General features: G+C 44.4%; 2 protein-coding genes across 2 annotated transcripts; one reads left to right on the top strand and one right to left on the bottom strand.

Annotated features, from left to right (window-relative positions):
* Positions 1-16,391: 16,391 nt before the first annotated feature.
* Positions 16,392-44,433, bottom strand: LOC121879451 (carboxypeptidase B-like). The gene is made up of 11 exons (XM_042386103.1): positions 44,376-44,433; positions 39,670-39,846; positions 38,893-39,011; positions 38,463-38,565; positions 37,645-37,732; positions 36,623-36,785; positions 36,245-36,390; positions 35,915-36,005; positions 35,597-35,712; positions 35,120-35,285; positions 16,392-16,513 (listed from the first exon to the last, which is right to left on the bottom strand). The coding sequence occupies exons 2-11, from the start codon at positions 39,765-39,767 to the stop codon at positions 16,392-16,394; spliced, it is 1,212 nt and encodes a 403-aa protein (XP_042242037.1). The 5' UTR covers positions 39,768-39,846; positions 44,376-44,433.
* A 9,944-nt stretch (positions 44,434-54,377) lies between these two features.
* On the top strand, positions 54,378-65,173 carry LOC121879450 (caspase-2-like). Its single transcript, XM_042386102.1, has 6 exons — positions 54,378-54,386; positions 54,793-55,209; positions 55,417-55,617; positions 55,941-56,195; positions 56,444-56,512; positions 63,780-65,173. Exons 1-6 carry the CDS (start codon positions 54,378-54,380, stop codon positions 64,539-64,541), a joined length of 1,713 nt encoding a protein of 570 aa, XP_042242036.1. The 3' UTR covers positions 64,542-65,173.
* Positions 65,174-67,500: the final 2,327 nt, after the last annotated feature.

Raw genomic sequence — 67,500 nt, 5'->3', positions numbered from 1 at the left:
TCACCTACCAATCACACCTACTCCACTGACCACCTACCAATCACACCTTACTCCACTGACTCACCTACCAATCACACCTTACTCCACTGACTACCTACCAATCACACCTTACTCCACTGACTCACCCACCAATCACACCTTACTCACACTCACCTACCAATCACACCTTACTCCACTGACTCACCTACCAATCACACCTTACTCCACTGACTCACCTACCAATCACACCTTACTCCACTGACTCACCTACCAATCACACCTTATCCACTGACTCACCTACCAATCACACTCATCCACTGACTCACCTACCAATCACACCTTACTCCACTGCCTACCAATCACATCTTACTCCACTGACTCACCTACCAATCACACCTTACTCCACAGACTCACCTACCAATCACACTTACTCCACTGACTCACCTGCCAATCACACCTTACTCCACTGACTCACCTACCAATCACACCCACCCACTGACTCACCTACCAATCACACCTACCCACTGACTCACCTACCAATCACACCTTACTCCACAGACTCACCTACCAATCACACCTTATTCCACTGACTCACGTATTCCGAATCGTCAAATGAAACACAATTTTCTGATCCCCAAAAAATCGACCTTCTTAACTAACACGCAGTCCAATTCTTCATACACACACAGACACACACACACACACACACACACACAAACACACACACACACAAACACACACACACACACACACACACACACACACACACACACACACACCGCTGTTCTTATAATTAACAAAGTCATCAGAAAGCCAAAAGTAATCGTATTATCCATCGCTTCAAAGTGACGAACCAATTTGTGTTTTACACACACACACGCACACGCAGACACGCACACACACACACACACATGCACACGCACACGCACACGCGCACACACACACACACACACACACACACACACACACACACACACACACACACACACACACACCACACACACACACACACAAACACACGAACGCACACACAAACACACGAACGCACACACAAACACACGCACACACGCACACCACACACGCACACACACACACACACATGCTACGACGACTTAGGTCACTTGGGACACCCACGCCAGAGCTGAGGACCATCTACAACGCCTTTATTCTCCCCAAACTAACGTATGCGTCACCAGCCTGGCCGTCTTCAACTCCACCCAACAACGTCAGCTAGAGAAGGTACAGAAAAGGGCCTGCAGAATCGGCAGAATACTCCGGCTACAGCAATGCTCTCTCCACCCTGGAAATGCCATCCTCAGTGACCTCCACCACCAAGCACTGGAAAGGTTTGCACAACTAATGCACCACCCTCGTCATCGCCACTTCTGCCACCGGCAGCCCCCCACCCAACTCACGCAGTCCGCCACTACAACAAAATTCAGCCCATAAGAGCCTGCACCGATAGATATAAGAACAGCACCATCCCATCTATTGTTAAATAATAAACAACTCCTGATTTATGTACTGCACAGACCTGTAAATGTATTCAATGCATATTATATCATTATGTCTAAATCAAATAAGTTCGTATATTTTCAGCCACCGGCTGCAACTCTATTAATAAACCGTTTATTATTACACACACACACACACACACACACACACACACACACACACACACACACACACACACACACACACACGCACACACACACACACGCACGTCACACACACACACACACGCACGTACACACACACACACACACACACACACACACACACACACTGTGTCCTGTGACTACGGGATGATCTTTTTCATCTCTTTCTTTTATCTTTCTAGTCTTTCTCTCTCCATTTTATCTCCTTTTCTATCTCTCATCTTTCTTTCTACACATTCATTTGTCTCTTTCTCTTTTCTCTCACTCTTTTCTCTCACTCTTCTCTCTCTCTCTCTCTCACTTTCTCTCACTTTCTTTTCTCTCACTTCTCTCTCACTCTTTTACATGTGTTCTCGATCCACTAGACTAGAGGGTGAGTATGTTAGGTCTCTCTCTCTCTCTCTCTCTCTCAGCAGGTGCCGTGGTCACAACCTTTATACACCTGAGGGCTGTTACCTGATCATTAGGTCCTCCTTCACCTCCCCAGTGTCCTCTCTCCTCTCTCTCTCCTCCTCTCCCTCTCCCTCTCACCCTCCTCCCTCCCTCTTCTTCATTGTCTCTTTATCCTACCCCTCTTGTCCCTCTCTTCCTTCCTCCACACAGCCCCTTCTCTTCCTCTACAACTCGTGTCCTTCCATCACCTCACATCACCCCCATCACCCCCTCCTACACTGTAAATGGAGGGGGAGGAGGAGGAACAGACCATGTTGAGAGAGATGAAGTAGGAGGGAGAGAGAGGAGGAAGGAAGGGAGAGGGAAGGAAGGGGAGAGGGAAGGAAGGGGGAGAGGGAAGGAGGAAGGGAAGGATAATAGATCATTTAACATAGAGTAAGTTAAGGGCAGAAGGAAGTGAACAAGATGACTGACACACCACCAGTGACTCGTGTCTTAAGCCATTAGTGACCTCTGAGTCTGTACAGGCGTGGTGAGAGTAAATAGTCCACGAGTCTTGTGTAATGAGCGGCAGTTGCAGACAGACAGACAGACAGACAGAGAACAACTCGAGTGTCCTGTATAGTTTCAGCTGGATTAATAAGTCACTAAAGGCATTATAAAGTCAAATGTGAAAGTTGTCACCCCGCATGACCTGTTACCTATAGTATGAAGCTTCTTTCTTCCAGTACACAAGGAAGCAGTATGGCTGGTACTGTACTCAATCACCTGTAGTCATTATTCCACAGAGCTCAAATAAATCCACATTTTACGACTACATTATTAACCTAGGTCACGTCAGGCTAAAGGAAGGAAAGTCCACCCCTCCCTCCCTCTCCCCTTCCCCCTCACCCCTCCCCTTCCCCCCTCACCCTCACCCCCGTCACGTCAGGCTAAAGGAAGGAAAGGTCCACCTCCCCTCACCCCTCCCCTTCCCTCCCCCCCTCCCCTCACCCCTCCCCTTCCCACCTCACCCCCCACCACACCGACCACCGTCAACAAACCAACAAGTTGTGATGTATCTCGTGAGTCATCATGTTCCTGGGTGCAGACGGTCCTACCTCTAACACCTCCTCCTAACACTTCCCCTAACACTTTCCCCTTCCTACCCCCGCCGTGTCCCCCTATCCCCCTTACCTCCCTCCCCCTGCCCCCTCCTCCACCGGGCCATCCACTCGTCATCAAGGTCGAGTTGAGAGTGTGGATGGTTCGAGGTGTTCCTTCAGTGGCGTGTTTTGTTGACGACATTTATTCCTTAGTTGATGAGGAGCGGCTGACATTAATACTAAAAGCCTTTCTCATTCCCTGTCTCTCTCTTTAACTCTTTCTTTAACTCAGTTTTTTTCTTTAATTCTCAGTTTTTCTTTAATTCTCAGTTTTTCTTTAATTCTCAGTCTTTCTTTAACTCAGTCTTTCTGTATCTCTCAGTCTTTTCCTTGCTCTCAGTTCTTTCTTTAATTCTCAGTTTTTCTTTAACTCTCAGTCTTTCTTTAATTCTCAGTCTTTAACTCTGTCTTTCTTTAACTCTCATTCTTTCTTTAACTCTCAGTCTTTTCTCTAAATCTCAGTCTATCTTTAATTCTCAGTCTTTCTGTAACTCTCAGTCTTTCTTTAACTCTCAGTCTTTCTTTAACTCTCAGTCTTTTCTCTAAATCTCAGTCTATCTTTAATTCATCTTTCTACCCTGTCTTTCTGTAACTCTCAGTCTTTTCTCTAAATCTCAGTCTATCTTTAATTCTCAGTCTTTCTGTAACCCTGTCTTTCTTTAACTCTCAGTCTTTTCTCTAAATCTCAGTCTATCTTTAATTCTCAGTCTTTCTGTAACTCTCATTCTTTTTTTAACTCTCAGTCTTTCTTTAATTCTCAGCCATTAACTCTCAGTCTTTCTTTAATTATCAGTCTTTCTTTAGCTCTCAGTCTTTTCTTTAACTCACTCTGTCTTTAATACTGTCTTTCTAGCCCCACTACCTGTGCACTAATGCCCCACTACCTGTTCTATAAACCCCCACCGCCTATTCACCAAAGCCCCTACCTGTTCACCAAAGCCCCACTACCTGTTCACCAAAGCCCCACTACCTGTTCACCAAAGGGCGGGAAAATGAGCCCACCGCCAAGTGTCTGATTGATAGTGTTCACGTCAAAGGCCAATTTTTGTTCCCATCACCTAAGCCCCACCCAATCTTGGCTTCTTTAATAACCACTAGAGATGGTAAGAGGTGATTGAAGAGGATTTAGGTGATTGGCTGAGGGTGACCAAGTGAATCGTGACTCTACATTGGTACAGTAACTTCCATTTTTTTCTTTTTCTCATTTATATTAATTAAATAGTCGAAAGAAGAAGAAAATATGGTTAATATGTTATTGTGATGCTGTGAGAGTCCTGACAACCACCATTAAGAAACCACTATCCCCGACCAGTTACTATCCCGACCAAACACTATCCCCGACCAACACCAACACCCGACCACCACATCCCGACCAACCACATCCGACCAACCACTATCCCCTGACCAACCACTATCCCCCGACCAGTTACTATCCCCGACAACCACTATCCCGACCAACCACTATTCCCCGACCAACCACTATCCCCGACCAACCAATGTCCACCTACGAGCAGCCACTACCCTGGACCAACCACTATCCCCGACCAACCACTATTCCCCGACCACCTATCCCCGACCAACCACTATCCCCGACCAACCACTATCCCCCGACCAACCACTATTCCCCGACCAACCACTATCCCCGACCAACCACTATCCCCGACTAACCACTATCCCCCGACCAACCACTATCCCCCGACCAACCACTATCCCCCGACCAACCACTATTCCCCGACCAACCACTATCCCCGACCAACCATTATTCCCCGACAACCACTATCCCCGACCAACCACCGTCAACTGCTACGTTAACTAAGCGGGAACAAAATGGGACGGAGGTTTAGTTGATGTGTCAATGTTTCGCCCGAGTTGTGAGGACCAGGGGGTGCTGTGAGGTCCAGGGTGTTAGGGAGTCCAGGGGTGTTGTGAGGTCAGGGGGGTGTGAGGACCAGGGGGTGTTGTGAGAGGTCCAGGGTGTTGTGAGGTCCAGGGGTGTTGTGAGGTCCAGGGTGTTGTGAGACCAGGGGGTGTGAGACCAGGGGGTGTTGGAGTCCAGGGGTGTTGTGAGGACCAGGAGGTGTTGTGAGGACCAGGGGTGTTGTGAGGACCAGGGGGTGTTGTGAGGACCAGGGGGTGTTGTGAGGACCAGGGGGTGTTGAGGACCAGGGGGGGTGTGGGACCAGGGTGTGTGAGGTCAGGGGGTGTGAGGACAGGGGTGTTGTGAGGACCAGGGGGTGTTGTGAGGTCCAGGGGGTGTTATGAGACCAGGGGTGTTGTGAGACCAGGGGGGTGTTGTGAGGACAGGGGCTGTTGTGAGGTCAGGGGTGTGTGAGGGCCAGGGTGTTGTGAGGACCAGGGGTGTTGTGGGGACCAGGGTGTTGTGAGGACCAGGGGTGTTGTGAAGACCAGGGGGTGTTGTGAGGACCAGGGGGTGTTGTGAGGACCAGGGGGTGTTGTGAGGTCCAGGGGGTGTTGTGAGGACCAGGGGTGTTGTGAGGATCAGGGGTGTTGTGAGGACCAGGGGGTGTTGTGAGGACAGAGGGTGTTGTGAGAACCAGGGTTATGATAGTGAGACCGGCCCGTCATGTTGTTGGGACTGGGATGCTGTTTGTCAGATGTGGAAGTCATCCTCAACAGTCATCCTCAATAGTCATCCTCAATAGTCATCTTCAATAGTCATCCTCAATGGTCATCCTCCATGGTCATCCTCAATAGTCATCCTCAATGGTCAGCTTCAACAGATTCCAATCATAAGGTCGCCGCTGACAATGGTCTCTGATATCTCATCACCGCCTCACACGTCACCGCCTCACATCACTGTCTCAATACCACGTACACGTCACCATCACATCACCATCACATCACCCACGTCACCTCACACGTCACCACCTCACGTCACCGCCTCGTCACCCCTCACGTCACCCTCACGTCACCGCCTCATCACCCTCACGTCACCCCTCAGACTTCACTCCCTCACACTTCGCCTTCACACTTCGCCCTCCTTCACACTTCACACTTCGCCCACACACTTCACCCTCACACGTCATCCTCAAACTATACCCTCAAACTTCATCCTCAAACTTCACCCTCACACGTCACCCTCACACTTCACTCTCACTGGTCCCTCCCCACCAATAAACGAGAAAGTGTCAGGGTATTCAGCCGGGCATGACATACACACACACACACACACACACACACACACACACACACACACACACACACCCTTCAAGGCAATAACTGGAGTCTCTATATTAAATTTCGTCCATTTTTTTTTTCCAACAGGTTTCTTTGTTTTATTCTTGTTGTGATATTTTGTCCAGTGTTTGTAGTTTTGTGTTGACGTTGTTGGGTTAGGTTAGGTTAAAGTTCCGTTAGGTTAAAGTTACGTTAGGTTAAAGTTACGTTAGGTTAAAGTTACGTTAGGTTAAAGTTACGTTAGGTTAAAGTTACGTTACGTTAGATTAAAGTTACGTTAGGTGAAAGTTACGTTAGGTTAAAGTTACGTTAGGTTAGGTTAAAGTTCAAGTTAGATTTGGTTAGGTTAGTTTAAATTAAGTTAGGTTAAATTAAATTAAGTTAGGTTAGTAATGATCAAATTGAGTAAAATTAACCTTGCATTATAACATTGAGTTTATTTACCCAGTTAACTGCCCGATGGCCGTCCAGTCATGCTTACTGAGCGGAATTATACATTAAAACAAAACATAAAATAATAGTCATCAAATGATTTAGCGACTACAAGTGGAAGACTCTACTGTAAATATATTTGCCGTCATCAGGTTCTCCGTCCGTATGTCTGTTGATGCGTATAGGCGGCAGAAATGGCCAAGCGATTGATATTTGATATGACGCGTATACCTGTCAGCATCACTTGAGAGGAAATTTGAATATGAAGGAACGTGTGCTACTGTAACGTGATGAAGGAACGTGTGCTACTGTAACGTGATGAAGGAACGTGTGCTACTGTAACGTGATGAAGGAACGTGTGCTACTGTAACGTGATGAAGGAACGTGTGCTACTGTAACGTTATGAAGGAACGTGTGCTACTGTAACGTTATGAAGGAACGTGTGCTACTGTAACGTGATGAAGGAACGTGTGCTACTGTAACGTGATGAAGGAACGTGTGCTACTGTAACGTGATGAAGGAACGTGTGCTACTGTAACGTGATGAAGGAACATGTGCTACTGTAACGTTATGAAGGAACGTGTGCTACTGTAACGTGATGAAGGACGTGTGCTACTGTAACGTTATGAAGACGTGCGCCTGTAACGTGATGAAGGAACGCGCTACTGTAACGTGATGAAGGAACGTGTGCTACTGTAACGTTATGAAGGAACGTGTGCTACTGTAACGTTATGAAGGAACGTATGCTACTGTAACGTTATGAAGGAACGTGTGCTATAACGTTATGAAGGAACCTGTGTACTACTGTAACGTTATGAAGACATTGCGCTACTGTAACGTTATGAAGGAACGTATGCTACTGTAACGTGATGAAGGAACGTGCGCTACTGTAACGTTATGAAGGAACGTGTGCTACTGTAACGTTATGAAGGAACGTGTGCTACTGTAACGTTATGAAGGAACGTGCGCTACTGTAACGTTATGAAGGAACGTGCGCTACTGTAACGTTATGAAGGAACGCGCCATAACGTGATGAAGGAACGTGTGCTACTGTAACGTATGAAGGAACGTGTGCTACTGTAACGTGATGAAGGAACGTGTGCTGTAACGTTATGAAGGAACGTGTGCTACTGTAACGTGATGAAGGAACGTATGCTACGTAACGTTATGAAGACGTGCGCTACTGTAACGTGATGAAGGAACATGCGCTACTGTAACGTTATGAAGGAACGTGTGTACTGTAACGTTATGAAGGAACGTGTGCTACTGTAACGTTATGAAGGAACGTGTGCTACTGTAACGTTATGAAGGAACGTGTGCTACTGTAACGTTATGAAGAACCTGTGCTATGACGTTATGAAGGAACGTGCGCTACTGTAACGTTATGAACGTATGCTACTGTAACGTGATGAAGGAACGTGCGCTACTGTAACGTTATGAAGGAACGTGCTACTGTAACGTTATGAACGTGCGCTACTGTAACGTTATGAAGGAACGTGCGCTACTGTAACGTTATGAAGGAACGTGCGCTACTGTAACGTTATGAAGGAACGTATGCTACTGTAACGTGATGAAGGAACGTGTGCTACTGTGACGTTATGAAGGAACGTGTGCTATTGTAACGTTATGAAGGAACGTGTGCTACTGTAACGTTATAAAGGAACGTGCGCTACTGTAACGTTATGAAGGAACGTGTCACTGACGTTATGGTGTACTCAAACGTTATGAGACGTGTACTGTAACGTTTAACTACAACTTGAAGGCGTTTGATTTTCTTAGTTTTAACCAAAAGTCTTAAAGTAATAGTGGTTGATAAACAAACTATCAAGGTATTTGGATAGACTGGTGGACTAATTCCCATTCTACTACCTACCCCTACCCTACCCTACCCTACCTACCCTGCCTCCCTACCCCACCCCTACCCTACCTACCCCTACCCCTACCTACCTACCTACCCTCACCCACCCTACCCTACCCCTACCTACCCTAACCCCTAACCTAACCTAACCTACATAATAAGAACATAAGAACTTGAAATGGAGAAACTGCAGCAACCTATTGGCCCATACTGGGCAGTCCATTTACACCCAACTCCTATTGCTCATATATCCATCCAACCTATGTTTGAAGCTATCCAGCGTATTCGAGTTAATGATATTTGTAACTTGTTCACTCGTCTACTACTCTGTTTCCAAACCAATGTTTACCTATTTCGCCTAAATCTAAATTTGTCTAATTTAAAATCATTGTTACGAAGTTCGCTCCTGGTTGGATAGTTTGAGTACCTTTGTAATGTCCTTTGTTTAGCCCTGACTTCCATTTATACACCTCGACCATCTCGCCCTCGCTCTACGTCTCTCAGCGCAAATTAAGATATTTTAACCTGTCTCTGTACTCAAGGTTCCTAATGCCCGGGATTAGTCTTGTCATTCTCCTCTGAATTCTTTCCAAGGATTCTATATCCATTCTTTATTACGGTGACCAGAACTGAGAGGCTATCCAGGTGAGTCTCACAAGCGCAAGATATAGTTTTAGGATGACCTCACTAGTCTTGTAACTAACACCTCTTTGTATGAACCCAAGTACTTTGTTAGCCTTGTTTAGAGCAAATACGCATTGTTGACTTGGTTTAAGATATATATGGACTTTTGTCACACCCTGTATATCGTACAAGGTAAATCATCTTATATATAGAAAATAACTGAAAAACTTATCCCGGAAGACGAAGAAATCCGGAGAGAAGAAGAGAGAGAGAGAGAGAGAGAGAGAGCAGTCGTAGTTCCTCAGTAGCCAAGGGAGGGAAGAGGCCTTGGAGAGAGTGAGAATGACCTCAGTATTTCTCTTATATGTCACATAACAACGATTTATTTAAGGAGTTTAGAGGAAAGAAACTACCAGGAAATACTTGGAGCTGTGGGAGGAACAACGTGTGTATAGACTGTGGGAGGAACAACGTGTGTATAGACTGTGGGAGGAACAACGTGGGTATAGACTGTGGGAGGAACAACGTGGGTATAGACTGTGGGAGGAACAACGTGGAAGACTGTGGGAGGAACAACATGGGTATAGACTGTGGGAGGAACAACGTGGGTATAGACTGTGGGAGGAACAACGTGGGTATAGACTGTGGGAGGAACAACGTGTGTATAGACTGTGGGAGGAACAACGTGTGTATAGACTGTGGGAGGAAACATGTATAGACTGTGGGGAACAATGGTATAGACTGTGGGAGGAACAACGTGGTATGACTGTGGGAGAACAACTGGGTATATGGGAGAACAACATGTAAGACTGGGGAGGAACAACGTGTGTATAGACTGTGGGAACAACGTGTTATAGACTGTGGGAGGAACAACGTGGGTATAGACTGTGGGAGGAACAACATGGGTATAGACTGTGGGAGGAACAACGTGGGTATAGACTGTGGGAGGAACAACATGGGTATAGACTGTGGGAGGAACAACATGGGTATGACTGTGGGAGGAACAACGTGGAGTATAGACTGTGGGAGGAACAACGTGGGTATAGACTGTGGGGAGACAACATGGGTATAGACTGTGGGAGGAACAACATGGTGATAGACTGTGGGGGGAACAACGTGTGTATAGACTGTGGGAGGAACAACGTGGGTATAGACTGGGGAGGAAGAACGGGAAGACTGTGGGAGGAACAACGTGGTTATAGACTGTGGGAGGAACAACGTGGTTATAGACTGTGGGAGGAACAACGTGGTTATAGACTGTGGGAGGAACAACGTGGGTATAGACTGTGGGAGGAACAACATGGGTATAGACTGTGGGGAGGAACAACGTGTGTATAGACTGTGGGAGGAGGAACAACATGGGTATAGACTGTGGGAGGAGAACAACGTGGGTATAAACTGTGGGAGGAACAACATTGGTATAGACTGTGGGAGGAACAACGTGGGTATAGACTGTGGGAGGAACAACGTGGGTATAGACTGTGGGAGAACAACGTGTGTATAGACTGTGGGAGGAACAATGTGTATAGACTGTGGGAGGAAGAACGTGGGTATAGACTGTGGGAGGAACAACATGGGTATAGACTGTGGGGGAGGAACAACGTGGGTATAGACTGTGGGAGGAACAACATGGGTATAGACTGTGGGAGGAACAACATGGGTATAGACTGTGGGGAGGAACAACGTGGGTATAGACTGTGGAGGAACAACGTGGGTATAGACTGTGGGGAACAACATGGGTATAGACGTGGGAGGAACAACATGGGTATAGACTGTGGGAGGAACAACGTGTGTATAGACTGTGGGAGGAACAACGTGGGTATATGAGGGAGGAAGAACGTGGGTATAGACTGTGGGAGGAACAACGTGGTTATAGACTGTGGGAGGAACAACGTGGTTATAGACTGTGGGAGGAACAACGTGGTTATAGACTGTGGGAGGAACAACGTGGGTATAGACTGTGGGAGGAACAACATGGGTATAGACTGTGGGGAGGAACAACGTGTGTATAGACTGTGGGAGGAACAACATGGGTATAGACTGTGGGAGGAACAACGTGGGTATAGACTGTGGGAGGAACAACATGGGTATAGACTGTGGGAACAACGTGGGTATAGACTGTGGGAGGAACAACGTGGGTATAGACTGTGGGAGGAACAACGTGTTAATAGACTGTGGGAACAACGTGTATAGACTGTGGGAGGAAGAACGTGGTATAGACTGTGGGAGGAACAACATGGTATAGACTGTGGGAGGAACAACGTGGGTATAGACTGTGGGAGGAACAACATGGGTATAGACTGTGGGAGGAACAACATGGGTATAGACTGTGGGAGGAACAACGTGGGTATAGACTGTGGGAGGAACAACGTGGGTATAGACTGTGGGGGAACAACATGGGTATAGACTGTGGGAGGAGGAACAACATGGGTATAGACTGTGGAGACAACGTGTGTATAGACTGTGGGAGGAACAACGTGGGTATAGACTGAGGAGGAAGAACGTGGGTATAGACTGTGGGAGGAACAACGTGGTTATAGACTGTGGGAGGAACAACGTGGTTATAGACTGTGGGAGGAACAACGTGGTTATAGACTGTGGGAGGAACAACGTGGGTATAGACTGTGGGAGGACAACATGGGTATAGACTGTGGGGGAGGAACAACGTGTGTATAGACTGTGGGAGGAACAACGTGGGTATAGACTGTGGGAGAACAACGTGGGTATAGACTGTGGGAGGAACAACGTGTATAGACTGTGGGAGGAACAACGTGGGTATAGACTGTGGGAGGATCAACGTGTGTATAGACTGTGGGGGGAACAACATGCGTATAGACTGTGGGAGGAACAACATGGGTATAGACTGTGGGAGGAACAACGTGGTTATAGACTGTGGGAGGAACAACGTGGTTATAGACTGTGGGAGGAACAACGTGGGTATAGACTGTGGGAGGAACAACGTGGGTATAGACTGTGGGAGGAACAACGTGGGTATAGACTGTGGGAGGAACAACATGGGTATAGACTGTGGGAGGAACAACGGGTATAGACTGTGGGGAGGAAACAACGTGGGTATAGACTGTGAGGAACAACGTGGGTATGACTGTGGGAGGAAACAAACATGGGTATAGACTGTGGGAGGAACAACGTGGGTATAGACTACTGTGGGAGGAACAACGGGTATAGACTGGGGAATATGGTATAGACTGTGGAGGAACAACATGGGTATAGACTGTGGGATGAACAACATGGGTATAGACTGTGGGAGGAACAACGTGGGTATAGACTGTGGGGAGGAACAACGTGGGTATAGACTGTGGGGAAATAAATATGGGTATAGACTGTGGGAGGAACAACGTGGTTACAGACTGTGGGGGAATAAATATGGGTATAGACTGTGGGAGGAACAACATGGGTAAAGACTGTGGGAACAACGTGTATAGACTGTGGAGGAACAACGTGGGTATAGATTGTGGGAGGAAATCAACGTGTATAGACTGTGGGAGGAACAACGTGGTTATAGAGACTGTGGGAGGAACAACGTGGCTATAGACTGTGGAGGAACAACGTGGGTATAGACTGTGGGAGGAACAACGTGGGTATAGACTGTGGAGGAATAACGTGGGTGTAGGTGACTGTGGAGGAACAACGTGGTTATAGGACCGTGGAGGAACAACGTGGGTATAGACTGTGGGGAACAAATATGGCATAGACTGTGGGAGGAACAACGTGTATAGACTGTGGGAGGAACAGCGTGTTATAGACTGTGGGGGAACAACAGGTATAGACTGTGGGAGGAACAACGTGTATAGACTGTGGAGGAAACAACGTGGTTATAGACTGTGGGAGGAACAACGTGGCTATAGACTGTGGAGTGAAACAACGTGGTTATAGACTGTGGGAGGAACAACGTGGGTATAGACTGAGGGAGGAAGAACGTGGGTATAGACTCTGGGAGGAACAACGTGGGTATAGACTGTGGGAGGAACAACGTGGGTATAGACTGTGGGAAAAATAATAATAATAATAATAATAATAATAATAATAATAATAATAATAATAATAATAATAATAATAATAATAATAATAAAACCTCCATATAACGAACTTCTCTTCATGTATCCGTTAAATGGAGTTTTCACATCTAACAGACCCTCGATATAACGAACTTTCCTCCCCCATAGAGTCCGTTAAATAAAAGGTCTCACTGTAACTAATAACAAAGGAGGAATATTGAAGAGATATATAAAATAGAAATAAATGAAGAGGAAGAGAGATACAGAAGAATGAAAGAGAGGAATGGGAGATATGACGATAGGATAAGGGAGTGACATAGATACTAATAAAGATAGGAATGGAGGGAGAGAGAGAGAGACGGCCGAGGGGTTGGCACTCTATATTATGATGCCAAGTGACCAGTGAACTGAGATATTAATATGTCTGTCCCCTCACTGTACTGTGGGTGTTGGTCTGAGTCTGTCTGTGTTTACTCTGTCTGTCTGTCTGTTTACTCTGTCTGTCTGTCTCTGTCTGTCCTGCATCTTCACCTCAGTTACCATTTTTGTAGTTGTCCTCAGCCTGTTGTTAATGGCTTCACCCCAGGTCTGTACTCTTGTAGCGACGTCGTGTAATGTACAGTCGTTTGCATTTATACCTGGTACAGTGGCTGGCGAGTTTTGTGAGACGTGGCAATGCTGTAGGATTACTTATTATGCCATTACGAGAGTTTTAATATGATGTAAACAAACCCACTGGTGCCACATCTTACAAAATGCACCAGTCACTGTACCAGGTATAAGTGCAGGCGATTGTACACTCGCAACAAAAAGTATCGGTGCATACTGTAGTGTGAACAATTTGAGACCAGTGACGATAGATATTGAGAAAGGCGAGTTGTTCCAGCCATATGTTGGCAGCCCTGATAGTCAGCTATAAGGCAACACCTAGTGGAGGTTATGAGGATACACTTACCAACCTTCCCGACATATCACAGTGTGTACGTATCGTTTCGGAACTCGTCGATCTCACCCTGCACCGATAGTTTTTGGTGCCAGTGTACATACATACATAGCACACTTCACTATACAACACAACACAAAACACACAACACAACAATATAACATAATACAATATCACAACACAATACATCACACCACAATACATCACACCACAATACAACATCACAACACAATACAACAACACAACACAGCACAATACAATACAATACAACATCACAACACAACATCACAAGACATACAATACAACATCATAACACAACATCACAACACAATGCAACAACACAACACAACACAACACAACCTCACAATACAACAACCCAACACAACACAACATCACAAGACAATACAACACAACACATCATCACAACACATTACAACAACACAACACAACACAACACAACATACACTCCATAGTCTTCTTGTCGTTGAGGAGCGAACCGAGAAAAACGTATTTGTCATTTTTGTAATACAATTTTGTGGTTCCTTTTGATCAAATAAAAGGAACCTGGTTGGTTAGCTTCACATTTTACTCCGGGAAAGAAAAATATATTCGACTTTCTTACGTATGAAATTGTGAAACATATTAAAGAAGAATTTTACGCTTCGGTGACTTTAATCCCGATGTCACAATAATGCGAGTCGCTTTTACTAAACATGAATTTGTATGAATATTTTGTAGAGGCATAAAGGAGCTACGACCGCACTGCTACCTGGAACGTACTCTACCTAACATATGTTGGTGAAGGTGTCAGTTATGTGTCAGTTGTTGTGTCAGAGTAACTTATTTATGTTAGTGTGGTGACAACTGTGTCCAGGTGAGAGGCTGTATGATTACTTAAAGGCAGACGGGGAGGTGGGGAAGGTGGCGATGTGATTATGAAGGATGTACTGTAGTCGAACGCCAGGCACATGATAGTTTACCTTGGCGATGTATCTCTTACTTTAAGTTGTTCTTTGACGTGAGCCTCATTTAACGTCATGTTCTGGGTGTTGCAGGATGCGTCTGACTTCAAGTGTAAGGGAGGGAAGAAACCCATCTACACCCCTCCCAAGCCTGTCATCGGCGTCATCGGGGCAGCTTCTTCCTCCGTCTCCGTCATGATCGCCAACATCCTCAGACTCTTCAAGGTGAGTTCCTCCAGGTGTTGTTATATTAGTGACCGTCTCCAGGTGGTCAAGGGGGACTACCTCTCCCTAATGGTCAGTACCTACGGGCTCCCCCAGGGTGTGTTCCTCCAGGTGTTGTTATATTAGTGACCGTCTCCAGGTGGTCAAGGGGGACTACCTCTCCCTAATGGTCAGTACCTACGGGCCCCCCAGGGTGTGTTCCTCCAGGTGTTGTTATATTAGTGACCGTCTCCAGGTGGTCAAGGGGGACTACCTCTCCCTAATGGTCAGTACCTACGGGCTCCCCCAGGGTGTGTTCCTCCAGGTGTTGTATATTAGTGACCGTCTCCAGGTGGTCAAGGGGGACTACCTCTCCCTAATGGTCAGTACCTACGGGCTCCCCCAGGGTGTGTTCCTCCAGGTTTTTCCGTCAGTATCATCTCCACAGTTGTCGGTACACCACTTGTAGATATTCCAGTTCCTCCAGCCATAGTTACTAAAACACTCGCTGCCAGTTGTCCTGTCATCCAGTTCCTCCCGACCCGCTCTGGCTGGTTCAACGTCGTAAAAGTTTAAAGATATTAAGGTTCAGGAGTCTCTTTAGCGGCAGGTATTTCTCTCTCTCACTGTGATATATTTAGAACCCCAAGAGTTCCTCTGTTATATCTTATATCTTCTTGAGGTATTGTTATCCAGAGGCTGATCTTTTAGGAGTGAACGTCACTTCCAGGAAATAGAATTGTCTAACTTCCTGGTCTTATTCTCATATCAAACTCTTCCACATCTTGAGCGTCCTCCTGGTAAATTACTGGAGGACTTCCAGTTCTTTCTTGTCTTCCATGACCTAGACTCCAGTCCTGGACGCCGTCTTCCAGAAGGTGCTTAAGGTGCGTCTTTCCAGTTTTTCCAGAGCTCCTCGACCAAGGTCGACAACTCTCTGGAAGTCCTCCAGCACTTCCAGACAAGTACCAAACACCTGCTAACGACCCAAGTTTAGGTCTGGATCAGGTTCCAGGACCGAGGCGTTGACCTGGAAGTGAAGTCGTCTATTGGTGTTGTGTTTTAGGTTGTTGAGGTCATCTTGAGGCAGCGCTAGTGTTGCTGTGTTACAGGAAGAGGCTCTAGTGTTGCTGTGTTACAGGAAGAGGTTCTAGTGTTGCTGTGTTAGAGGAAGAGGCTCTAGTGTTGCTGTGTTACAGGAAGAGGTTCTAGTGTTGCTGTGTTAGAGGAAGAGGCTCTAGTGTTGCTGTGTTACAGGAAGAGGCTCTAGTGTTGCTGTGTTACAGGAAGAGGCTCTTGTGTTGCTGTGTTACAGGAAGAGGCTCTAGCTCTGTGTTGCTGTGTTACAGGAAGAGGCTCTAGTGTTGTTGCAAGTTACAAGGAAGAGGCTCTAGTGTTGGGTTGTGTTACAGGAAGAGGCCCTAGTGTTGCTGTAAGCTGCTATGGGAAGAGGCTCTAGGCTGTTGTGTTAAGCAGGAAGAGGTCAGTGTTGCTGTGTTACAGGAAGAGGTTCTAGTGGGGTTGCTGTGTTACAGGAAGAGGCTCTAGTGTTGCTAAAGCAGGAAGAGGCTCTAGTGTTGCTGTGTTACAGGAAGAGGCTCTAGTGTTGCTGTAGAAGAGGCTCTGGTGTGTGTTACAGAAGAGGCTCTGGTGTTGCTGTGTTACAGGAAGGGCCTAGTGTTGCTGTGTACAGGAAGACTCTAGTGTTGCTTGTGTTACAGGAAGAGGCTCTAGTGGCTGTGTTACAGGAAGAGGCTCTAGTGTTGCTGTGTTACAGGAAGAGCTCTAGTGTTGCTGTGTTACAGGGAGAGCCTAGTGTTGCTTGTACAGGAAGAGGCTCTAGTGTTGCTGTGTTAGAGGAAGGCTCAGTGTTGCTGTGTTACAGAGAGCCTAGTGTTGCTGTGTTAGGGAAGAGGCTCTAGTGTTGCTGTGTTACAGGAAGAGGCTCTAGTGTTGCTGTTGGGAAGGCTCTAGTGTTGCTGTGTTACAGGAAGAGGCTCTAGTGTTGCTGTGTTACAGGGAGGCTCTGTTGCGTTTAGGAAAAACCAGTGTTGCTTGTTACAGGAAAGGCTCTAGTGTTGCTGTGTTGACAGGAAGAGGCTCTGGTGTTGCTGTGTTACAGGAAGAGGCTCTGAGTGTTGCTGTGTTACAGGAAGAGGCTCTAGTGTTGCTGTGTTAGGGAAGAGCTCTAGTGTTGCTGTGTTACAGGAAGAGGCTTTTTGCTGTGTTAAGAGAGGCTCTGTTTGCGTAGAGGCTAGTGTTGCTGTGTTACAGGAAGGCTCTAGTGTTGCTGTGTTACAGAAGAGGCTCTAGTGTTGCTGTACAGGAAGAGGCTCTAGTGTTGCTGTGTTACAGGAAGGGCTCTAGTGTTGCTGTGTTGCAGGAAGGCTCTAGTGTTGCTGTGTTACAGGAGAGGCTCTAGTGTTGCTGTGTTAAGGAAGAGCTCTATGTTGCTGTATTAGAGGAAGAGGCTCTAGTGTTGCTGTGTTACAGGAAGGCTCTAGTGTTGCTGTGTTACAGGAAGGGCTCTAGTGTTGCTGTCTGTACAGGAAGAGGCTCTAGTGTTGCTGTGTTACAGGAAGAGGCTCTAGTGTTGCTGTGTACAGGAAGAGGCTCTAGTGTTGCTGTATTACAGGAAGAGGCTCTAGTGTTGCTGTGTTACAGGAAGAAGCTCTAGTGTTGCTGTGTTACAGGAAGAGGCTCGAGTGTTGCTGTGTTACAGGAAGAGGCTCTAGTGTTGCTGTGTTACAGGGAAGGCTCTAGTGTTGCTGTGTTAGGAAGAGGCTCTAGTGTTGCTGTATTACAGGAAGAGGCTCTAGTGTTGCTGTGTTACAGGAAGAGGCTCTAATGTTGCTGTTACAGGAAGAGGCTCTAGTGTTGCTGTGTTACAGGAAGGCTCTAGTGTTGCTGTTGTTGCTGTCAGAGGTGCTGTTACAGGAAGGCTCTAGTGTTGCTAAGGAAGGTGTGGAAGGCTCTAGTGTTGCTGTATTACAGGAAGGCTCTAGTGTTGCTGTATAGGAAGAGGCTCTAGTGTTGCTGTGTTACAGGAAGAGGCAGTGTTGCTGTATTACAGGAAGAGGCTCTAGTGTTGCTGTGTTACAGGAAGAGGCTCTAGTGTTGCTGTGTTACAGGAAGAGCCCCTAGTGTTGCTGTATTACAGGAAGAGGCTCTAGTGTTGCTGTATTACAGGAAGAGGCTCTAGTGTTGCTGTGTTACAGGAAGAGGCTCTAGTGTTGCTGTATTACAGAAGAGCTCTAGTGTTGCTGTGTTACAGGAAGAGGCTCTAGTGTTGCTGTGTTACAGGAAGAGGAAGAGGCTCTAGTGTTGCTGTGTTACAGAAGAGGCTCTAGTGTTGCTGTGTTACAGGAAGAGGCTCTAGTGTTGCTGTGTTAGAGAAGAGGCTCTTGTTGCTGTGTTACAGGAAGAGGCTCTAGTGTTGCTGTGTTACAGAAGAGGCTCTAGTGTTGCTGTGTTACAGGAAGAGGCTCTAGTGTTGCTGTGTTACAGGAAGAGGCTCTGAGTGTTGCTGTGTTACAGGAAGAGAGGCTCTAGTGTTGCTGTGTTACAGGAAGAGGCTCTAGTGTTGCTTTGTTACAGAAGAGGCTCTAGTGTTGCTGTGTTACAGGAAGAGGCTCTAGTGTTGCTGTGTTACGGAAGAGGCTCTAGTGTTGCTGTATTATGGAAGAGGCCTAGTGTTGCTGTGTTACAGGAAGAGGCTCTAGTGTTGCTGTGTTACAGGAAGAGGCTCTAGTGTTGCTGTGTTACAGGAGAGGCTCTAAGTGTTGCTGTGTGTTACAGGAAGAGGCTCTAGTTTTGCTGTGTTACAGGAAGAGGCTCTTTTCGTGTTACAGAGACTCCAGTGTTGCTGTGTTGCAGGAAGAGGCTCTAGTGTTGTTGTTCAGAAAGAAGGCTCTACAACAGAAGGCTCTAGTGTTGCTGTGTTACGGAAGAGGCTCTAGTGTTGCTGTGTTACAGGAAGAGGCTCTAGTGTTGCTGTGTTACAGGAAGAGGCTCTAGTGTTGCTGTATTACAGGAAGAGGCTCTAGTGTTGCTGTATTACAGGAAGAGGCTCTAGTGTTGCTGTTTACAGGAAGAGGCTCTGGTGTTGCTGTGTTGGGAAGAGGCTCTGAGTGTTGCTGTGTTGCAGGAAGAGGCTCTAGTGTTGCTGTGTTACAGGAAGAGGCTCTGAAGCTTGCCTGTGTTACAGGAAGAGGCTCTGAGTGTTGCTGTGTTGGAAGGCTTGTGTGTTGGAGGCTCTGTGTTGCTGTGTTACAGGAAGAGGCTCTAGATGTTGCTGTGTTACAGGAAGAGGCTCTAGTGTTGCTGTACAGGAGGCTCTTGTGTTGCTGTGTACAGGAAGAGGCTCTAGTGTTGCTGTGTTACAGGAAGAGGCTCTAGTGTTGCTTGTGTTACAGGAAGAGGCTCTAGTGTTTTGCTGTTACAGGAAGAGGCTCTAGTGTTGCTGTATTACAGGAAGACTCTAGTGTTGCTGTGTTACAGGAAGAGGCTCTGAATGTTGCTGTGTTACAGGAAGGACAGTGTTGCTGTGTTAGGAAGAGGCCTAGTGTTGTGTATTACAGGAAGAGGCTCTAGTGTTGCTGTGTTACAGGAAGAAGGGCTCAGTTTGTGTTTAGAAGAGGTTGCTGTGTTACAGAAGAGGCTCTAGTGTTGCTGTGTTCAGGAGACCTCTTTACAGGAAGCTCGTGAGACTGTTGCTGTGTTACAGGAAGGCTCTAGTGTTGCTGTGTTACAGGAAGACCAGGCTCTAGTGTTGCTGTGTTACAGGAAGAGGCTCTGAATGTTGCTGTGTTACAGGAAGAGGCTCTAGTGTTGCTGTGTTACAGGAAGAGGCTCTGAATGTTGCTGTACAGGAAGCCTAGTGTTGCTGTGTTACAGGAAGAGGCTCTAGTGTTGCTGTGTTACAGGAAGAGGCTCTGAGTGTTGCTGTGTTGCAGGAAGAGGCTCTAGTGTTTGTGTTGGGAAGAGGCTCTAGTGTTGCTGTGTTACAGGAGGCTCTGGAAGAGGCTCTAGTGTTGCTGTTTAAGGAAGAGGCTCTAGTGTTGCTGTGTTACAGAAGGAGCTGTGTTGCTGTTTACAGGAGGCTCTAGTGTTGCTGTGTTACAGGAAGGCTCTAGTGTTGGTGTGTTACAGGAAAGAGGCTCTAGTGTTGCTGTGTTACAGGAAAGAGGCTCTATGTTGGTTTAGGAAGAGCTCTAGTGTTGCTGTTAGAGGCTCTAGTGTTGCTGTGTTACAGGAAGAGCTCTAGTGTTGCTGTAGTACAGGAAGAGGCTCTGGTGTTGGTGTGTTACAGGAAGGGCTCTGTGTTGTGTTACAGGAAGAGGCTCTGAGTGTTGCTGTGTTACAGGAAGAGGCTCTAGTGTTGCTGTGTTACAGGAAGGGTCTAGTGTTGCTGTGTTACAGGAAGAGGCTCTAGTGTTGGTTTACAAAAGAAGGCTGCTGTGTTCAGGAAGAGCTCTAGTGTTGCTGTGTTACAGGAAGAGGCTCTAGTGTTGCTGTGTTACAGGAAGAGGCTCTAGTGTTGGTGTGTTACAGGAAAGGCTCTGTTGTGTCAGAGAGGCTCTAGTGTTGCTGTGTTACAGGAAGAGGCTCCAGTTGTTGTTATATTACAGGATATGGAATATTACAGGTAGAGGCTCCAGTAGTGCGTCACCCTTGGCCTCCAGGTGTTTCAATTACCCACAACTTGACTTTATTGGTTACCGAGTCTTTGGTGACTGCCTGTGATCTAGTACTCATCTTATTACTCAAGTGGCGGAGCAAACACACTACCTCTCCCTCACTACATCTCTCTCCCTCACTACATCTCTCTCCTCCTACATCTCTCTCCCTCACTACATCTCTCTCCCTCACTACATCTCTCTCCCTCCAACATCTCTCTCCCTCACTACATCTCTCCTCACTACATCTCTCTCCTCTACATCTCTCTCTCTCACCATCTCTCTCCCCACTACATCTCTCTCCCTCACTACATCTCTCTCCTCACTACATCTCTCTCCCCCTACATCTTTCTCCCCTCACCATCTCTCTCCCTCACTACATCTCTCTCCCTCACTACCTCTCTCCCCCACCTACATCTCTCTCCCCCACTACACTCTCTCTCCCTCACTGCATCTCTCTCCCTCACTACATCTCTCTCTCCCTTCCATCTCTCTCCTTCACTACATCTCTCTCCCTCACTACATCTCTCTCCTCACTACATCTCTCTCCTCCACTACACCTCTCTCCCCACTACATCTCTCTCCCACTACAGCTCTCTCCCTCACTGCATCTCTCTCCCTCACTACATATCTCTCCCTCACTACATCTCTCTCCTTCACCATCTCTCTCCCTCACTACATCTCTCTCCCTCCTACATCTCTCTCCCTCACTTCATCTCTCTCTCCCTCCCCACTACATCTCTCTCCCCTCACTACATCTCTCTCTTCCTCTCTCTCCTTCACTACATCTCTCCCTCACTACATCTCTCTCCCCTCACTGCATCTCTCTCCCTCACTACATCTCTCCCCTCACTTCTCTCTCTCCTCACTACATCTCTCTCCTCACTACATCTCTCTCCCTCACTTCCTCTCTCTCCCTCACTACATCTCTCCCTCACTACATCTCTCCCTACTACATCTCTCTCCCTCACTACATCTCTCTCCCTCACTACATCTCTCTCCTCCTCACATCTCTCTCCCTCCCACTACAATCTCTCTCCCTCACTACATCTCTCCTCCTCCCTCTCTCCCTCATACATCTCTCTCCCTCACTACCTCTCTCCCTCACTGCATCTCTCTCCCTCACTACACTCTCTCCCACCACATCTCTCTCCTACATCTCTCTCCCTCACTGCATCTCTCTCCCTCACTACATCTCTCTCCCCTCACCACATCTCTCTCTCTCCCTCACTACATCTCTCTCCCTCACTACATCTCTCTCCCCTCACTACATCTCCTCCTCTCTCCCTCTCTCTCTCTCCCTCACCACTCCCATCTCTCTCTCCCTCTGCATCTCTCTCCTCACTACATCTCCCACTCTCTCCCCTCACTACATCTCTCTCCCTCACTACATCTCTCTCCCTCACTACATCTCTCTCCCTCACTACATCTCTCTTCACTGCATCTCTCTCCCCTCACTGCATCTCTCTCCCTCACTACATCTCTCTCCCTCACTACATCTCTCTCCCCCTCACTACATCTCTCCTCCCTCACATCTCTCTCCTCACTTCTCTCTCTCCCTCACTACATCTCTCTCCCTCACTACATCTCCCTCACTACATCTCTCTCCTCACTACATCTCTCTCCCTCCTACATCTCTCTCCTACATCTCTCTCCCCTCACACATCTCTCTCCCCTCACTACATCCTCTCACCATCTCTCTCTCTCCCCTCCCCACATCTCTCTCCCCTCACATCTCTCTCCTCCTCCTCTCCCTCACTACATCTCTCTCCCTCACTACATCTCTCTCCCTCACTACATCTCTCTCCTCCCACTACATCTCTCTCCTCACACATCTCTCTCCCTCACTACATCTCTCTCCTCACACATCTCTCTCCCTCACTCACATCTCTCTCCCTCACTACATCTCTCTCCCTCCACTACATCTCTCTCCCCTTACATCTCTCTCCTCACTACATCTCTCTCCCTCTACATCTCTCTCCTCCACTACATCTCTCTCCCCACTACATCTCTCTCCCTCACTACATCTCTCCCCCTCCCCACTACATCTCTCTCCCTCACTACATCTCTCTCCCACTACATCTCTCCTCCCCTCACTACATCTCTCTCCCCTCACTACATCTCTCTCCCTCACTACATCTCTCTCCCCTCTACATCTCTCTCCTCACTACATCTCTCCTCCCATCCTACATCTCTCTCTCTCACTTTCTCTCTCTCCCTCACTACATCTCTCTCCCTCACTACATCTCCCTCCTACATCTCTCTCCCTCACTACATCTCTCCCTCACTACATCTCTCCTCCCTACATCTCTCCTCCCTACATCTCTCTCCCCTCACTACATCTCTCTCCCTCACTACATCTCTCTCCCTCACTACATCTCTCTCCTCTTACATCTCTCTCCCCTCACTCACCTCTCTCCCCACTGCATCTCTCTCTCCCCTCACTACATCTCTCTCCCTCACTACATCTCTCTCCCCTCACTACATCTCTCCCTCACTACATCTCTCCCTCACTACATCTCTCTCCCATCCTACATCTCTCCCCTCACTACATCTCTCTCCCCTCACTACATCTCTCTCCCCTCACTGCATCTCTCTCCCCTCCTACATCTCTCTCCCTCACTACATCTCTCTCCCCTCACTACATCTCTCTCCCCTCCACTACATCTCTCTCCCTCACTACATCTCTCTCCTCCCTACATCTCTCTCCCTCACTACATCTCTCTCCCCTCACTACATCTCTCCCCTCACTACATCTCTCTCCCCTCACTACATCTCTCTCCCTCCTACATCTCTCTCTCCCTCACTACATCTCTCTCTCCTCACTACATCTCCTCCTCACTACATCTCTCCCTCACTACATCTCTCTCCCTCACTACATCTCTCTCCTACTACATCTCTCTCCCTCACTACATCTCTCTCCCTCCTACATCTCTCTCCCCCTCACTTCTCCCCTCACCATCTCTCTCCCTCACTACATCTCTCTCCCCTCCCCTACATCTCTCTCCCCTCACATCTCTCTCCCTCACTACATCTCTCTCCTCCCCTACATCTCTCCTACATCTCTCTCCCTCACCCTTCCCCATCCATCTCTCCCTCACTACATCTCTCTCCCCTCACTACATCTCTCTCCCCTCCTACATCTCTCTCCCTCACTACATCTCTCTCCCTCACCCTACATCTCTCTCCCTCACTACATCTCTCTCCCTCCATCCTCTCTCCCCTCACTACATCTCTCTCCCTCACCACATCTCTCCTCACTACATCTCTCTCCCCTCACTACATCTCTCTCCTCACTACATCTCTCTCCCTCACTACATCTCTCTCCTCACCATCTCTCTCTCCCCTCCTACATCTCTCTCCCCTCACTACCTACCTCTTCCCTCACTACATCTCTCTCCGTCACTTTCATCTCTCCCCTCACTACATCTCTCTCCCTCACCCATCTCTCTCCCCTCACTTCATCTCTCTCCTCCTCCTTCCCTCTCTGCTCATCCTTCTCTCTCTCTCTCTCTCCCTCTCTCTCCTCTCTCTCTCTCTCTCTCTCATGTCTCCTGGCTGATTCTCTCCATTTTCCCCTTTTCACTACATAACTCCTCCTCGTCTTCCTCCTCCCCTCCTCCTTCTACTCCTTCTCCTCGTCTTCCTCCTCCCCCTCCTCCTTCTACTCCTCCCTCCCTCCTCCTCCTCCTCCTCCTCCTCCCTCCCTCCTCCTCCTCCTCCCTCCTCCTCCTCCTCCTCCTCCTCCTTCCCTGTTACGTATTCTCTCCCCACAGACAACAGTACACACAGACAACAGGAGCCACAGGCAACAGTACCACAGACAACAGGGCCACAGACAACAGGAGCCACAGACAACAGTACACACAGACAACAGGAGCCACAGACACAGTGACACACAGACAACAGAGCCACAGAACAGCAGTACACACAGACAACAGGAGCCACAGACAACAGGAGCCACAGACAACAGTAACCACAGACAACAGGAGCCACAGACAACAGGACACAGACAACAGTACACACAGACAACAGTACACACAGACAACAGGAGCCACAGACAACAGTACACACAGACAACAGGAGCCACAGACAACAGTACACACAGACAACAGTACACGACAACAGTACACACAGACAACAGTACACACAGACAACAGGAGCCAGACAGTACACACACAGACAACAGGAGCCACAGACAACAGGGAGCCACACAACAGGCACACAGACAACAGTACACACAGACAGGACACACAGACAACAGGAGCCACAGACAACAGTAACACACAACAACAGGAGCCACACAGACAACAGAGCCACAGACAACAGTACACACAGACAACAGTACACAGACAACAGTACACAGACAACAGGAGCCACAGACAACAGTACACACAGACAACAGTACACACAGACACAGGGTACAGACAAACAGGAGCCACAGACAACAGTACACACAGACAACAGGAGCCACAGACAACAGTACACACAGACAACAGGAGCCACACAAACAGTACACACAGACAACAGACAGCAACAGAACACACAGACAACAGGAGCCACAGACAACAGGAGCCACAGACAACAGTACACACAGACAACAGAGCCACAGACAACAGTACACACAGACAACAGCACACAGACAACAGTACACACAGACAACAGGAGCCACAGACAACAGGAGCCACAGACAACAGTACACACAGACAACAGGAGCCACAGACAACAGGAGCCAGACAACAGTACACACAGACAACAGGAGCCACAGACAACAGTACAACAGACAACAGTACACACAGACAACAGTACACAGACAACAGGAGCCACAGACAACAGTACACACAGACAACAGGAGCCACAGACAACAGTACACACAGACAACAGTACACACAGACAACAGTACACACAGACAACAGTACACACAGACAACAGGTACACACAGACAACAGTGCACACACAGACAACAGTACACACAGACAACAGTACACACAGACAACAGTACACACAGACAACAGTACACACACAGACAACAGGAGCCACAGACAACAGTACACACAGACAAAAAGAGCCACAGACAACAGGAGCCACAGACAACAGTACACACAGACAACAGTACACACAGACAACAGTACACACAGACAACAGTACACACAGACAACAGGAGCCACAGACAACAGGAGCCACAGACAACAGTACACACAGACAAACAGTACACAGACAACAGTACACACAGACAACAGTACACACAGACAACAGTACACACAGACAACAGTAACACACAGACAACAGTACACACAGACAACAGTACACAGACAACAGTACACACAGACAACAGTACACACAGACAACAGTACACAGACAACAGAGCCACAGACAGTACACACAGACAACAGGACACAGACAACAGTACACACAGACAACAGTACACACAGACAACAGGAGCCACAGACAACAGTACACACAGACAACAGTACACACACAGACAACAGGAGCCACAGACAACAGTACACACAGACAACAGTACACACAGACAACAGTACACAGACAACAGCACACAGACAACAGTACACACAGACAACAGTACACACAGACAACAGTACACACAGACAAATAGCACACAGACAACAGTACACACACAACAGGAGCACAGACAACAGTACACAGACAACAGAGCCACAGACACAGGAGCCACAGACAACAGTACACACAGACAACAGGCACACACAGACAACAGACACACAGACAACAGTACACACAGACAACAGTACACACAGACAACAGGAGCCACAGACAACAGGGAGCCACAGACAACAGGAGCCACAGACAACAGTACACACAGACAACAGTACACACAGACAACAGGAGCCACAGACAACAGTACACACAGACAACAGTACACACAGACAACAGGACAGACACAGCACAGACAACAGGAGCCACAGACAACAGGAGCCACAGACAGTGACACACAGACAACAGTCACACACAGACAACAGGAGCCACAGACAACAGTACACACAGACAACAGGATACAGACAACAGTACACACAGACAACAGTACACACAGACAACAGTACACACAGACAACAGTACACACAGACAGCCACAGACAACAGTACACACAGACAACAGGGAGCTACAGGACAACAGGAGCCACAGACAACAGTACACAGACAACAGTACACACAGACAACAGGAGCCACAGACACAGCACACAAAGACACAGGAGCCACAGACAACAGTACACACAGACAACAGCACACACACAGACAACAGTACACACAGACAACAGTACACACAGACAACAGAGCCACAGACAACAGTACACACAGACAACAGAGCCAGACAACAGTACACACAGACAACAGTACACACAGACAACAGTACACACAGACAACAAGTACACAGACAACAGGAGCCACAGACAACAGTACACACAGACAGTACACAGAGACAGTACACAGAACAGTACACAGAGACAGTACACACAGACAGTACACACAGAAACAGTACAGAAACAGTACACACAGACAACAGTACACAAAGAAGCAAACCAGACAACAGTACACAGACAGTACACACACAGAAACAGTACCACAGACAGTACACAGGGACAGTACACACAGACATACACAGAGACAAGTACACAGGGACAGTACACACAAACAGTACACAGCAACAGTACACACAAGACAGTACCACAGAAACAGTACACACAGACAACAGTACACACAGAGACAAGTACACAGAAACAGTACACAGGACAGTACACACAGACAATACACAGACAGACAACAGTACACACAGACAGACACAGGACAACAGACACAGACAGTACACACAGACAGTACACACAGACAACAGTACACAGAACAGTACACACCAACAGACAACAGTACACACAGACAGTACAGAGACAGTACACACAGACAGTACACACAGAAACAGTACCGGAAATACACAGAGACAGTACACAGGGACAGTACACAGAGACAGTACACACAGACAGTACACACAGAGACAAACACAGACAACAGTACACAGAACAGTACACACAGACAGTACACACAAACAGTACACAGAGACAGTACCACACAGACAGTACACAGAGACAGTACACACAGACAACAGTACACACACAACAGTACACACAGACAGTACACAGAAACAGTACACAGACAGTACACACAGACAGTACACACAGACAACAGTACACACAAACAGTACACAGCAACAGTACACACAGACAGTACACACAGACAGTACACACAGACAGTACACACAGACAACAGTACACACAGACAGTACACACAGAAACAGTACACAGAGACAGTACAGACAGAGTACACACAGACAGTACACACAGAAACAGTACACACAGACAGTACACACACAGACACGAACAGTACACACAGACACAGTACACACAGACAAGTACACACAGACAGTACACAGAAACAGTACACACAGACAACAGTACACACAAACAAACACAGACAACAGTACACACAGACAGTACACACAGACAACAGTACACAGACAACAGTACACGACAACAGTACCCACACAGACAGTACACACAGACAGTACACAGACAGTACACACAGAGACAATCACCCAGACAACAGTACACACAGACAGTACAAAACAGTACACACAGACAGTACACTAGAAACAGTACACAGAGACAGTACACACAAACAGTACACACAGACAAGTACACAGGACAAGCCACACAACAGTACACACAGACAACAGTACACACAAACAGACACGACAGACACAGACAGTACACACAGACAACAGTACACACAGAAACAGTACACACAGAGACAAGTACACAAACAGTACACACAGACAGTACACACAGACAGTACACACAGACAGTACACACAGACAACAGTACACACAGACAACAGTACACACAAACAGTACACACAGACAGTACACACAGACAGTACACACAGAAACAGTACACAGACAACAGTACACAGAAACAGTACACACAGACAACACACAGACACAAGTACACACAGACACAAGTACACACAGAAACAGTACACAGAAACAGTACACAACAGACAACAGTACACACAGACAACAGAGATAGCACAACAGAGACAGCATACACAGAGACAGTACACACAGAAACAGTACACAGACAACAGTACACACAGACAACACAGAGACACACACACAAAATACACACAGCAACAGTACACACAGACAACAGTACACACAGACAACAGCACACAGCAACAGTACACACAGACAGTACACAAGAGACAACATACACACAGACAACAGGACAGACACAGGACAGCACACACAGAACAGTACACACAGACAGTACACACAGACAACAGTACACACAGACAACAGTACACACAGACAGACACACAGAGACAGCATACACACAGCACAACAGTACACACAGACACACACAAGACAGCACACACAGACAACAGTGCACACACAGACAGTACACACACACAACAGTACATGGCGACAGACACAAACAGTACACACAGACAGTACACACAGACATTACACACACAGAAACAGTACAAGACAGCACACAGGGACAGTAACAGACAGTACACACAGAGACAGTAACAAGAGAACAGTACACACAAACAGTACACAGGACAGTACACAGACAGCACACACAGACAACATACACACAGACAGTACACACAGATACACACAGAAACAGTACACACAGACAGTACACACAGACAGTACACACAGACAGTACACAGAAACAGTACACACAGAGACAGCAGACATAGACAACAGTAACACACAGTACAAACAGACATACACAGACAGTGGGCTAAAAACAGATACACACAGACAGTACACACAGACAACAGTACACAGGACAGTACACACAAACAGTACACAGGACAGTACACACAGACAGTACACACAGAAACAGCACACAGACAACCAGTACACACAGAGACAGTACACACAGACAACAGCACACAGCAACAGCACACATAAACAGTACACAGACAGTACACACAGACACATACACAGAAACAGTACACACAAACAGTACACAGGGACAGCACACAGAACAGTACACACAGACAACAGTACACACAGACAAAACAGTACACAGGGACACACATACAGATATCATACACAGACAACAGAGACAGCACAGACAACAGTACACACAAAACAGTACACACAGACAGTACACACAGACATACACACAGACAACAGGCATACAGACAACAGCACACAGCAACAGTACACACAGACAACATAACACAGACAGCACACACAGACAGTACACACAGACACAACAGTACACACAAAATGTGCACACAGACACACAGACACACACAGACATTACACACAGACAACAGTACACACAGACAGTACACATGGAGACAGTACACAGAACAGTACACACAGAAACAGTACACAGAGACAATACACACAGACAAAAACAGAAACAGTACACACAAAACAGTACACACAGACAACAGTACACACAAGACATACACACAGACAGCACACACAGACAGTACACACAGAGATCACAAAACAGTACACAGAGGACAGTAAAACACAGACAAGTACACACAGACAGTATACACAGACAGTACACACAGACAACAGCACACAGACAACAGCACACAGACAACAGTACACACAGACATACACACAGACAGTACACACAGAGAACAGCACACAAAAACAGAGCAAGGCGTGTACACACAGACAACAGTACACACAGACATTACACACAGACAGTACACACAGACAACAGTACACACAGAGACAGTACAGACAACAGTACACACAGACAGCACAGACAACAGTACACACAGAAACAGTACACATAAACAGTACACAGCAACAGTACACACAGACAGTACACACAGACATTACACACAGACAGTACACACAGACAGTATACACAGAACAGACAGTATGCTACAAAACAGTACACACGGACAGTACACACAGACATTACACACAGAAACAGCACACACAGTACACAACAGACAATACTACAGACACACAGACAGTACACACATAAGACAGTACACACACAGAGAAATATACAAACAGACACAAGACACAGACAACAGTACACACAGAGAAAACAACAGTACAACACAGACAACATACACAGACAACATACACACACAGAACAACAGTAGACACAAGACAACAGTACACACAGACAACACAAGCAGAAACAGTACACACAGACAACAGTACACACAAACAGACACACAGACACACAGACAGTACACACAGACAGTACACACAGAAACAGTACACACAGAAACAGCACACACAGAAACAGTACACACAGAGACAGTACACACAGACACAGTACACACAGAAACAGTACACACAGAAACAGTACACAAAACAGTACACACAGACAGTACACACACAACAGTACACAGAGATAGTACACAGGGGACAGTATAATATAAACAGTACACAGACAGTACACAGACATTACACACAGAGACAGTACATAAACAGGCCACAGGACAGGCTAATACAGATACATTACACACAGACAGTACACACAGACAGTACACACAGAGACAGTACACATAAACAGCACACAGGACAGTACACACAGAGCACACAGACAGCAGGGCCACAGACAGTACACACAGAGACAGTACATAAATAGTACACAGACAGTACACAGGGACAGTACACACAGACATTACACACAGATAGCACACAGAGACAGTACAGGCAACAGTACACAGGGACAGTACACAGGGGACAGTACACACAGACATTACATACAGATAGCATACACAGACAGTATACACAGAGATAGCACATATAAACAGTATACAGGGACAGACACACAGACATTACACACAGACAGTACACACAGAGACAGTACACACAGAGACAGTACACACAGAGACAGTATACAGACAGTACAGGACAGCACACACAGATAGCACACACAGAGACAGCATATAAACAGTACACAGGAGCAGTACATACAGACATTACACACAGACAGGGCTACTACAGAGACAGTACACACAGAGACAGCACACACAGAGACAGTACACATAAACAGTACACAGGGACAGTACACAGACAGTACACAGAGACAGTACACATAGACAGTACATAGGACAGTACACATAAACAGTAATATTGGTGGACAGTACACAGAGACAGTACATACAGACATTATACACAGAGAGATACAGCATATTAGGACAGTAATACATAAGAGACAGTATACATAGAGATAGCATACATAGACAGGCATACAGAGACAGTACACACAGATAGTACACAGGACAGTACACATAAACAGCACAGGACATACACACAGACAGTACACACAGAGACAGCACATAAAATAGTACACAGGACAGCACACAGGACAGTACACACAGAGACAGCACATAGACAGTACACAGGGACAGCACACACAGACAGTACACAGAGACAGTACATAAACAGGTACATGTGACAGTACACACAGACAAGTACACACAGAGACAGCACACACAGATACACAGGACAGCACACACAGACAGCACACACAGAGACAGTACACATAAATAGCACACAGGGACAGCACACAAGGATAGTACACACAGATGTGCACATACAGACAGTATATGTGATGTACACAGGATACACACAGACAGCACACATGTAGAGACAGTACACACAAAACAGTACATGAGACACAGGCATATTGTGACAGTACACACAAGACAGCACACAGAGACAGTACACAGACAGGCACACAGGACAGTAATACACACAGACATTACACAGAGATAGCACACAGAAGAGACAGCACACACAGAGACAGTACACAGAGACAGCACACACAGGAGACAGCACACAGAGACAGTACACATAAACAGTACACAGGGACAGCACACTACAGACAGCACACAGAGACAGTGGCAGACAGCACACAGACAGCACACACAGACACACACAGAGACAGTACACACAGAGACAGTACACAGAGACAGCACACAGACAGTACACACAGACATTACATGAGACAGTACACACAGAGACAGTATACAGGACAGTACATAGGACAGTACACAGAGACAGTACACACAGACATTACACACAGATAGTACACACATAGACAGCACACACAGAGATACACACAAAAGACAGTACACACAGACATTATACACATAAACAGTACACACAGACAGTACACACAGATTACACACAGAGACAGTACACATAGACAGTACACAGGACAGTACACACAGACAGTACACACAAACAGCAAAGACAGTACATAAACAGTACACAACAACAGGAGACAGTACACATAAACAGTACACAGGACAGTAAAACACAGACATTACACACAGAGACACACATAAGACAGTACACAGGACAGTACACAGACAGTACACACAGAGACCCATACATAAACAGTACACAGGACAGTACACATAAACAGTACACAGGACAACACACAAAACACACAAAAACAAAACAACAACAACACAAAACAACAAAAACAAAAAACACAAACAAAAACACAAGACAGTACACACAGACATTACACAAAGAGACAGTACACAGACAGTACACACAGAGACAGCATAAACAGTACAGGGACAGTACACAGACAGTACACACAGAGACAGTACACATACAGACAGTACACAGGACAGTACACACAGACAGCACACACAGAGACAGTACACATATAAACAGTACACAGGACAGTACACAAGGACAGTACACAGAGACATCACACAGACAGCACACACAGACAGTACACAAGGACAGTACACAGACAGTACACAGGACATACACACAGACAGTACACATATACAGTACACATAGACAGCACAGGGACAGTACACAGACAGTACACACAGAGGACAGCACACATAAACAGACACACAGACAGTACAGGGACAGTACAATTATGACAGTACACAGAGACAGATACATAAACAGTACACAGGACAGTACACAGGGACAGTAACACACAGATATACACACAGAGACAGTACAATAGAACAGTACACAGGACAGTACACACAGACAGTACACAGAGACAGTACACATAAACAGTACACATAGACAGCACACAGGACAGTACACACAGACATTACACAAGACAGTACACAGACAGTACACATAAACAGTACATAGGACAGTACCAGGACAGTACACACAAGACATTACACAGAGACAGTACACAGACAGTACACACAGAGACATTACATAAAACAGTACACAGGACAGTACAGGGACAGTACAGGACAGTAACAGGGACAGTACACACAGACATTACACAGACAGTACACAATAGAGACAGTACACAGGACAGTACAGGACAATACACACAGACATACACACAGACAGCACACATAGAGACAGCACACATAAACAGTACACATAAACAGTACACAGGGACAGCACAGGGACAGTACACAGACAGCATAACACAAGACAGCACACACAAACAGCACACACAGGACAGTACATACAGACATTACACAGAGACAGCACACATAGACAGACACACAGAGACACTACACATAAACAGTACACAGGACAGTACAGGGACAGTACACACAGACATCACACACAGACAGTACACAGACAGTACACAGGACAGTACACAGGACAGTACACACACATTACACACAGACAGATACACATATACAGTACACATACACAGCACACACACAGAGACAGTACACATGACAGCAACAGACAGTACACATATACAGTACACATAAACACAAATAACACAGACATCACACATAAACAGCACAGGACAGCACACAGGACATTACACACAGACATTACACAGAGACAGCACACACAGACAGCACACACAGAGACAGCACACATAAACAGCACACAGGGACAGTACACACAGATAGTACACACAGAGAGTACACATAGAGACAGTACACACAGAGACAGTACACAGAGACAGTGCACATAAACAGTACACACAGAGACAGTACACAGAGACAGTACACACAAACAGTACACAGAGACAGTACACATAGACAGTACACACAGAGACAGTACACACAAACAGTACACACAGAGACAGTACTTACCAGCTCGTTGATGTTATTCTTGGAGACCTTGTCAGTATAGCCCCATGGATGCAACACGAACTGTCCGTAGGAATGGAAGGTCACGTACGCCTGCAACGGACAACACACACGCCTCGTTACTTCCTACCCACGCCAGATCAAATTCTACGTCTCTTTTGTATACCCTCATACACGCACCTCTACTTCCCACACGTACCCTTGTTAGCGCCTCATACACGCCTTGGTTAATCCCTGTACACGCCTACTGCTTGCCATTCCCCCCCTGCTACTTACACATTCACCTCTACCCCCACTATCCTCACCCACACACCCACCACCCCTCCACACCCACCCACACCTGACCACCCCTCCACACCCACCCACACCTGACCACCACTTCTCCACACCCACCCACACCTGACCTTGGTACGACTGCTCTCCTGCTGTAGGGTGTCTCTAAGGGCTTGGGACTCTGGCTCGCTGAAGGCAACGGGTCCGTGGTAGACTGTGGAGCAAGGCTTAGGGCTGGTTCCTGACTCTAGGGGCGTGGATGAGTTAATGAATTAGCTAAAAACAAAAAAAATAGTAAAAAATATATATATTTTATTTTTCATACGGATAAAAAAAGATATTTATTAATGTGTTTTATATTCATTTTATATTCATTGTTGTTCATTTACTTACTCACTCACTCACTCACTCACTCACTCACTCACTCACTCACTCACTCACTCACTCACCTCCAAAGTGAAATCCGAAGTTACGGTTGAGATCAACTCCTACACATCCTATTTCTGAAGTTGTGGCTCTGTTCTTTCTCCATAGTCGATCCTGTAGGAGTAAAAGATAAATACATACATACATACATACATACATACATACATACATACATACATACATACATACATACATACATACATACATACATACATACATACATACATACATACATACATACATCTCGGCTGGACCGTGATGCATAGTTTGATCCAGTTATGTTAAATAGAAACGATTTATCTAATGACAGAAATCAGCTGATGAATAAAGAGAGAGAGAGAGAGATAACTCACTTTAGTCCAGGTGTAAATATAGCCATCAGGGTTAAGTAAAGGCAAAGTGCGCCACTCCACGTCACTGGTCATCGCGGGCGACTGTAGCAGCTGTTCCACGATGTACAGAACCGCTGCTGGGCTGACCCACTCTCTAGCGTGGATACCTGAGTCAGATGGGGAGGGTGTTATTGGCACACTTTAAGATAGAGAGAGAGAGAGACAAAGAAAATAGTGTGAGAGACAGAGAAATAGAGAGAGAGAGAGACAAAGAAAATAGTGTGAGAGACAGAGAAATAGAGAGAGAGAGAGAGAGACATAACAAGAACAAAACCAGGATTAAAGCAACATGTATCTCGGAATGATTGTTTACAAACACTCGGATGATGCGTGAATCACCTCCATCGATTAATATGACGGGTTTGTTGGCGGTGGACGAGGAGTGGACGTCGGATGAGATAACCAGGAGGTGGATAGGTCGGCTCTCTACACTGTGACCCACCTCCTCCAGCCTCACTCGGTCGGGATACTGACGCGGTAACTCCTTCAGGTATTCCAGGATCTGCAGGTGACGATATTAAAGTGTCAATCAAAAGACGAAAATAACGAAAATACTGATAATAAAACCGAAGACACCAAAAAATATATATATTGAATAGAAGATTGATGAAAGACGTCCAATGGGGAACTGAATAGAAGGTTGGATGAGGAGGTACTAGTGGTGGAGGAGGAGGTACAGGTGGTGGAGGAGGAGGTACAGGTGGTGGAGGAGGAGGTACAGGTGGTGGAGGAGGAGGTACAGGTGGTGGAGGAGGAGGTACTAGTGGTGGAGGAGGAGGTACAGGTGGTGGAGGAGGAGGTACAGGTGGTGGAGGAGGAGGTACTAGTGGTGGAGGAGGAGGTACAGGTGGTGGAGGAGGAGGTACAGGTGGTGGAGGAGGTACAGGTGGTGGAGGAGGCCTAGTGGTGGACAGGTGGTGGAGGAGGTACAGGTGGTGGAGGAGGAGGTACAGGTGGTGGAGGAGGAGGTACAGGTGGTGGAGGAGGAGGTACAGGTGGTGGAGGAGGAGGTGCAGGTGGTGGAGGGAGGAGGTACAGGTGGTGGAGGAGGAGGTACAGGTGATGGAGGAGGAGGTACTAGTGGTGGAGGAGGTACAGGTGGTGGAGGAGGAGGTACAGGCGGTGGAGGAGGAGGTACAGGTGGTGGAGGAGGAGGAGGTACAGGCGGTGGAGGAGGGAGATATGGGTGGTGGAGGAGGAGGTACTAGTGGTGGAGGAGGTACAGGTGGTGGAGGAGGAGGAGGTACACAGATGGTGGAGGAGGAGGAGTACAGGCGGTGGAGGAGGATATAGGTGGTGGAGGAGGTACAGTTGGTGGAGGAGGAGGTACTAGTGGTGGAGGAGGAGAGGGAGGAACTTACCTCTTCGTATTTCATGAATCGGTCGAAGGTGACAGCGCCCATAAGGTCGGACTCAGCGCGGAGAAAGGGAATGTCTGACTTGAGTTTTCTGTGGGTCGATAAATACCAGCGACAATTAATGTAGGAAAGATGCTCTCTCTCTCTCTCTCTCTCTCTCTCTCTCTCTCTCTCTCTCTCTCTCTCTCTCTCTCTCTCTCTCTCTCTCTCTCTCTCTCTCTCTCTCTCTCTCTCTCTCTCTCTCTCTCTCTTTGAATCTGTTAAATTGTATATTATTTATTGAGTATCTTAACGTCTACCAGCCTCTGTGTGAAGTAGTTTTCCTTCTTTTCGCCCTTCATGACATTTTGGCGAGCTTGTAGTTGTGTTCCCTCCTGTTGGTACCACAAGTAATCACAAAAAAAATGGCCCGGGTTCACTTGTTGCCATGTCTGAAGGGTTGTTAGTCCTAAGGCCCTTAGTCTACTTGATAATCGAGATGCTACAGTTTAGAACCTTCTTAGTCAATCTGTGTTGCACCTTTTCTAGGGATGTTAGGTCTTTTTGGGAGGGAATGTACACTATTAGTTAAGTTACTGTTCTATTCTTTTTCATTTTCTTTTATAACGGTTAACTTATTGGAGGGGTAACTTCAACAATTCTAGTATTTTCTATATACTATAATTTTTTATATTTTATTTATCTTGTGGGGGAGGGCGCGAAGGCATTAGTGTATTTAATCATAAAATTTGATCTTCACTAAACACACTCTTGGTCACTCAAAGCACCACAGAAAGCGCCACCACAGGCCAACAGTAAACAGAAGAACACTTTGTACTCACTTGCCCAGGTCGTCGATGATGATGGTAGATTTAACGTTGTTGTTGTTGAGGTACTGAGTGAAGTCTGTCAGGAAAGCTGGAGACAATGCCACCTCCGCCACCCCTGACACAACGAACATCCTTACGTTAAAACACAAATACAAATCCAGAAACGAAAACTTGAATTACATGATAACTAATGACACATGTTGACTGTTTCTGTTACCACATCCTTCCCACACACTATGGTTATACCACACACCACATTACACACCACACCACATTACATTACTAGACACTACCACACAATTACTACACCATACCACACTACCACAACTACCACACCACATTACATTCCTAGACACAACACACACACACCACATACACCACATTACTAGACACTACCATAACTACACCACACCACTATACCACACCACCACACTACACCCACCTCGTCGTCTATCCTGATGGAGGAACTGTAGATTAAAGGTGTCATCCAAGTCCTGTAGCTGCACCTTCGGCTGTTCACCTGACCCTACCTCACTCACCTCCACCTCCAACACCTGCCACCTGGAAATTAACAAAGGTGTGTATAGAGAGGTACCTATGTAGATACTCTCACCCTATGTAGAGAACTTGTCTACAGTGTGTCAACCAATCTACAGTACAGGTAATGCAGTAAGACAAATGATTCAGTGGGACATATCTAATGGTTCAGACATACAGTGGGACATATCTAGTGGTACAGACATACAGTGGGACATATCTAATGGTACAGACATATAGTGGGACATATCTAATGGGACATAGCCAATGATACAGACATACAGTGGGACATATCTAATGGGACAGACATACAGTGGGACATAATTATTTAATATGTCTCATTATGCCACTGTAACACTACCATTGCACCATTGAATTGCTGTACCCTCGTGGTCAAGTTAGGTTAAGTTAGGTTAGGTTAGGTTAGGTTAGGTTAGGTTAGGTTAGGTTAGGTTAGGTTAGTGTTCAGGTGTGTTCAGAACTCTTAAGTAAGGTGCCTTGTGTACAGCATTTGTTCTTTAAGTTTCATTTGGTGTTTATGAATAAGAACTGTTACTGTATATATCCCTCTCTCTCTCTCTCTCTCTCTCTCTCTCTCTCTCTCTCTCTCTCTCTCTCTCTCTCTCTCTCTCTCTCTCTCTCTCTCTCTCTCTCTCTCTCTCTCTCGGAGCACACAACCTACCCAGAATAGTCGACAACAGGTTGACGAGGGAACGCCTGTGTGACCCTGGCTACCACCATCATCACCACCATCACCCTACACCACATATCTCCTTCCATCGAGGGGTGTGACCTCAGCTGAACCCGGGTGTAGTGAAGTTAACTGTGGGATGAACTTGTTATCTTTCGTCCTCTGGGTCTGTGGAATAGAAACACAGCTTTTGAGTTATTGATGTGATTTTTTGGGGGTTACATAGAAAGTAAAGTTGAGTTAGATAGTTAATAAAGAAGTGATATATATTGTTTTGTATATTTTGTTATGTAATATTTTGTGCAATCTTTGGTAAAATTTGGGGTATTATTATTTTTGTTATTATTATTATTATTATTATTATTATTATTATTATTATTATTATTATTATTATTATTATTATTATTATTATTATTATTATTATTATTATTATTATTATTATTATTATTATTATTATCCATCCATCCTGATAAACTTGTCTAAAGAAACAAGAATAATGCAGATAATCAAGTAGAGAGAGAGAGAGAGAGAACAGGTTCGTGATTATGTGTCTGGTTGTAGGCGTGTGTATGCAAATTTTTATGTGTGTGTAATAATAATAATAATAATAATAATAATAATAATAATAATAATAATAATAATAATAAACTGTTTATTGATAGAGTTGCAGCCGGTGGGTGAAAATATACAGACTTACATTTAATTTAGACATAATGATATAATATGCATTGAATACATTTACAGGGCTGTACAGTACATAAATCAGGAGTTGTTTATTATTTTAACGATAGATGGGATGGTGCTGTTCTTATATCTATCGGTGCGGGCTCTTATGGGCTGAATTTTGTTTTAGTGGCGGACTGCGCGAGGTGGGTGGGTGGGCTGCCGGTGGCAGGAGGTGGCGTTGACGAGGGTGGTGCATTAGTTGGCTGCCAAACCTTTCCAGTGCTTGGTGGTGGAGGTCACTGAGGGATGGCATTTCCAGGGTGGAGAGAGCATTGATGTAGCCGGAGTATTCTGCGCCGAGCATGACTCTGCAGGCCCTTTTCTGTACCTTCTCTAGCTGACGTTGTTGGGTGAAGTTGAGAGAAGACGACCAGGCTGGTGACGCATACGTTAGTTTGGGGAGAATAAATGCGTTGAAGATGGTCCTCAGCTCTGGCGTGGGTGTCCCAAGTGACCTAAGTCTTCGTAGCATGTAGAGACGGTACGAGGCTGCCTTGACTGTGTTATTTACATGTGTGTGTGTGTGTGTGTGTGTGTGTGTGTGTGTGTGTGTGTGTGTGTGTGTGTGTGTGTTTGTGTCCCTCAGTCAATTAGGAAGAGATGATTATTCTCCACACAGTTATATCAGTAACTGGTCATAATGAATCACTGACTGGTGTTTACCCTTCAGGAAAACCGGTGTCTGAGTATAGAAATGCTCAGAAAATCGGTTAATGTCCGGTTATATATGCTTAAAAATGGTTACTCTGACCGGACACCCACGGCAAAAACAACAAAAATAACCACTACAACAACAACCGCTACAACAACAACCGCTACAACAACCACACCAACAACAACTATCACAAAGGTACACCAGACAGGGTAAATTTGGTTACAGCTAGTTTACCTGTGTGGGTCAGAAGGTAAATAACAGGTTTGTGCCTCTTAACTCCTATAGGCCAATGACCCCTCCAACCCCACCCCCCCTTTCTACAGCCACCTCTCCCTTGCCCATATAACGCCACACCCTTCACACCATCTCTTATCGACATTGCCATCTCTCCTCAACCCATAACGCCACACCATACACCATCTCTTATCGACATTGCCATCTCTCCTCAACCCACCTTAACGCCACACCCTTCACACCATCTCTTATCGACATTGCCATCTCTCCTCAACCCATAACGCCACACCCTTCACACCATCTCTTATCGACATTGCCATCTCTCCTCAACCCATAACGCCACACCCTTCACACCATCTCTTATCGACATTGCCATCTCTCCTCAACCCATAACGCCACACCCTACACCAATCTATACACACAGAAGACCAGACCTCACCCACCCTCCACCCATAGTGCGACCCACCCCATCCAACCCACACACACATACACCCTCCCCACCCACCCTCTAACCCCAGTGCAGCCCACCCATCCAACCCCACACACACACACACACACCCACTTCCCACCCCACCCTCTAACCCACAGTGCAGCCACACCCCACCCCAACCCACACACAAACCCTGGATGACAAATAAACAAAACAAAAAGCAGATCAGTCCATTGTTTGAGGGCATCTTCTATGTCGCATCTTCAGATCAAATGAACTGAGGTAAGCACACACACACACACACACACACACACACACACACACACACACACACACACACACACACAAAGACCTCAATGACGTGCTCTTGATGTAATTCATACCAGACATGGCTGTTCTCTGTGTGTGTGTGTGGACTCAGATAAATAGATATTGACTTATAAATAGATAGTTGGAGAGTTGTTGTGAGAACGAAGAAGGAGAGGTTAAAACGGTACTCTGCTGGATCATTCCTTCCCTCTGGCTATTGTGTTGTAAAGAAACTCTCTCTCTCTCTCTCTCTCTCTCTCCTCTCTCTCTCTCCTCTGATTATATTGGGTTAACCTTCTCACCCCGGGGAGTAAACATGCATTGGCTGTGTGTTTGGGGGGTTAGGAGGGGAGGATTCAAGGTTAAAGGTCAAACGGGGAATATATGATTAGGTTAGGTTAGGTTAGGTTAGGTTAGGTTGAGAGTATTTATAACCCAAACTGAGAATTTTAGTTACTGTTGTCTTCTTTGGACACCCGGACGAAAAGTTCTCTTAGTGAGTCTGTCAGTCAGTCAGTCAGTCAAAAATCTTTCATTGTGGTCTGGGTTTCAATTTCAGTTCGATGACAGATTGGTGTGAGTGAGTGAGTGAGTGACTGAGTGAGTGAGTAAGTGAGTGGGTGAGTGGGTGAGTCAGTCTTCAGTATGTAAGTGACCGAGAATCTAGTGAGTGAGTGAGTGAGTGAAGGACTGATGAACCGGTTTTGGTGTCACCCTTGACCGTAACATCAGCACAGGCCCCTGGACTCATAGGTGACCTACATCAGGTGAGTCAGGTGTATCTCTGTGCCATAACTTGCGACTCTTAATTACCATATCAATATTATTTTACCTGTCCAGAAGAAGAAAGTCACTGAGGCGATTGTTGGCTCTCTCTCTCTCTCTCTCTCTCTCTCTCTCTCTCTCTCTCTCTCTCTCTCTCTCTCTCTCTCTCTCTCTCTCTCTCTCTCTAATACCCGTTATAGGAGACAGAGGATATAGAACAGTCTATCGTGGCAACTGACTGTATTAAGAACAGTCTATCGTGGCAACTGACTGTATTAAGAACAGTCTATCGTGGCAACTGACTGTATTAAGAACAGTCTATCGTGGCAACTGACTGTATTAAGAACAGTCTATCGTGGCAACTGACTGTATTAAGAACAGTCTATCGTGGCAACTGACTGTATTAAGAACAGTCTATCGTGGCAACTGACTGTATTAAGAACAGTCTATCGTGGCAACTGACTGTATTAAGAACAGTCTATCGTGGCAACTGACTGTATTAAGAACAGTCTATCGTGGCAACTGACTGTATTAAGAACAGTCTATTGTGGCAACTGACTGTATATCTAGCGCTTGTGAGACCACACCTGGATTACGCAGTTCAGTTCTGGTCACCGTATTACAGAATGGATATAGAATCCTTGGAAAAAATCCAGAGGAGAATGACAAGACTAATCCCGGGCATTAGGAACCTTGAGTATAGAGACAGGTTAAAGCATCTTAATTTGCACTCCCTCGAGAGACGTAGAGCGAGGGGCGACCTGATAGAGGTGTATAAGTGGAAGGCAGGGCTAAACAAAGGGGACATTACAAAGGTACTTAAACTATCCAACCATGAGCGAACTCGTAACAATGGTTTTAAATTAGACAAATTTAGATTTAGGCGCGAAATAGGTAAACACTGGTTTGGAAACAGAGTAGTGGATGAATGGAACAAGTTACCAAATATCATCATTAACTCGAATACGCTGAACTGCTTCAAACATAGGTTGGATGCTTATATGAGCAATAGGGGTTGGATGTAAACGGGACTGCCCAGTATGGGCCAATAGGCCCGCTGCAGTTTCCTCCATTCTTATGCTCTTATGTTCTTAGGTTCAGTCTATCGTGGCAACTGACTGTATTAAGACCAGTCTATCGTGGCAACTGACTGTATTAAGACCAGTCTATCGTGGCAACTGACTGTATTAAGACCAGTCTATCGTGGCAACTGACTGTATTAAGACCAGTCTATCGTGGCAACTGACTGTATTAAGACCAGTCTATCGTGGCAACTGACTGTATTAAGAACAGTCTATGCAACTGACTGTATTAAGACCAGTCTATCGTGGCAACTGACAGTATTAAGGTCCATCTTTGTATCGTAACTTGAGTGAGACAGTCAAGTATATATTCACACACCACCAGTTAAGAAACACGGGCAGACAAATCACCAAATACAGTAATACAGCACAAATAACTCATTGAATACAGTAGGACATAAAATAAAGAGAGAGAAGGAGAGACATAGAAAGAGAATTTAAATACAATAAGCAAGAGAGAGAGAGTGAAAGAGAGAGAGAGAGAGAGAGCACCTACCAGGACAGGTGTGGTGTGGACGGAGGCAGGTGAACGACTAAACTGGGAAATGATGGCCTAGCTTCGACTACCACTACCACCACCACCACCACCACCACCACCACCACCACCACCACCACCACCACCACCACCACCACCACCCTCCTGTTCCTTCCCAAAGACAATCCCGTTAACGTCAGATCCTTGCTCTTCGCTGTACACTCTCTCGCTTCTACCGTTTCGTTCTATAAACCGATTTGTCTTTATTCATTCGAGAGAAGGGGGAAGGAGGGGTTAGGAATGCAATCTAGCTACTCTTTAAAGCACTGCACTCACACGCACACACACACGCACACGCACTCACACTTGACGTACTGAATACACTTGACCTCTTCGCATTTAACCTGCTTTCTAAATACTCATTCCATCTCTATAAAACAATACTTATTTCTTTATTATCGCCTTTGTTTGTCTTTTGTTCGTTTATTCTGTAATTTATATTTAGTTGTATCTCTCTTGTTATATTATTTGTTGTTTTTGTTTTCATGATTCGACTGAGTTTAGAGGTTGTTTATTTTACTATACACCTACACTTTCATTATTTACCGTCGCCTTCAGTAACCCGCCCTTGTACGCCTAACGTCTGCCAATTTACGCCCATCATTCGCCCTCCCTTGTACGCCCAACGTCCGCCCATGTACGCCCATCGCCCGTTCTTCTACGCCCATCTATCATCCACATCTCGCCTGACTTACCTCCCCTCCCCCCAACCCACCTCCCCCCTCCCCCCAACCCACCTCCCCCCCCAACCCACTCCCCCCTCCTCCCCAACCCACCTCCCCAACCCACCTCCCTCCCTCCCACATCCCCCCAGTGTGTAACCCACCATTATCCAAATCATCCATTATCCCTCTATACCCACCCACCCACCCACCCACCCACCTTCCCACCTCTCTATCCACACACCAACCCACCTAATTACCCACTACTGCCCACTGTCCATCATTCGTGTTAACCAACCCACCATAAACACTCCGTGACATGTGACCCACTCTCCTCACACTTCTATGTCTAACTGTATACACCCCCCTCAATAAGTCAATACTTCACACACACACACACACACACACACACACCTCCATCATCTTTCTCTTCACTGTGTGGTTCGTGTTTTAGTTCATATTTAAGAAATTACACACACCCAAAAAAAAAATTCATGACGTACTGACGCTTTTGTGTGTGGAGAGGAAGATCTAGGTAAGGCGGTATAGTCTCAGTGCACTTTCGGTGTCATATTAAGGTCGACCAGTTGGTGACCTTGCTACCAATGATGAGGGTTCTTGATGTTTGTGTGTGTGTGTGTGTGTGTGTGTATGTTTGTATAAGGGTATGGTTGGTTGTTTCTCTACTATAATACCCTCTCTCTCTCTCTCTCACAATAACAGCAACAACAGCATGTGTCTTAAAAGGTGAATGACCGGACCAAAGGCGTGAACATTTTTATCCCAGGTGGAAGAAAAGCAAATACTACAGGTACTCGGTAACCAGGACCCAACTAATCCTTGTGCTAATCTTTAACTAATCTCTTATATTATTAAAAAAAATACCTTAATTTAATAGAGTTTGTTGAGTTAGATGACAATACCTGTGCTGAATAATCATAGTTAATTTGGTTTGAGGTCACAGGTAACTTTCGAGGCAATTATCACTGATGAATTTGAAGTCGTGTTTATTTGTACTAGAATTAAAATCTCGTACAGTGATCCCAAACCCACAATGGAGAGGAAATTCCATCCTACCAAATACGTCTCGGGTGCTGTCCCATCAACCTGAACTGGCAACCCCATTCCACCCTGGCGTCTTTAATTACAAATGTTTATGCACCATATTAAGTTACTATATATGTGTTTAATGTTTGATAGGATATATGTGATTAGTATTAAGTTATATATTTTTGTTTTAATGCAGTAAACTTTATTTTTTTCAAGATGTGTAAATTTAGTACCAAGACCTGACAAAGTGTTGACTGAGGGTACCCAACGGAGAACCAATGACTCTTACGACTAGAGACGAGCGTTGATGTTTACTTTGCCACGGCTCCCAGGTATTAAGACTATAGATTTAAATTATCTATACCATCTTAGAGAGAGGCGTGCCAGTAGGAGCAGTCAACAGCGTTTGGCGTTAACCGTCTCTCTCTCTCTCTCTCTCTCTCTCTCTCTGAATCAACAGATGACTGACACACGAATCACCCGAGTCGCTGTGAATGACCTTCTGGGGAGGTCATCTACCACTGTGTGTGTGTGTGCGTGTGCGTGCGTGCGTGCGTGCGTGCGTGCGTGTGTGTATGTGTATTTTCTCCACAGTTTTAGAGATAGAGACGAAATTTGGTAGGGAGGTGCGAGAGGTCAAGGGGTACTAGCCGGATAACTGACCTAGTTCTAGTATAAATATGGTAGTCAAAATGGCGTCAAATAGCACTGAGACTCTACCATTACCATATGAATTCACTTAATCTCAGTAAAGTTTTTTTAATTTAACGTAAGGTTATCTGAGGATCTAAACTTACGATCTGTTTAACATCACTGAGCTAAATTCCCCTCAAGTAGTTTTTAGCCAATGAGAGACTTAAAGAGCTATGACGTATGACCCAACTTTAAAAGCGATTGGCCAAGTGGACCTATCAAGGTGGCAGTGATTGGTGAATGAATATGAGGGAAACTCTGTCATTGGTTGGATTTGTTAGCTGGGCGGAGTTTATAATGTGAGTTGGAGATGAGCCAAAGAGTTGTGTTATGTTAAGGTATACATAAGACACACACACACACACACACACACACACACACACACACACACACACACACACACACAGATCGTTATGCCGTTTCCTCGTTCACATGTGTACTCTTCAGCCTGATTTTTTTTTCAGGGATTAACCCACCAGGGCAGAGGTCACTGACCCACACCAGGGCAGAGGTCACTGACCCACACCAGGGCCTGGGGAGCGAACATATGATAATAACAACAACAACAACAACAACAATAATAATAATATTAATAATAATAACAATAATAATAATAATAATAATAATGGGTAATAATAATAAACATTACTAAAAAATAATAAAGAAAAATATAAAACATATTAATGAAAATATAATACAGTACTTTATAATATAATGGTGATAATAATAATAATGATAATAATAATAATGATAATAATAATAATAATAATAATAATAATAATAATAATGATAATAATAATAATAATAATAATAATAATAATAATGATAATAATAATAATAAGATAATGGTAATAATAATAATATTAACAACAAAACAACAACATAACAACAACAACAACAATAACACTAATAATAATAATAATAATAATAATAATAATAATAATAATAATAATAATAATAATAATAATAATATTAATAATAATTATAATAAATAAATAAATTAAAAATTAAAATAGATCAATTGTGAGAAATTATATATATATATATATATATATATATATATATATATATATGTTGTGTTGTCAAAGTAAGAGAAACAATTGAGACCCTGCAACTGTGTGTAAATGAGGCAGAAATTCAGATCATCAACCTGGGACTTGGTCACATATGGCAGCAGGGTCCACCATTAGACAACACATTATGCTTCCAATATCTTCCCTGTTTGGTACCTACCGACTGCCTATTATCACTGGGCTGCATTTGAAAAAAAAATTCATGAGGTGCGGGGTTTCTTAGCTGATTCTTTATGTATTTTGCGTGCTGATTCCAAAAATGCCATTCATTTTGCCCAATCAGGTCAGATTTTTATGCTATGGGAATTAGGAAAAAATCGAAATTCTTAAATATGATGTCAAAATTTTTATGCAAAATATATCATAAGAAATGTAACCACAACACATAGGACCAAAATATGTCAACTACATAGATGCCTTTACAGTTAGACATGCATAAATGGCTGTCGCAGAGAATTTCTTTGGTGGTTGGTGTCTGGGGCGTCCCGTTTCAGACACCAACAGTAGTCGGCGAGCATGTTGATATCCCAGCGACCCTGGTACCGCTCCTCCATTACACGGATATCTTGATGGAAGCGTTCTCCTTGTTCCTCACTCACATCACCACAGTTCTCTGGAAAGTAGTCCAAGTGGGAGCTGAGGAAGTGCATCCTGATGGACATGCATGCACCAAGAACTTTGTAGCTCAGAAGTAGGTCCTCAACAACTCGTTCATACTCTGGACTTCTGTAGTTGCTAAGAAAATTGGAGACAATAGACTTAAAGGCATGCCAGGCTTTCTTCTCATTTACATCCATGCTGCAATCAAACTTGGGATCTTTGAAAAGCTCTCTGATCTGAGGGCCATCAAAAATTCCTGCATTCAGCTTTGCCTCACTGACTTTTGGAAATTTTTCTTTCAGAAAATTGAAAGCCTGGCTTTTTTTGTCCAGTGCCTTTACAAAGTTTTTGAACAGACCGAGCTTGATGTGCAGTGGCGGAAGAAGAATGTTCTGCGGATTCACCAGAGCATGGGCAACAACATTGTGAGAACCTGGAGTAAGTCCACTTCTTGCAGGCCAATCACGTTGCATGTAGTGCTGCTTGTCTGCTCGACTATCCCACAGACAGAGGAAACATGCCATGTACCACCAGATGAAAAAGAAATTTAATTGTGAAAAAATATATGTAAAAAAACACGGACATATACTCTTTTCCTTTGCGTCACGGCGGACATTTAAATGGCCGGCGAGCACGTGGGTGTATTTAAATGCATCGTAAGGGCATTAAAACTGACCGAAATCTTTTCTGTGAGGCTTGCCAATGTCTCGGATGATTTTTTAATGAACGAATATGAGGACCCCATTTTGAGCGAAAAATGCCAATATTTTACCTGAATCTCCGCTTAAAATGCTATAGCACAAAATTCTGACCTGATTGAGCAAAATGGATAACATTTTTGAGATCAGCATGCAAAATACACCCAGAAAAGCTTAATAATACACAAACCTCAAAAAATATGCAGGGCAGTGTTATGAATACGCATTCGCTTTGTTTATAAATATATATGCATGCATTATCAGTCTACTTAAATGATGCCAGACACTTACATACATAATGAATCGGCCTCTACTGTGTGTGTGTGTACTTTTGTAGTTATTAAGTGAGAGATGGATGAGGGGGTGAGGGAGGTGTAACAGGTGAGGAAGATGACGGAATTTAATTTTTTGAAATTTTGCCGCGGACAGCAGCTAGTTTATTGTGCAACCCATCCTCCTCCTGTGAGCGGTAGCGCAAAAAGGATTACAGAGTAGAGGCCACAAGGGTGTTTATCAGACCCCATTGATATTGATACTATGGCAATGAATGTTACAGAGTATTTCCATTACATTGTTTCTTTAAGTCGGTACATAGAAGTTTGATTAGGTGGGTACAGCCTTAGTATATCAGCTATCTATCATCAGAGATAAAGTGCTGCGCCATTGCATACACAGTGTGCTTGGATCTATCTCTATAAGGTTATATTTTTCAGTCTAAGACGTAGTGTTGGAGTGTGTGGCCATATGTCTGGCCACACACTTTACATTTAGTTTTGTTCACATCTGCCTGCGGGGCGTACTGCAAGAGGCACTTATATCTTGGTCTAGCGGTTACATCTTTTACTCTAGTGATCTTGTTACTTGCTCCATATGTATGTTTTATTTGATACATCTCATCATGGTAAACAATGGATTGACTATTACCTGTTTGCACTTGTCTACTGCGGCTTCAAATTTATCCTGATTACAGTTTATAAGGTTCTGTTTGACAGTCCCAGATTGTACTCAACTTTGTCATTGTTGGACGCGAGTTTCACTAAGGCATCAACTCTATCAAGTTCGCTAATGCCTGTGTGAGAGGGGATCCACAGCAGCTTGATCCTGATACCCCGTCAACAAGACACATACGCTTTTGTTTGACTTCAGAGACAAGCGGGTGACAATCTGAGCAAATAGTGAGGATAAGGAGTCAGTGATGATGAGACTGTCAGTGGCAGTGTCTTCAACAAGTTTCAGGGCTGTGAGTGTGGCAAGTAGTTCAGTTTGTAGAGTGGATGACCAGTTAGTAATTCTAGCTCCTTTCTGTGGGAGATGAGGGGTGAGGGAGATGACGGAAGAAGGTGAGGGAGGTGATGATATGAGGGAAGAAAATGAGACAGGTAAAGGAGATAAGGGATGAAATGAGAAAGATAAGGGAGGGGAAGAATGAAGAGGGAAGTGAGGGAGATGAGAGAAAGAGAGAGAGAGGTGAGGGTCCCGCTAAGACAACAGGTGAGCTAAAGGAACTGTGGCCCATGACTGTGCTTACCTGAGACGACACTCACCGTCAACAAGACACCCAAACCATCTTACCTGTTATTTTACTCATTAATTAACCCACGATATAGGTAGATAAGGTAGAGTCTCGGTGTAATTGCGACGCCATCTTCAATCCCCATCATTTGAGTGAGTTTGATTAATTTAGTGATATTTTGAGACAGTTTATAAGCAGGTGAGGGGGTGGGGGGGAAAGAAGGTCGGTTAGGGAGTATTTGTTGAAGGCAGGCAATGAACGCTCAAGTAGACACACACACACACACACACACACACACACACACACACACACTAATTCCTTGTGTGATGTTTAGCAAGATAAAGCTTTTTTGTGAGTCTCTTCTTCTTCTTCTTCTTCTTCTTCTCCTTCTTCTTCTTCTTCTTCTTCTCGTATTCCTCCTCCTCCTCCTCCTCTTCTCCTTCTTCTTCTCGTGTTCCTCTTCTCTTCCTTTTCTTCATCTATTTTTCTATTAATTTTAATGTAAAAATTATTTAGTAACACGTAAATCATAACACGTCAATTCCACTGTAGTTTTAATCTTCTACAGTGGGTTTTTGTGTAGTGTTTTAGTGTATATAATTATGTTAAACCCTTCACTACTTTCAACGTTTTAATTCCTAACCCCAGACGATTTTATTGAGCTCAGAGGCGACCCCGTACACCAGAGTATTGGAACATTGTGTACACTGTCTTATTTTCTATACTGGACAATAATTCTTCTAAAAAAAAATAATATTAAGCAAGATATGGTTAATTTTTAGTTTTATTTTCTTTATTGTGTTTATCTAAAGACAAAAATTTTCCAAGTGTGTTTTATCTTACGATCTTTGTCTTAGGATCAAAGGAGACTACAGTTTCATACAGGATTAAAATCTATTGATATTTTGTTGTTTTTCCACTCTCACATCTTTTGCATTTCAACATTCTAAATTGCATTAATAGAATACGATACTCTGACGTCAGCAGAAAACAGTTAAATGTAATCTAATCTCGGTGTGTATGTGGTGAGATAACGAGGTGGTGCCATAGTTAACAGAGGCGCTGCTGGTAAGGGAGGACTCTAATCGTTGTTGTTAATCGCGTCCTCCTTCAGAACACCTACGGTCTCCTGGTATTAGCCTGTCGATTCTAGAAACTTCCTCTCACACACACCTTGACTGATAAGCTGAAGAGAATTCGGTGGTTATCTCCTCTCAGAAACCGTAATACTGTTGTGATAAACTTGCCGACGGCCCAAATCACTCCTTGACGCCTATACCCTACTCGCCCACATCACCGCCCTCATCACACCGCATCTCCTGGCATCATCCGCACCATCCACGGTCTTGAAACAGCGAGAGAGATGGCTAACCAGGTACTGATCAAGCTACGTGTACTAATGTATGGTGGGACAGTGTTACGTGTTTAATAGTATGGGGGGGGGGTGGGAGGCGTTGAAGAAGTAGATAAGAGGTAAGTAGCTTTGTTAGGTATGACTGAGACCAATAAATTCACCACAATAAAATATATATATGTTTTTTTGATTGTCAAGTTTCTCTGGGGAACATTAGAGACTCAGGGGTCAGGAGAGGTCAGGGGACAATGAGGGGTAAAAGCTGTACCCCAGACTAAAACTGACGAAGCTGTTAAATTTTGGGGGGTTCAGTTTAGTGTTTCTGAATTGAGTCAGTTTTTACGTATTTACTTTCTTTTGGGTTAGGTTAGGTTTCGTTCGTTTATATTAGGTGTTATATTTATATTAGGTGTTTATATTAGGAGTGTTAGTTACAAGACTAGCGAGGTCATCCTAAAACTGTATCTTGCTCTTGTGAGACCACACCTGGATTACGCAGTTCAGTTCTGGTCACCGTATTACAGAATGGATATAGAATCCTTGGAAAGAATTCAGAGGAGAATGACAAGACTAATCCCGGGCATTAGGAACCTTGAGTATAGAGACAGGTTAAAGCGAGGGGCGACCTGATAGAGGTGTACAAGTGGAAGGCAGGGCTAAACAAAGGGGACATTACAAAGGTACTCAAACTATCCAACCAGGAGCGAACTCGTAACAATGGTTTTAAATTAGAGAAATTTAGATTTAGGCGGGAAATAGGTAAACACTGGTTTGGAAACAGAGTAGTGGATGAATGGAACAAGTTACCAAATATCATCATTAACTCGAATACGCTGAATAGCTTCAAACATAGGTTGGATGCTTATATGAGCAATAGGGGTTGGGTGTAAACGGGACTGCCCAGTATGGGCCAATAGGCCCGCTGCAGTTTCCTCCATTCTTATGTTCTTATGTTCTTATGTTAGGTTAAGTTGAGTTAATGTTTGGGTAAATTAGGGTAGGTTAGGTTATCTTAGTGTTAAATTAAGTTAGTGTTAGTTTAGCTTCGGATAGATTAGGTAACGTCAGCGCTAGGATGATTAATGTTAAGCTTACGGATTAAGCTTGAGTGGGGGTTTGGTTAGGTTCGGTTAGCTTAGTTAGGTTAGGTAGGTTATGTTTGGTTTTTAGGTTAGGTTACGTTAGGTTGGGTTTAGTTGTTAGGTTAGGTTAGGTTAGGTTAGGTTAGGTTAGGTTGCATAATGTCAGGTATTTGGCCGCCAACTACAGCAGTATCTTATCTCGTGTTGGCCATTATCACCACACACCTCTGCCACGTCCACCACAGCTGCGACGGGTCTACCTGGTTCTTTTTCTCTCCTTATCACCAACAGCCCTTGTGAGAGAGCCTGTTCATGCCCGTGACCATGTTTATTGTTTCTTTACACGAGTGAGGGAAGTCTAAAAGCTAAGACACACACACACACACACACACACACACACACACACACACACACTACCATTAAACAACAAATATTTCCTTCAATTAGATGTAAAGATAACACTCACCATAGAGGAGGAGGAGGGGAAGGAAGAGGAGGAGCAGGAAGAGGAAGAGGTTGAAGAAGAGGAAGAGGTGGAAGAGGGAGGAGGAAGTGGAGCCTATAGTGTGGATGGTGACCTTTGATATACACTCGTTCCAAAAAAAGTATCTTAACGATTTAGTGTGAGACAATATGACACAACGGACGAAGGATTATGACAACCCTACCGAGACAACAGGAGTCACAGTGTTCATTCTGGAATTAATCGATCACCTCCATAGAGAGACTTTTTTTTTTTTTTGAGTAAATTACATAAATATTAGATCCTTATCGTCCATCTTACAGAGCCAATATAATTAAAGAGGTTAAATATTATTCTTGATTCTTGGATATTAATAATTGGTAACAAGAGGTAAGAGAGATAGAACGAGAGGTAAGAGAGATAGAACGAGAGGTAAGAGAGATAGAACGAGAGGCAAGAGAGATAGAACGAGAGATAAGAGAGATAGAACAAGAGGTAAGAGAGATAGAACGAGAGATAAGAGAGATAGAACGAGAGGTAAGAGAGATAGAACGAGAGGTAAGAGAGATAGAACGAGAGATAAGAGAGATAGAACGAGAGGTAAGAGAGATAGAACGAGAGGTAAGAGAGATAGAACGAGAGATAAGAGAGATAGAACGAGTGATAAGAGAGATAAGAGAGATAGAACGAGAGATAAGAGAGATAGAACGAGAGGTAAGAGAGATAGGATATATCTCCATCGGCTGATATGTTGTGGTATAGTGATTATTTAGAGATGAAGCTTGTAACTTATCGTGTTCTCTCCTGTTAACAAAAATAAATAAATAAATATAAGTGTGATTTTTTCGGAACGTCTCATATTTTTCCTGACATTCCTCCTCAGCCAATGAACTTGTTGTAGCCTCGAACTGTGGACGAGAGTTTATCATTCTCATTTTTCACGACTTTGACCTTAAAGCTGTGACGTGACCTGACTAGAACACTGTGAGTTCATCTAGATCCAGGGTGACGTGTTTAGTACCAGAACTATCAAACACCCCTTTAAATGAGTCATCTTACAAACACACAAGCAAACGTGTTGACAGGTACACAGATGCTGCCAAATAATTCGCCAAACAGTAGATTAATCATGACGATAATAACACACAAGAAGTAAATAATGTATTAATAATCTCATATTGTTGTTACAGCTGATAGCGGCAGCCATAAGAGAGGGCGTCATCACAAACTATGACCCGACCAGCCTTCAGTACCATTGTGTGGTGTGCCCCAGGACGGGGACCGGGGAAATCCTCATTCATCTCAAAAGTAAAGAACACAAGAACAGTCTTATATGGGAGGCTGTGAAAGGCACCCTGCACTTGGAGTTCTCCCTCAGTCATCTTTCTGATGTCGTCCGCGAAGCAAAACTCAACAACGAAGTGACGACTGTTGATAAAAGTCATTTTTCGTATCAGTGTAAAATCTGTGTAGGAAAGAAACCATTTAACGGGTTGGCTCCTCTTGAAGCTCACCTGAGAGGACAACCACATAAGAAAGAAAAGGAGAGCAACAAATTTCTGTCTACTCTGCCAGATAAAGATCCTGGTGTTTCCAAGCCACCTAATGTACCACACCCAAACATCGAACCAACACAGCCTAACAACGCACCAACACACCCCAGCCACACACCATCACACTCCAACCACATACCACCACAGCCTAGCTACACATCACCACACCCCAGTTACTACACACCACAGCCCACCTACACACCACAGCCCTCCCACACACCACAGCCCACCTACACACCACAGCCCTCCCACACACCACAGCCCACCTACACACCACAGCCCTACACACCACAGACCAGCAACACACCAACACAGGCTAGCTACACACCAGCACAGCCCAATTACACACTATCACAGCCCTCCTACACACCACAGACCAGCAACACATCCCTACAGCCCACCTACACATCCCTACAGCCCACCTACACATCCCCACAGCCTTCTTCAGTCCTCCAACAAACCGTAAGTCACAAATATCCTTCTCTAGCCGCTTAATCTTACGTTCAAATCACTAATATAATCTACATCATAAGTTTCAAGAAGCTGTTTGTTGTTTTCATACATTTTTGACGACCATAATGTTTCTCTAGTTACATCAACTCTTATGACTGTGACTCTCCTTGTTGGTGTGAGGCAGAAGTTCCATTGTGTCATTTGTTAGATGTGTCTTATTATGTCGCTAATGCTTACTTGAATACCTTAAAAGAGCGAGAGGAAAGAGAAAGTGCATAACAGACACTATTCACAAGATCTCCTCAGTGTTACCCTGATTTATCTACACTCAGGCAGCCAGCGGTGGTCATCTGCCCTCGAGGGTTGTATCCGACTTGGTGAGTTCGGAGATCCTGACCCCCGAGGCGAGAGAAGCCATCAGTTCGGGGATAGTGAGAGAGAATGAGATGTCCTACTTCTGCAACCTCTGCCAGGTGCCACTGACAGGTGACGCACCCTTGAACCAACATATCAAGGGCACTAGACACAAGAAGGCCCAGAAGGTGGCCCTGCAGCATCAACACCTGCCGGATATTGGAGCCCTAACTGTGAGTATGCATGCGGTGGGAAGTATTAGGGGGAGGGCTTAGGTAGGAAGGAGAGACAGATAGGGATAAATAGACAGATAGAAAGCTTTAGTTAATATACAAGTACACCTGAGAGAAAGAGACAGAGAGACAAAGAGGTGACAAGCAGAGAGAGGGGGGCCCAATAGTTTCCACACTGTACTATAATATAAAGTATTATTTTTTTTAATGTTGGAAAAAGAAGCTAAGATTACCTCTCACTCCCTCAGCTAACACCTGACTCACGCATGTTGATCAACAGCCCAAATGCGGATCATCCTCCCCCTACCACTAACCAGGTGAGACGGATCGACCAGTTCAGCTTACCAGTAAGAAATTTGTAATTTTGTGTATCTTTAAAAGTCCTCAGATGCCAAATTGATCGTCAGCAGAGCCAACTCTACACACACTCACACACACACACACACACACACACACACACACACACACACACACACACACACACACACACACACACACACACACACACACACACACACACACCTTAAATCCTTGATATGTTTAGAAATAATTGGTGGGAAGACTTTGCTAATTACACCCAGTGCTCGTAAAAGTCTGGCGAATCTCCAGTCAGTCTTAGATTCCTTAAAAATATCATTGATGGGCGAAGAGGAATGCCTGGCGGTGTTGACTGCTCGTGCTGGCGCTGGATTTATGATACCGGTGTGAGGGGAGATGGTCAAGTATGGTTGAGAGTTTTGTTGGTACCATTTTATAGGGTAGTATCTTTCTCCTTTTGTATTTTGCTTTAATTTCTTTTCTGTCTCACTATTTTTAAACAACTATTTTTCTTTCTGTCTTAACTCTTCAACATTTTTTCTCTCAATTTTTTACTTTATTAATTCCATATGTTAGCTGTGTCTTATTTATTATACTGCTCATAGTTACTCCTTAACCTCTGACCTGTGGTAGCATGGCTCGAGGGCTAGGGCACTGGGTATTATTCTGGTATCGCGTTATGGAGGATGAATGAAGGTAAATACTGCACGAGAATGATACCCCCACCATACAACACTTTCAGTAACACAAAACTGCAAGGATCAACTCCATGACTCCACTTATTTTGGTACTTACAACAAGGTACATTTACCAACTTATTCCATTACTTTGGTACACATTTAAAAGAACGCACGACACTATAATCTTATATATAGCACACCTTAGCACCATCAGTACAGGTTAACTGAGAACTGTAGCTCTTAATTAGTAACGGGACTCTGGTAATAGCATCAAAACCAATACCTTAACAGCACCAGGACTAGTAGCTTCTCTCCGCTACTTTTCTACATTCCCCAAGAAGTAAGGTGGCGACCATCATACTCTTGCTGCCTCCAAACACACCTACCACTGAGGAGATTACATACATGGATACTCGGGGGAATAACACAACCAATATGTAACTTTACTTAGTGGTGGACTCAAAACAATGGTATGAGCTGGCCGTGTTTTATCCTCACGTGAGATTACTGGTGGACAGCGAACACAGTCTAGCCACCTCCTCCTAGCGACTGGCTGTACGTGATATGACTCATTTCACCCTACAACTTGTTACACGACGCTATCCAATCTCAATGGCCTTCATCAACCTCCATGCTAGTCGTGGATGTCGTCCTGGTATACAACGACCCTTGGCCTATATGTGTTCAGAGAGGATGCGTGTCTTAGAGTAAGGTCTGGGCTTACAACAGAGGGACGCAGCGAGCTCGCCGTTAGATCTTGAAGGTAAGAAGGCTGACATATCCCTTCAGGAATATTAATTACTTTCTAAATACAAAACCGATAACAATTTCAATACAAACATCAGATCCTTTGATGACTGGGAATCAAAATAATCTAATTTCATTAGCAATCTGGAGACTCAGGGTATCCCTAGGGACGATGTCATGATACGTCATTTCTTACAGTAGACTCTACACTGACTTATATGGACACTTTCACTAACAGTAAACACCGTTGAAGTTTTCAACATCACTCACAAGGGATCTTGAATGTTTCATCTGTGCTCATACATATCTCATGTAAAGTAATATAATTGTGTTCTCTCTCAATCTCAAATCTGTGAACACAATGTGAGGTATCAAGAAATATCAGCTCCTGCGTCCATACTCAAGAGAAAACGGAGGGCTCAGGCCTCCTGAAGCGGTTAGAGCATGGATGTCTCAACTAGGAACTTCAACAGTTTCACAAATTTTGTGGGCGGTGTAGCATAATATGAATAATTAAGTGTTGAACAGACTAGTCATGCTATTGTGACCATGGCGGTCAGACAAAGGTTCTATCGACTCGACTGCTGGTGAAGTTGTTTTGTTAAAGTACTTGAGTTTGAGGAGGTCTTAGTGCAAGGACTTGAGGTGAGGACAGAGCAACACTTACAAATATACCACAACCAGGACAAAATACCTACCTTAGACTCTTGAGAAACTTATGTTTTCATTTATGATTTCTACATCACTTTTATCCTTGTATTTTACTTGGTGTTCTGATAATCCAGCACAGGAGGATGTTAGACCATTACATTCAGCGAGTGGAACAGGTCAGTCTCTAGTGCCAGCCGTCTAGTGGCCACGTCAGAGAATTATTTTTCATCATAGACAGAATATATCGCATTATATATCCTTCAAATACCATTTATGTATCAATATTACCATAGCTCACTGTATTACCTATAATATAGCGTGAAAATATAACTTATTTAGATTATGGTCAGAATAAAATAGTTAGTAATAAAAGGTTTACATTTTCTTTAATAGTAAAATTAAAAAGGACGAAATTGGGATAACGTAAATATTATTCCTTGACGGTAACTATAGGGAGTCATTTCATGACTGTATTAAATATATATTTGTTAACTGAATTGTCCAGCTTAACTTCAATATAAAGATTAAACTAACATAATCCCATTAATATAAAATATAAAACACGATGCTTATCAATTGAATTAAAGTCACATATTCAAGGGCGGATCCAGGGGGTCCTGGGGTCCCGGACCACCGCTTTCACCAGAAAATTCCAATGCTTTATCTTAAATGCAGTATTGTATTCAGGAGTTTTTTAATAGTAAAAAGTAATTACTATTGACCTCAGAATGTCTCCTAATATCAAATGCACATGGCTTCAAAATAGGCCCCAAAATGGCCATATTGGTCAGATTAAAAAAAATCAGGGGAGGAAGGGGGGGGGGTAGACTTACAGAGACCCCACTGTGGGCTCGTTTTGCTCGCCATGTTCCCCAACCCAAAACTTCTTGGACCCTCCTTTTGATATTCCTGGATCCGCCCTGATAATGTCCATCATAGTTACACCTCTACGTCTTATTTACAATCTGTATTTGCCCCCCCCCACCCCCCACACCCCCTTCCACCAAAAAAAATTATTGTATAATGTTTATGTCTTCGTCTGTTGTCGTGTATCAGAGGACTACGTGATCATTAGTCGGTGAAAAGAGATTACTCACGGCTAGGAGGATGACAAGTGATGAACTTTGTGAACCAGAGTAAAACTCCCCCCCCTGTAACTGCCTTTGTCTCATTCGGTCCCTGCCTCATGGCACCTGTGTCAGCCACCTGTATCACACTACTGCTGCACATAAGACATCTGTGAAGAAATTATTACAAAATCCTACGGGGGTTTCACATCAAATTCACTTTCATTAATACATCATCTTAAATGTATTGTAACATGGAAACTGTGAAGAATCTGACATTTTACCATAGAGACGTTGTGGTTTAGAATTATCCAAGGATTTCATCCTCCTATTTAATGTACTCTTCGCTCAATCACCCTGTATACAGGTGTAAAAATGTATATATATATATATATATATATATATATATATATATATATATATATATATATATATATATATATATATATATATATATATATATATATATATATATATATATATATATATATATATAAGGTAAAAGTGAGACCTCAAATGTCTGATAACTAACCTACATATAGCATTAACTCAGCCTCAAGACTCACCATGTAAACACCCCAAGCCATTCAGGACATAGCTGTAAGAAGCATGGTCACTGGTACTCATCCATGACTTAAGCAATGACCAAGAACTAGGGGTCAACAGCCACCATAACCCTCGTGGTAGATCAAGGGCTATGGGACCACCTCAACTTGTACACATCACTAATATGACCGAAGGAACAGAATGGACTCTTAAGTAAGTCCTGAATTTGAGTCTGACAGTAACATTACAGACTACAAGAAGAAAGATTTCACTCTCGACCTCCTTAACTTAACATGGCTGCCTATATTCTCTTCTTGTCTCTGGAAGCAAATCGATCATGATAAAGCGTTGGTGTAGACAGGCCTGAGTGGAGAGGCGTCGGTGTTGTTGGCTGGCGTGAGGCAGTTTATACCTACAGTTAAGGAGATGATTTTCTCCACTGTAATTTGGAAACGTTTAGTAACATATATCGAATCTTGGAGGATCATGTATGCATCATAAGACATAGTACTGTACCTGCACGAATATTAAGCATTGTCTGGCAGTCCCCTCTACCAAACACAACAAATAAGACAAACTAGTGGAACTTATTACGCCAGACGAACGCCTGGCAGTCACCTGCCTGTGATGGAGTTAAAACATGATCGACAGTATTATCCACCAAACTCTCGACGTTCAGTGATCAAATATCGTTCTCAGCTGACGGTCTAAGACTATCGTAGTGATGCTGAAGTCCTGACCATAATTTAGGACTTGGCTTACGCCGTCTCCAGGTTGTGGCTCTCCATGAAAAGCTTTTGACATTAATCCATTCAGTAATAAATGTTGGAAAATATTTATCTTATTATATTAAAGTAAACTTTACAGTATTATTAAACATGAGTATACAAGTGCCCTCATGAGGGTTGGCAGCTGTCAAGTGACGTGTTGTGTAATGTGTGCGGACACTCGCGCACCTCATTCTGCCCACTACCACTCTGATGGGGCATGGAGGCGTGAGGTATCCACCCACTTGTTTCTTCCTTCCATCTACAGAGTCGCAGCTCAGTAACAGGATAACCCCCCTCTCTCTCTCTAAGAAACTCTGGCATGCTCTAGTTTCTTATATTAGGGGCTGATCCAGGTGGGGGTCCTGGTGATCCGGGTCTCCCCTTTTGATCAGAAAATTCCAATACTTTTTTCATTAATGCAGTATTGTACTCAGCCATTTGTGTATAGTAAAAAGTAATTACTATTGACTTCAGAATATTTACTAATATCAAATGCTCATGAATTCAAAATGGCCTCAAAATGCCCATGATATTGGTCAGATTTAAAAAAAAAATCTGGGGGCTTACAGCACCTCTCCTCCACCCACACACAAAAGGAAAAAAACAGCTAAACAGCTAAGTGGGCTCGTTGTGCTCGCCATGCCCCCCCCCCCTTTTTTATATTCCTGGATTCGCCCTCCCTAAACTTGAGGAAAAGACTCTCCTTCACACTTAACCTGCGGTCTTCCGACTCCATTTGACAGTGGTCTACCTCTACCTCCCACAGACGGATCTGGCAGACCCAGAAGCCGAAGTGCAAGATCACCAGCAAGCAAGTTGTGGTAAGGTGCCCGCCATATTGAGGATTAGTCACCCCTATCTGCCCTTCCAACCGGGCCAGCAGGTCCTTCTTGACCTACCCAGAGGAATGCACAAGGTCTCAGCTGTCTCCTGGGATGGGCCTTACACAGTACAGGCAGAGGTCGAGTCTGGCTACATGGTCAGAGAGGCTAATGGCAGGTGTAAGACGGTGGTCAGGGAGTCCTGCAAGCTATTCACACCAGGACAAGGTGATAGTCGTCCCTATCACCTGAAGGAGGACACCTGTGAGCCAGCAGACGAGCGAGATAGACCACCTGCCGCTAATGGACTTAATAGCTCTGCAGCTGACCTCTCTAGCGTCCCACAGCCACGCCTGTCCTCAGACACTGATAATTGCCCTCTAACATCACAACGAGGCGAAGTACACGAGAAGCTGAGAACACTTTCAAAAGTTCCCATTATAAATCTAACGCCAAATTCACCACAAAATACCCAAGTCTACACCTCAGTGATACTCGGTGAAGACGATGGACAAGCAGTTGTCTTCTGCGCTCAAGAACGCAACAGGAAGTGGAAACCCTCAAAGGTGTATCATAGTCGAGGTACACAGACGGAAGCTCAGTCTGGGGTCCCCACCATCACCTGCGGTGTGCAAACATATGAAACCTTTACCAAGATATCAGGAAATTATCGTATGTAGAAAAAATCCTCCTCTGGTGTGTGCCGCCGCAACCTCTCTCACATAACAAGAGTATGCCCGCCAAACACTATATTTTGACTGCCTAACAAACCGCCTCTTGTATACAGTGGAAAGGTGGAGACGAGTACCCAAAGTTAATCAGTTTGGTGTTGACCAACTCCAGTGATCAGTGTCTTTCGTTAACTCTGTAGGTCAGCGGCATCCTTTCACCTGCTGTGCCCAGGGGACTGATACATCCTGTCACCATTGGAAGGTGTTGTTGGTAATACTGGATTGAAAGGATCATTACCTTTACCTTAACAGGAAATACTAAAGTAAACACATTGCGAAACAAGATAACCGCTATAAACTCACTCAATTAAGATGGCTCTAAATCTGAGGAGAAAATTAAACTAAATTAAACTAATAGTTTATTTCCCCCTAACTCCACCCGCGTGGGTAAAGTGTGGTAAGGTTCCGTTATGAAATTCTCAAGAAAACTCATTAGTGTAAGAAACGCCCAAGACTGTGTGTATTTACCTCGTGTCAGCGTCCCGCCACCTGCTATGCCTTCCTGGCTCCTGTAGGCTGAGGAGCCTCTTGACGGATGAGACAATCCTAAAGGAACATCATAAACATGGCAAGTAAAATGAAAAATTTGGGGGATGAAATTATGTTTAGGAAAGATTTTTTGAAGAATAAATGTGCAGAACCTTTGATTAAATACGCCAGAGTTACGCTGACAGAAGCTACGACAACATTCACATACACTCTGGGTTGACTCAAGGTTAGAAGGCGCGGGTGGGTGTAACTGCCATATAACGAGTCTTAATTAATGTTTTTTGTACCTGAATATTTTCAAGTCATTGTTCATGGAGAAACACTTTCCTGGATGTGTTACTTCGGTATCTCTGACATTGTTCATCGTCATAGGTGAGGCGCTGTGCTCGCTCATCAGCAGTCTCTAAGTCTTTATCTTTACCTTTGTCTCAACACTAAGTTTTAGCAACAATGGTTGTCGGATTGACTCAAATTGTCTTTGTCTCTTCGGCTGCATTGTGTACCCCTAGGAATATTTCATGTTTTTTTCCATTGGATTTAATTCCTCGCTTTATAATGTATCCCTCCCTACCTCTTACCCCGATCCTTCCCACACACACACCACCCTATACACTACTCCCTCTGCCTGGAGCTCTCAGACTTGACCTTTACATCTGGCCACAATCAACACCATTTCTTCAAAATTGAAAGTTACGTCGATTTATTCATATGTATGCATCACAAGTACTTGAGATGATCATCCAAGAAAATTTTCTTGCCTGCAGATTGACGGTGTGTTGCCATTTCCGTGGACTGTGAAGTCGTGCGCGAGTCCCATACCACCGTCTGAGAAAGTCTACCGGAACCTCAGTACGCCCCGGGGTCTGGTTTGTATCTTCAATTACCATTTTTCTGGCCAAAACACGCGGTTGGGAGCGAGGACTGACTCACACAACCTCAAAACCTTATTTACTAGGATGGGTTACCGAGTTTACCTGTACGAGGACCTCACCAAACAAGGGACACTAGATCAACTGAAGAACATTCAGCAGGACAAAGATCTTGCAATCTACGACTCCTTCATCTTGATTGTTCTTAGTCACGGCGTAAAAGACTTGATGTTTTGTACCAACGGCATCGAGCTAACAGAGAAGCTAAGTCTGGATGATGTGCGTTACCACTTCGTTGACGGCTCGTGTCCCAACCTGAGGAACAAACCCAAGATATTCCTGGCGAACTTCTGCCGCGGAGAGACGCAGGAGGAATCACGGTCCTTGCAGACAGATTCCATCACATCCCAAATCACTAATGCTCCTCAAGATATGAAGACCATTTACGCCAGCATCAACAACTTCCGTGCGTTGAGAGATCCGGGGAGAGGTACTGTATTTGTGCAGGCGCTGTGTGACGTCCTGGCTAATCACGCCCATGACAGTGAGCTAAGTGACCTCTACCTCGAACTGTGTAAGAACATGCAGTCAAAGGCTGGAACCACCCCGGAGGAACAGAACTATAGATTCAAGCAGTTCTATTTCAACCCGTTGTAAGGGAAGTGAATATAAAGTAACCATACTGATCCAATATAATACTAGATGAAAAAATAAAAACATAATGGAAATATTTATTGAAGAATGAAATATCAGATGAAATGGGTTAATTTAATGTGTGGGATAAATTGTTACATTATTTACACGTATAACAAGCGATGTATCGGCAGAGAATAAGAGCATAAGAAAAAGGTTAAGTTAAAACTACTGACGAAGGAAGTACCAACAGCTAATACTGTAATAGAAATGTTGACTGAGAAATATAGACGATATAAGGAAAGCAATTGAATCCCTAACTCACACACACACACTGTAACACTCTCTCCAAAAAAGTGGTGATCGATGAATTCAAAATGAACACTGTGACTCCTGTTGTCTCGAAAGGTTTGTCAAAATCCAACGTCCGTTGTGTCATATTGTTTCACAAAGTCGTAAATATACTTTTTGGATGAAGTATTACGTCCAGGAAGGAGCAGAGTGCTGGTAGACTTTACTGATTTGTTGTTATAACCCAAGTGTATCAGACTCAACCTCTGGATGGTGATCTAACTATTAAGGAAAAATCTTTTGTATGCCATTTATCCATATGATTAGTATTGTATATAATAAACAGTAAATTAAAAACATGGTAACATATTGTTTTATTTTCCATCTCATTACCTGGACGAATGGATGGATAGATAGATAAATAGATTTAGTAGTTGATTGATCTATTCATTGATTGATAGATTAGTTAAATTAAAGTAGATAAATCAGAGAGATAGATTGATTGATTGGTAGATAGATATATATACAGTAAAATCATTATACATCTTTAAAGTGGTTCATCGTGTGTATACAATGGACAGGTATTTAAACAATGGTAAACAATAAGTCCAATTGACCAAGAAGAACCCAAGAAAGTCACACGCAAAACAGGGGAGGATCCAGGAATATCAAGAGGGAGATCCAAGAAGTTGTGGATGGGAGAACATGGCGACCGCAGGGAGCCCACCCAGCTTTACCCAGCTTTTTTTTTTGGGGGGGGGGGCTGTAAGTTCCCCCCCCCCCATATATATTTTTTTTTTAATCTGACCAATATCATGGGCATTTTGAAGCCATGCGCACTTGACTTTAGGAGATATTCTCAAGTCAATAGTTATTATTTTTTACTATACAATAATGCCTGAGAACAATACTGCATTAATTAAAAAGTATTGGAATTTTCTGATGAAAATGAGAGGTGTCCGGACCTCCAGGACCCCCTCTGAATCCGCCCTTGCAGAACCTAAACTATAGGAAGTATGTTTAGGATATTATTTACTTTAGTTAGTAGTTAAAATATTTTCATGCTCTAAATATTTTGTTTTGAAGAAAATGTAACACTTTCTTTGGGTAACTATAATATCTAGGTATATAGTGTTGACCTTCCCTCGTGGTTATAATAAAAGTGGTATTTATTCAGTAAAATTGTCGTATAGGTATACAGTTGGGTTAGCATATTTATAAACTATGCAGGCATGTAGTTTGGCTTGAATATAAACAACTTAAGTATACAGTTTCCTGTGTGTCGAGACAGTGCAGGTAAACAACATTGGTAAACAGTAAGGCAACTTGACCAAGTTTAGCCGACAAAGGTATCAGGTGATTATTTATAGGCAGGTCCTTTAATTTACAAAAGTAATCTTGTATTTCCTGGGCGTTAAACCACAAGGACTGTTGTTGATACTCAGCGAGTCTGGGAACTTTAGGAAATATCATACTACCTAATCTAACCTAAATCATATAATAATGTTTATAACTTTAGGAGAAGCTCAAGTTCAGGAAGAGGTCATCATGTCTAAAGTGTGGCCATGGGCTCCCCGCTCAATGCTCTTATGGCTTATCTCTACTTAGAAACTCTTCAGTATAATAAGTTCAGTAAGGTAATGAGGAGTACAGTGAACGAATAAAGTTCACTGACTTGCTACACATCAACTACAGCGCCATCTTAGCGTGAGATTTAAAACTACTCTCCTCAGCTGTCGTTATGCATGTTGTCAGAGTGTATTCCTGTCTGAGTATAATGCTACAACTTACGAGTACTGTATATATACCTTGCACCCACCGTGACATGTCATTCTCTGTAGTTCTTATATCGTTTCATCGTTTGGACCTACCTGGCTAAATCAACTAATGAAAGGTAAGGTTGAACTAATGTTTTTTTGTTATTTATGAATGTTAATGACTTCAGTGACCAGTTTATTGCCGGGAATTATCAGGAAGTGGTAAGCCAAGTCATCATCATTTATTTAATACGTGTGGGAGTAAATTAACTCTAGACACATCCGCTAAACAAAGACAAACTAGGCATTAGTTGTAACGCGTTTTGGGCAGTAGAAAAGCGTCATATAAAACAATATTCGGTGGATGAGATTCATAAAAATGTATAAACACCGTTGATCTTTTTCTTGTAGTTGATGACCTGAAACTATTCTAACCTAACTTAACCTACACTAATGATCCAAGCTTAGTTTGGGTTAATTTTTTACGTAGCTGGCTTGGTTAATGTCGACTCAAAAACTAATTAATGGCTTATCGGTCCGGTTCGTGGTATCATTTTTAATATTGTCCGTTTTATATGTTTACCTTTTATGTCGGATCATAGTGTTGTAGCAGGGAGGTATAAGACTGATGTTAAGAGCCATTAGTTTTTTCCATAGATCACAAGGCACAAGTCGACATATGTAAACTCTTTATTTTCTGAAGTTCTCGGGGCAAATTTCGACAACATATAGTCTTGTCTTCTTTGTGATGTGGCTGAAGCGAGTCATTTAGACATGTTCTTTAGCTCGTTAGTTAAGGGGAAAGTTTCAAGTCTTGGGCGACCCTATGAGATGCTGCTTCCTTTACAAGTATTGAAGCTTAATGAAGCGTAACATGTACTGGGTCCCTTACCTGACGCGCCACCTCCTGCCCATGTTACCTGTACCACCACCAG

The sequence above is a fragment of the Homarus americanus genome, unplaced genomic scaffold (assembly GCF_018991925.1).
Source record: "Homarus americanus isolate GMGI-L3 unplaced genomic scaffold, GMGI_Hamer_2.0 scaffold24958, whole genome shotgun sequence".
Taxonomy (NCBI): Eukaryota; Metazoa; Arthropoda; class Malacostraca; order Decapoda; family Nephropidae; genus Homarus; species Homarus americanus.
Note: the sequence above shows the minus strand (reverse complement) of the source record. Positions and strands in the feature narration are given on the sequence as shown.

Bases quoted from the DNA above. Each gene is read 5' to 3' on its own strand.
- LOC121879451 (XM_042386103.1), bottom strand. From the start codon at position 39,767: ATGGAAGGAGATATGTGGTGTAGGGTGATGGTGGTGATGATGGTGGTA. The intron at 39,012-39,669 runs GTAGGTTGTGTG...GTTAATTTCCAG, and splicing joins CCTGTTGTCGACTATTCTGG to GTGGCAGGTGTTGGAGGTGG. The intron at 36,006-36,244 runs GTGAGTTATCTC...TTACTCCTACAG, and splicing joins ATATTTACACCTGGACTAAA to GATCGACTATGGAGAAAGAA.
- LOC121879450 (XM_042386102.1), top strand. The intron at 55,210-55,416 runs GTACCACACCCA...CACACACCACAG, and splicing joins GTGTTTCCAAGCCACCTAAT to CCCACCTACACACCACAGCC. The intron at 56,513-63,779 runs GTGAGACGGATC...TCTTGCCTGCAG, and splicing joins CTCCCCCTACCACTAACCAG to ATTGACGGTGTGTTGCCATT.